The 72,089-nt window shown below is 41.2% G+C and overlaps 2 protein-coding genes and 1 long non-coding RNA gene across 7 annotated transcripts in view; 1 reads left to right on the plus strand and 2 right to left on the minus strand.

Moving 5' to 3' along the window:
* Positions 1-17,006, minus strand: part of LOC111260988 (neuropeptide F receptor) — a 76,309-nt gene extending 59,303 nt beyond the window's left edge. The window contains exons 1-2 of one of the 2 annotated variants that reach the window (XM_022834126.2): positions 16,772-17,006; positions 16,533-16,618 (exon numbers count right to left, since the gene is read on the minus strand). In XM_022834126.2, coding sequence (XP_022689861.1) covers positions 16,533-16,535 — 3 coding nt within the window. In that variant the 5' untranslated portion in view covers positions 16,536-16,618; positions 16,772-17,006. Of the gene's footprint in view, positions 1-16,532 lie in introns of both variants that reach the window. The other variant, XM_086968527.1, reaches the window with a different exon arrangement.
* A 10,279-nt stretch (positions 17,007-27,285) lies between these two features.
* Positions 27,286-30,167, minus strand: LOC111260986 (uncharacterized). Of its 2 annotated transcripts, none has more exons than XR_002680693.2 (4): positions 30,092-30,167; positions 29,731-29,878; positions 28,925-29,215; positions 27,286-27,742 (listed from the first exon to the last, which is right to left on the minus strand). It is a non-coding gene; the product is annotated as an uncharacterized LOC111260986 (long non-coding RNA). The 2 variants fall into 2 exon arrangements; XR_002680692.2 differs by having other exon boundaries at positions 28,925-29,218.
* Positions 30,168-34,425: 4,258 nt separating this feature from the next.
* Positions 34,426-54,493, plus strand: LOC111260987 (laminin subunit gamma-1). Of its 3 annotated transcripts, XM_022834123.2 has the most exons (16): positions 34,426-35,029; positions 40,507-40,740; positions 42,567-42,777; positions 43,114-43,286; positions 44,900-45,085; positions 45,631-45,748; positions 46,176-46,420; positions 46,954-47,447; positions 47,682-47,853; positions 48,372-48,800; positions 50,033-50,344; positions 50,742-51,038; positions 51,317-51,659; positions 51,789-52,107; positions 52,693-53,130; positions 53,335-54,493. In XM_022834123.2, the coding sequence occupies exons 1-16, from the start codon at positions 34,603-34,605 to the stop codon at positions 53,848-53,850; spliced, it is 4,914 nt and encodes a 1,637-aa protein (XP_022689858.1). In that variant the 5' UTR covers positions 34,426-34,602; the 3' UTR covers positions 53,851-54,493. The 3 variants fall into 3 exon arrangements, with proteins under 3 accessions (XP_022689858.1, XP_022689859.1, XP_022689860.1); XM_022834124.2 differs by lacking the exons at positions 34,426-35,029; positions 40,507-40,740; positions 42,567-42,777; positions 43,114-43,286 and adding an exon at positions 44,302-44,711; XM_022834125.2 differs by lacking the exons at positions 34,426-35,029; positions 40,507-40,740; positions 42,567-42,777; positions 43,114-43,286 and adding an exon at positions 44,303-44,630.
* Positions 54,494-72,089: the final 17,596 nt, after the last annotated feature.

Here is a 72,089-nt window from a genome sequence, read left to right on the forward strand (position 1 = left end):
TTTTTTCGTCTTACAGGTGCCTGCTTTTCCCTTCGACTTCGTACTACTCATACCTATACCTTTCCAGGTTGCATACGTGTTTGTTATATTGTTTAGTTGGCACAAATGATCCGAAAATAACTTTGAACAGCAGTAAAACTGGACTAAAAATAATAGCTCTGTTATATTTAGTATAGCTTATTTTCTTGCATTGAAATGTCTGAGGCGTGTGCATGTCTGCTGAATCTAATTCTAACGGCAGAATCGTATTTAAACCTCATGCATAAAACAGAGTAGCTATCATTCATCTTTACACATAGGTACGCCAATTTATAGGCACTCATACATACCCAGAAACTGATGCAGCAGATCTTCGAGATAAGATGTCGTCATTTTTCAGCGATAGTCGGAGTAACAGAAAAACGGTAGCAGATAAACGTTTGCAGTACAAGTCTTACAGAACTATTTTATTATTGTCAAAAAGCAGCTCTCTCGTTAAGCTAGGAATATACCCCTATAGTACCTGCATTTGCGCTGACCAGGAATAGTGACAGAAGTGACAACCACTTCGACCATCACAACAATACGATGAGCACGTGCGACTTGTCCTGAAGTACCGCATCTGCTTAGTTAACAGTCTACGTGCATGTATTTTCTATAACTGTCACACCAGCTCCGGCCTGTACGATTTATGCTGAAGAATGTGCTTCTGTAAGGGTCGTTCGCGGCTCTACTGTTGTTTAGCCTACTTCTTCATGGTTGTTGCTTTTTACGGCTAGAGGAATGGAGAAACCTCGGTCGAACTGGAGCCAAATCTACCGAGCTGTCTGGGCTAAAAAAACTGACTAAAAACCCATCTATTTTGCATCCAGTTTGCTGTCTTGCGCTGGCTAGCAAGTGCACATGTAAGAAGGCAAGAAGAGCGGCGCAAGAAAATCGACAATTCGGGACAAATAGACCCATAGAGAGGAAAATGTTTTCTCCGAGACTCAAGACGATACCGCGATGCAAACATAAATGTACACACACAAAAATAGCAGCTTATCAGTTTCTTTCATTTTCCGCTAAGGGTCGCGCTAAACCGCTTTTCGCAAACATCCGTTCTGTTAGAACATCTCGATAGAGTTTCTGGGTAACAGGAGTAGTAATCGTGGCGTTTTCAGGAGTAGCAATCATCTTGGGAACAGAGAGCTGCACGACAGTTGCATCGGGCCCTTAACTGGTGCTAACCGTCGAATCATGCAGGCATCAGTCATCGAAACAGGCAAAGGATGACTATTGAATACTGTTATGTCCCATTCTTTTAGTAGTCCTTTATAGCTTTCTCTTTTATTTTGCGTTTTTCTCGCATCTGTGTTCTTTGTAACTAACATTGCCTATGTTACGGAAAAGTTACGCTAAGCGCGCCATAGGGTAACAGTTCTATGGGCACTGCCATAGCAGCCGCTAACTTTAATCGATCTTCTCGCAAATATATTAATCAACCACTTAAGAAGTTAATTACTCTTGATCATGACACCAAATCATGCGTCTTACCTAAATACAGATTAAGTATCACATAGATGTACTATATAGCAAGTGCAAAGTTGCAAAAATATCGGTAACTTCTATTGACTGGATGAGACCTCACCGGGCCGCCTTCCAACCTCAAACTAACTCAGGCTATTCCGGTATCAGCAGAGCCAGAACAGCAACATCGAACTGTTAGTTATTCCCAACTCTGTATACGTTCAAATACGAAACACGATGTCTTTGTCATCAACATTGAGGTAGTACTTCGTTATCTCGTGCTTCTATATTACCTAGTAAAAATTGTTTTGTTACTGAGGCTGGCAGAACGCAGATAGCCAAACAAATGTATCGTACACACAATTTTTCAATAAAAGAGCAGATATCGGGTATTGTATTGAAGTATAGAAGGGTATACACAGGTCATAGGGGGAGATTATGCGTGTTCATTGAAAATAGGCGCAAGAGATCTTTTGACCACAAAGAAGTGAACTAATATATTAGGCTTTACTAGACTTATTTTTAGCCCTATATCGCTAAAACTAGTCGCTAAACAAAAGCTGATGACGAGTTCCTTCTGCCAGAATATGTTGTTCTGATGAATCTAAAAACCATTGTAGGTAGAGACGAGGAATTTTCTCATATGTTTACGTCGACGGTTCTAGGTATCGTGCGGCAGCCCCTATCTATCGAAATATATATTCGTTTGATATTATTTATAGTATTACATAAGGTGGATCAGCTACCTGGCCTAACGACCAGGCTCGCTGACCCATACAGAATAGGGTTACGATTGTGTTCAGTGAATAAATAGGCCCGATTCTGGTCAAAGTGATCTGACCAAAGTGAGTTAGTTTTAGGTCAGTTATAACGAATTACTGCTCAGAGCTCTCTATATTTTGCTAGGCAACGTTTCCGTGTGCAAGATTCGGTCCCTCGATGCCCGTGCAGTAATGATGTGTGTTTTTACTGAGGCAGATTATTTGCTCGTAACTGTATAAAGACGACATTCAACGATGTCGCAAGTTACTCTTATCGTAAAGTAGAAAATTTAATATTGTTGTTTAGCGTGTTGTCCTGTAGTCCTGATTTATTGACAATTGTGATATTCTGTTTGTATATTGGAATTGAAAAGTTCAACGTTTTGTATTCAGGCCCGCTCAAGTAAACATGTGCGAGTTACGTTCGATCGGTAGATAATTTGTTTTAAAGCTGTCCAGTTACTCATTGCAGTTTTCAATGGAGATTCGTTTGGATAACGCAGATCGCGTGCCATTACTCATCTCACATACGTGAAATAACCGCAGGCAATAGAAGTGCCTACTTCCCTATAAATATAAATACGTCCTGCTCAATATATATATATATATATATATATATATATCACATGATAGCATAGTAATACGATAAAATTACCTAAAATCTATCGCGTTTAGTTACTGGCGTTGGTTGCACGTAAACAAACAAGCGCGTCATGAGATTTTTTCGTTCGATAGACGTCAATGAATTACTATCTTGTCATAACAGAGCAGTGAGGGGGTGTTGTGAACCTTAAACCTCTCAAACCTTCGTAATAGGTAACTGAAAAAGTTACGTTTTTGGTTATGTAAAACATGCGAACTTGGGCAACTACGTTATTCTGTGACAGTATAATCTACTTTTACCAGTTGAAGTAACAAACAATTTTTAAGTATATTTTACTATGTTTGGTAATTGGCTCGAGAGCAAGATCCGTTGGCGACTAACAGCAACTATGTCTGTCCGTAAAACTAAAACAGGAACTAGCCAGAGAACTTAAATTGGACACTGTTGAGTTGAATGAGGATTGGGTGCAAAAGTGTTACTGGAACACGTGCTTGTAATCCCTACCCCCAGCACTCTGGATGACGAAACAGGCCATTTTTTCAAGGCTTATACCGTGACAGGCTCACCCGTCCGAACGAATGAGATTTTATTTTTTCATATGCGTTATTATTTAGGGCTGTGGGGTAATTGATTAAACCAAACTGGTGCAAGCGTTAAGCGACCGGCAAGACCGTATTCTTTCGAATTATTTGTTATCTATACCGGACGAATAGAGATTAGTGAAACTGAACAGCCAGAGCGAACAGACCGGCCTTTATGCGATAGTGGTATAGAAACAGATAAGATAGAGTTAATTAGTGAGCGAACAAAAGTGAAACCGTGCAATGCATAGCAAACCATACTTTCTGATTCAAATCTCACTTATCAGCATTTTCTTTCCATTAAAAATTTCGGTGGTAGCTTCTAAATTGCAACGAATGACTGCAAGTGCAAGCCACTTGGTCCGGCGCCTCGTTTCGAAACTTCGAAATGCACCCCGTATGGGGTAGCTAATTGGAGGACAACGAAAGAACTTTTAATACTGACTTCATATATTAGTACTTACAGCTTATGCGCACAAACTCTGACTAGACGTAGTTTTATCGTTTTGAAAGAAATCAAATTTTATCCCCTAGTTTATAAATATCATGCAAATTCATCTTGATACCATATTAATAGGGAAAATAATTTAGTAAACGAATTTATTTAAAGAAAAAAAAACGTTATGAGTGCTTATGAAAATAATTTAGCATATTTATTTCTTTCTTGGCTAGGTGGTGTCCAGGAGTACAATAGAATTGTCATACGATTGACCAGTGTAAGACAGGTATAATTATAATTCTCCTGTCCTATATTCATTAAGCCGACTTCGTCATTGGCTCTAAGAATGGAGGTAGAAAAGTTACATGTGTCACGGTTTGCTTCGCGCGACCGCTAAGAACAGGCGATCAGGTGAAGCGGTGGTGCTTCTGCTAAAAGCTCCTGTATCTTGTGGCCTAAAGTAAACGCATGAGACTTACAGAGTTTCGAAGACTTGCGTTATTAACCCACGTAGCTCATACTATGGTATTATAGGGACCACAAGTGAAACTATGCAAGCAGCTAATGGCTCCTAGCTATTAGTTAGCTATAGTTAAGTTATTCAACAAAACCTAAAAAAATCTTCATCTTTTTGGGGAGCTGCAATCTTAGCTAGAGAAAGCGATGTGACACCGTCATTTGAAATCTAAGCCAATAATCATGAAGTGTTACTGAGTGGTGCGAGGCCAAGTACTTAATGACACTTGTGTAGGAACAGAGGTCTGTATATATGGGAGCTGAATTCTACTGAACAAGCGAAATGCCGTTCATAGCAAAGGTATGCTCGCCTTACTGCGAGCTGCCATGGAGGTGGCTTCTATAAACCTCCGTTAAAGCTATTTTTCTAATATATTGTGCATATAGACATATCTGAACGACTGACCAACCTATGGAAAGAAATTAAGCTCGCTATTCTTAACGTTCTAGTGCAGAGAATGAATCAATAGAGATGGGCCAACACCAAGCACAGTGTTTCAAGATTTCCGACGTGTCTCTTTTAGTTTTTTGAGTAGGTAATACAGACTGTGAAAAAAGCGTGTCTTGCATGGAAATTACAGCCAGAAACACAAGGGTCTTCACCCAAAAAAAAACCACGATCGCGTTCACCCCCATTCTACCAGACGTATATCAGCACCTGGAGTAGTGAAAGGGGCAACACGAAGTAGGGGTCTGGAGAGCTTCTCCTCCGAAAATAGAGCTTAAGGACGTAAGTAGTGTGCTTGCAGTGCCAAGCGCAGAAAGATGCTAGACCACATAATCATTAGCAGTACATACTACTTCCGCAAAATGGTTGCGCATATCTTACTTATCCTGGTGAAAGGGAAGAGAGCTGAAGCGGAAACATATTCGATTTATATCGATTCTCGGAGTGTCTCCGGGCGTCCGTTCTGCCTGATTCGCTTTGCTATTTCCGGCGTTTTTCATCCATCCGACGGCTTTTTCGACACGAGCTGTGGAGCTAAGCGGCGCTTGTAGAACCGGGAGAAAGGTGGGGAAAAGGTCGATGGCTTCGCACTTTCCATGACACCGGAGAGAAGGCCTAGTCTGCTTCAACGCGCCCGCACGTCTTCTTCTTCGCTCCCATTTTTCCGCGAACTGTTTTAGGATAAGAAAGGCGCTACTTCTAAAGCTGTCCTGTTGCTCTTACCACTCTGATCTCAGCCGTTCCCATTGCCTAGAGAACAGCGAACAAACGAGCGAGTACGCGAAGCAGCCAAACACGACCAGAAGAAAAAACGTGTGAATACACATTTGACATTGGGCCACAGTGTTCACGGCGATGGACAAGGCACCCCTTCGACAGGGCCGCCTCGTATCGAAACGAAAACGTTGTAACATTAGTGAAAAAATTGAGAAGAAAAAGAGGAAGCTATCGGTGCGTGATCTATCACAGAATCGAAAGGTAGACGGGATCAGAGGTCAAGCACAAACGTGTAGATCTCCAGCAAAGTTTAGAGACAAAGAGACACACGCACCGATCAACAGACAGAGAAGAGGCCAACGAATGTTCGTTCCGCTTTTCTGCGATGACAGCAGCCGCACCGGAATACGTATGATTTTCTGTTGTTGTGGTGTTTGCAGCGAGATCCTTATTGCATGCCGTATGCAAACTGTCGAGTCACTGGCAATGATGATTTGCGGACCGCTTGCACGGAGACGAACGATTGTGATGGACAGCCTAATTAAATAATCATGTGGTAAATTTCGAAGCAAAATAATTTTTATATAGTGGGCTCCATGGAATCCTGTACACTTTTATACGGTACTTGAATATTGTATTTTCTTAGGAGGTCACGAAACACAAACAGCATCATCCACATAAATTTTATCGTAAATATAATATATATAATAAAATATAATATTTAATAGCTATACATAAGTGGCCGGTTTTTGGCCTAAAGTCCCTGTTTGCTGTGCAGTTGCGTGCTTCATATAGGTCCAGAGGCTGGAATGATTAAGTACATCATAGAAATAAAAACTGTCCGAACAAATAGGATCAATAGCTAATTAGTATTTATGCGGTGCTAGCGGTCGTCCTTTGACAGCCAATTATGAGAGCCTTTAGGTCGTGGAAGTCAAATTAGCGGAGCTCTAGCTAGATACTACAGCGCGCACACAAACACTTTTTCCATATAACAACCCCCTAATAATTGGCGGCCCTGATTGTTCATCTACGTCCTGTCGTCGTCAAACGTCGCTCCATCGGTTTAGGGGGCGTTGAATAGCCGTGGAAACCGATGCCGTAGCGCACTACGTGGGCTGTAAGCCCAACGTAAATGCACTGGCAGGGTACGGCACATAAGCTGTTCGGAACATCATTTATGCCCTGTTTCTAAGACTATATCTAATCAGAGATAAATATCTCAACGATATTTTTGGCATCCACTAAATATGTTATTCGTGACGGCCATGTTTGTTCAATATACCATTATCCCTCAGGATTACTGCTTCAAATCGGGACCTAAACCATTAACTTTATTTCACTTTTAAAATAATCCCTTTCCATTTTTCAAAAAAAAATTCCAGTAGAATTCAATTTTGGACTTATGGGAGACCAGATGCCCCAAAAGTACAAGTGCTCAAAATGTTCTAAAGTTTCAAAAAAACGCTAATTGTCTCAGCTTCTCTGGGCGACACAACTTGCATCTGATGAGGACGAAAGAGAAAGTTTTCTTTTTGGTGGATGTTTGCCGAGTATGGAAAAATTGAACGAGAGTCCGAAAGCGCGCGCTCCTGTCCGCCATGTTTCGCTGCAAGAAAGATCGGGACTCATGCCCCTTACTACAAATAATGTGCCAAAGTGTATCCCAACTTAAGCACCGCGCCCTATATATGCGGGTGTCAATGCTGTCACGAGTTCTGATATCGGCGTTACGTTTAAACGAATCGCGCGCCCCAGTGGACTGCTCCATTTGTCTTCTGCCGGTAATGTATTTCACAGATGTTTGATTAGAGGAAGGATATAACTAAGAAAGCAAGTCGGGTGGCTTTGTTTTAACCACTGGCACCTGTTATTGCATACTCTATCCAATGTCCATCTGCACCATGACAAACTTTGCTTGGCGATGATAATAATTTTACCTTCCAATTGCAGAAACTCTGATGCTCGGCTAACGACGGTGCAGGAAATAAAGAAAAAAGTATATATATATAGCTTGAGGCGAAATTTTGTTGCGCATGGTAATAGCATTTCCCACTTCTCTTTCTCGTCTTGGATCTGTATAGTCTCCACGTGTTCCACGGTTGCCTTTTGCGGCGGAAGGATATTCTTTGTGACGAATACGCTTAGCGTGTTGGCGGGTCGGTCAGATGTCTGCCGCTTGGCGCGCGTCCAGTCACGATTGACACAATACGAACGTGGCAGACTGTTTATTGTCAAGGCCTGAAAGAGGCAACTATCCTTTGGAGCATACACTCGTAAAATAGCACTTACTGGCTGGCACGAGCACTACTACCGAGCGCCGCCATTGGCCTTTCTGTTGCTAAAGCCGGGAACGCAACTACGCACTCGGAGGCGACAGTTAACCAGTCAACTTCTGCTATGGCACATCCAAAAATGCCCCTCAATGGTGCTGCAGTATGTGTCAACTGCTTTCAGCTTCCTCTCTCCTAGCTTGTATATCGGCCGAAAGCTTCTTCCATCTCGTGGCTGGGCGATAATTCGCCGTCGCCCTGTGGACGGTACGACGGTCGACAATACCGGCAGCTTTTTGCGTTTCGATAGGTTGTCAACTATTCTATCGCATATCCATCTTGACAAGAATGAACTGTTGAAGTCCTCCGGTCATCGTGAATATTTCATTGGAGTGGACAGCTTAGTAATAATAGCACCATAGCTGGTAGTAGCGTGCTTAGGATCTAGTATTGATAGCAGTAAGGGTGAGCTCTAAATATTACCATCACGACAGAAAGGTAGAAGAAACCATTCGCCCTGTACTACCTAGGCGGGAAGTTACTTTCAACCAGGACTATAGTAAACGGCTTCATCTTTTCTGTATATAGCGCTCCTGTTCAGCCGTAGCAATACGACACTATGCAGACGCATTATCATATGTCAGAAGGCTATATACCCGTTGAACACAGTCTCGTTGTCCTATTCATTCAAGCTTAGCTTTTGCATTGCTAATTGTATCTTCAGATGAAATTATTAATACTAACGAATGAAGGAACAGGCCTAACCTAGCCTTGATGTGCCATATTGCTTAAAACTACATAGGTTCAAGACGGGTTTGGATCGAACCCTGGCACGTAGCAGAACCTAATTTGAACGACTACATTATTTGTGTAGCTCAGTCAAGTTGAGCGCATAGATATGTCGTTTGAAACATTCAAAGTATATATATTGGATACAGTTTTTAACTATCCGTAATGCTTTTTCCATTCTTACTATTATCATTATAGAGATATCTCTTGAAGCCTTTTTAACAGATCAACAATGCTGGGACAGTGCCCAAACCGATAACGAAAAAGAAAGGTTCTGAATGATCTCTAAAATTCAATGATTTGAAATGTATGACATCTTCGAAGGTTGTAAGGACCTTCATCAGGCCTATGTTGATTAGCTGTTTAGCTTGGCGATGGCTTTCGAAGATTTGCAATTGAAAAGAATCAGAAGGAAAAGTGCCAATGTGAAGCGGGCAAAATGTTATATTTTGATCAGCTCAGTATGATCTTGTCTCAGGTTGAACAGGCTCGGTCCATGACCTAGCACGAAACTTGAGAAAAATAATAAAATCAAGGTTCTTCGCTATTAACTCGCTGTTTTCCATAGAAAATGATCGATTTTACTTAAGTGTATGTCAGGTTCGGTTCGTTTGATAGATGCCTGTACGCAGTAAACATGACTTGTCTAGTCAATACAAATCAATGGTTTTTCAAGTGACCTAGTGTTAATAGATGAGTGTCAATTTTTGATTTTGCACCCCTCTCCCCAAACTTATTACCGCTAACTATTATTACGTAATGAATAAGTTATGTTAGTAATTGTCCGGGCAGATTTTAATCGAGGAGACCCTACCGAAATTTTTTAAAAAGCCAAAGTTCACACAACATGGGGTTTTTTGACATAGTAGCAACTAACCGTATTCGGCATTACTACACTCTGGTTCGGATCCAGATATCATTGAAGCAAACCTCATCGACTGACTATTTCTAAGACGTCCTTGGGTTTACTCCATAGCTGTTCTATGATTCATAAGTGTTGACAACTTTTTTTTTTAAATATCTAAAGCCCCGCTTCTTTAGTTGTCTTATATAGATAAACTTTAGTTGCCCGTTGGCTCCCGGTGCAATAACTCAATTATGCTCAATGTCAGATCGCATCGATAGAACTGGAGCCAAACATGAACCATGCCTTAAGCACCAAAAAAAAGACACCGAATTTGGATGGAGAACACTGACACAGAGTCTAAAGACTAATATTGATTTTTCCCACAATAGGTCACGGATACAGCCTAACATTAACTTATAGTCGAAATAAAGATCTGCGCTAGGTATGGTCAAGTATGTGAGTCCGGGGACATAACCGTGTCCGGGGTCATCAATCCACTGATGACTGGTGTATATCAGTGCGCAAAAGCTCTTCTATTCTTCTAAATTTCTTCTATTTCCGCTCACTCGCTGATCATAGTTTTTTTTTCTCTATTTAACTGTTATTCTTCGACTGCTATTCAACCTGTTTTTTGTTCACGTTGATTACTTTTTTAACATCTGTATTTTTGTAGTAAATATTAGACTAGCATTTATCAGGCGTCCTATGCCTGTAATGTTACGTTTAGACGTATGCAGGCAATAGAAAGATAAATTGGTATTTTTCTGCTACTCTATCGAAGTTTCCTACGTTATTTCGGTGTTATGTTTTTTATGTTGATTTATTATGTTTAGCTCTTATTAGCTTTGTGTGCAAGGACGCGTTCGTCTTCTTGCATGTGATGCTGTGCCCTGGTCTGCTGCTTAGATAGCAGCCCTTGACATTTAACGAGGAACTGAGAGAAATGGGCTTGAAATAAACTGCGATATTATACTCGAACCGTTGAAGAGCGACCAACCAGCGCACTAGATTAGGAATGAAGATTACGCTTCTTTCGACAATACGAAAGGCGTTTTCCAGCTAATATATGGCTAGCTTACGGATGCTGCTTTCTTAGAAACCCGACTGTCCGTAAAGTTAACTGAGACTATATTGCTATGACCGTTTGCTGCAGGTTGACTTCTTCCTGCTCGCTGACCGCTTTAACGAGCCTGTCATCTTGCTATTGTATTAGATAGGAAGAAGCTTCGCAGGACCAGCTAGGCTAATCAAGTTAATATTACAGGTCACTGCTACTTCTGTCAGAAATTCAGCCGCGCGGTGGCCTTTAGACAGCGCCTGACACCAAACAAATGTTGACTACCGAAAAGTAACCGTGCGAGGCGCCGGATTTAGATGTTTCGACATTTTTGCGTTCTACAAGGGACGCTATTAGACACAGTCACTTTGTACAGCTGCCCAACAACGATCGTCACTATATATTGCAGACAGGCAAATAACTCTAATATATATAATAATAATAGTAATTAGTATAAGATCTTCATTGGAATTTACTTCACTTTATTGAGTAAAATTATGAGGAGCTAACTCGAAGATCTAATTTTATCTTAACATCTGAACGGATGAAGTTTACTAATATTCTTAGTGTGTGCCAGAAATTATCACGCGCTATTATAACAGTTAGTAAACAGGCAGAACGGAATCGCATCGAAGTATACATACGATTGTAACGAAGTAAAACATTAAGTAAAAGAGGTTACGGTCTCAAAGAGACGTTCGATCAAGCAAGGTTCGTATGCAATCTATCTACGAAGTCATGAAAATGTGAAACATACGGGTAAGCACTAAATTTGTAATGCGAAATGTGGCACGGTTTAAAGGTATACTCTTTGTCATTTTACAGAAACGACGTACGTACTATATATGCCGTGTTGCAAAGTCTGAACTTTTTTTGACTTCTTACGTGTGCTACTGTTCCATCAAAAAGATACCGTGGGCGTGGGGTGCCACACTGTCCTACCGGTCTGCTACGCCGAGGTTACACTTTAGAGAACTTCAATTTTGAACAGAGTGACTTTCCGCCACGTATCTTTTTTTTCTGAAAAACTGATCAATTTCATATCAGAATACTTCGGATGGTTTCGGGAAATAGGCTGTGAATGAGCACTGGAAATACGACTAGTGCCAGCGACTTTGAGCGAATACAAAATCACCCTGTCTAATTTCTGGGATAAACTCTACAGCGTGGGCTAACTCCCGTGTGGCCCAGATCTAACTTCATTCATCACAATAGAGCACACGTAAGGAGACAATCATTTAAGATGAAAGTTCGAGGCTTGCCGACAACAGTGCACGTTCAGGCTCCTGGACCTTCTCATATATATGAAGAATTGTGTCTTGAGCAAAAACCTCTTGAAGGCCGGGTTCACCGTGCCTCTATAAAAGCAGACAATGGACAACCGATTGTAACCGCTAGCAGGGGGACTGAGAAAGAGCATGACACAGGTTCAAGGCAACGCGGAGTCCTACTGAGCGAACGCGCTGGCACCCTCGCACAGAATTTTGAAAAAAAAAACAACAATTTCATCGGAAAGAAACTGGGCAAGTCGTCGATATTACTATTTGACAGAACGTTAACGTATCACGATGTACGTGTAGCACGATGTGGTATCACTGTGGTTATGCGACATACCGTAAAAATGACAAGCGTTGACTTTTATCAGCTGTAATGTATGTGAGACTATATATTAAAATACTCACTTAATTATGAGCCTATACTAGAATATTGTGTTTGTTAAACGATGTGCGGGTAGACCGAAAGCATTGTCAAGTGCCAAACACAGAATCAATACTGGAATGAATCAATACTGTGTGTGTTTCTGATGCGTTCTTAAGATGGAATTACTGTTTATCGCCATCATTTATACACGTTATCAACTTAATCTTCGGACTGAATTGTAAGTTACACAAACCGCTGATCATCATTTGGCATCGCTTTTGCCTCAATAGGTTTGATGCGCTCAAATTGAACATCTATAGGGGACCTGTTTTCAAACTAGAGATGATAACGGTATCTTTACTCGTTTCTAGTTAATCTTTCTGGGCATTGTTTTCTGTATTGGACTTTTCCTTCTGGACTGAATATATAGGGTAGGCAAAAACCGAACTCTGCGCTGAGAGACTCATACTACTCAACCGAGAATCTACAGGGAATCCCTAACATCGAGATAGCTTTGGTAGGCCTTATAATGTAAGGTTTATTTGGTCGCTATCGGCAGTGCATTCATGTCAGAGCGGTCGTCTCCTTTTTTTCCTAATCAAGATACCACCCTACTCGACTACACCAGTCTAACATCAGATCAGCTCTACTAGATACGCCCTAATCTAAGTCTCAAACATGGGACTTCCGTCGATTTTCCAAGTGTCAACATACAATAGGAAGTATATCTGCATTAAAACGGAATTTAAAATGATCAAACGGTACGAACTACTACACACAGTAAGTCAGTGATAATCAGAGTCAATTTTTGGGGGAGTATGGTTGGCTCCGAAAAGATCGGGAAGACAACGGGGCTACTTCCCATCTAGGGCGCCAATAACTCGTATAGAAAGGAGATTAAAGGGTCGGTTTTATCAATTTCATCATTATCCTGTAGCGAGGTTCTGCGATCGCTGTGGACCGTTCTTCAAGTTTCGAAAACAGTGCATCCATGTGTCCTGCATAAAGGGTTTGCATAATTCTGACGGTTTTGTTGGTAATACTTATTGCCGTTTTGTCCAAGCCACCTCGTTCAAGCTCGTTCAAAGAGACTCCAAAGAAGGTTAGAAGACCTTGAGAGGAATAAATGTAGATTTAATAACAGAAAGGTCGGCGATAGACTCCAGCTTAATATCATGTCATAAAATGTCTTCAAAAGTAGTAAACATATTATAGACATGAGTTTTATTCGAGAGAACCATTCTGAGTAGCACTTTTCAGAAATTAGTATTGTTTCGGATTTTTTTGCTTAATAGAAATCCAGGGAAAACACAACTAATTGAGTAAGAATATGACAAATTAAACAGTTCCGCACAAGTATCCGACATATAGAAGCGATACGACACATCGTACGAAAACTAATTTTCTAATGGAATATTCGAGCAGAAGGATATTATGTTTTATCTACTTAAATGCGGTAAAATCACGAACTCGATTAATTCCTTATCATACAGAATACACTGGTTGCGCTCGTGTGCTTAATGAGGGAAAATAACCACATTTTACAACACACACGAAATTGTTTATCACGATGGTACTATTTCATCGCTTTACGCCACTGCGAATTGGCCTTTGACTCGATTCACATTGCCACCGACCCCATTTTCCTCCTAAAACTCACGCCCTTCAAAGTAGTCTACCACTAAAATCCAACAGCTGTGCTATACTATATGCCCCAAGAAGTTGTTTTCGAGATCTTCTTCTTCGGGGGACAAGATCGGGAGGGGTATTGGTTTTATCTCAGATGTGGCCACGCCGAAAAAGTTGAATGAAGAATTCGGAGTTTCATCCGATGCGTGCTCACCTATAGCTCAGATCTGATTGGCCTGTGGTTGTAAACATACGCGCTTCATTCGTAAAATGAATCAAAGATAACGGTCTATTTTCGCCTGAATCGATCGATGGACAACATTCTGTTGGAGTAGTGTAGGAAACCTAGCTACATGTTAAATAGCGAAATGATAATAAGATATACGTGTACAGTTAATGGTAGTAATAACAAATATTGCAATTATACGAGCGGCTGTCCGCGGTGCTTAGGTTGAATACCTTGGGATGTTTTTAAATGCGAGAAGACCGAACACCGGTGGGGAGTATCTTTTCACGTGATTTCGCACTGTTATTACACTACAAAAAGGGATTCGTATATATATATATATATATATATATATACAAAATAACATCAGTCATACATGCAACACGGTACGTCGATGCACAACGTTGCAAATTGATAGTAATAATATGTTATTTGGTAGTAATTATTTGCAGAACATTGCATTGTACAATATACCGCATAAACAATTGATTTATATATAGAGAAAAAAAACATACAAAGACATCTTTAAGAAAACATACAAATCCTTTTACTACTAAACACTGCTACTAGTAAATAATATGTAACTACTACTAGTAAATTTCGACTCATTTGTTATTTAAAAATATTATAAAATTTATAGTATTTTAACAATATGCGATCTTTGCTTCAACGTGAGAAATGAGAGGGGCATATTTTTTAGGGTACATTTGCGGTAGGAATTTGCGGGACGCACAACAAATATGCTTGCATCTTTATCTATCCTCGTACAGTTTATCAGCTATAACTAAGGATTTTGCATAGCATATGGCGGGGTCTAGGAAAGCTAAGTCCTGTTACGCGAGGCCAATTAAATATGGAGTGCGTTTCATTAACACTGTATGGATGTCTCATCTGGCTGCAATTACGCGTTTACCATGAATGAATTTCTAGGACGAGCGAATCATAATAATACGGCACTTCAGTACGATGAGTCGACTGGCGTGCGTTCGCCAGCTTCAAACAGTTTTTTTCCATTGACAGCCGTATAATACGTGATCAGGTTTCCCTTTAAATCCTGGATAGAGAACTTTAGCAGGTGTTTGGAAGTTGTTAGGCGAGGTAGGGCATGAAACGTAGGTAGTAAGAGGCACTACACACACAGAAGGGAGGACAAGAAGGAACTTATAGCCAGCTGAGCGCCGACAGAGGAACATAGGTTGGAAACCGAAGTTATGCGACTTTAATCGATGTGCAAAGGTGACAGTGAAGAAAAAAAAAAAAAAAGGACGAAGTTGTCAAATCGGACTGAGAAGAAGTTCTTTTTTAGGCTAGTGGTTAGCGGAGGTTGGGCTTTTTCACAGATGGGTTCTGCATGAATGACATAGCCAATATGTAGCCCGCATTGAGCAGGCACAATAATGCTTAGGCGCAAGTATTATTAGGACATATTATAGCTAATTTAGAACGATTAATCAGTAGCGTCACTGCATCGGGAGTAATGGGTATTGGCAAGCATTGGTCGTCGAATCACGTTCGAATATTAATAGCATTTAACGATTCGTCTGGTTCCGCTTGCTAGCCAAAATGGCCGCAGATACGTATATAGTGTAATCAAAATGAACGAACTTACGCTAACATTTCACTAGCGAGCCATAAAATAAGCTTAATAGGCGGACGCCGCACAATTTCGAATTGAGTCAACTACGATATGGTAAACATTTAGCTAATTACCACCTACTGTCATACGGAATGATAAAAACGCTTTTCTGATGTTGGTTACGAAATAACAAGCTAATATTATTTTCGAAAAGCTACAAAATAGCAGCCGCAAACCTTCCTATACAAATAGTATCTGGTAAAATTGATGATGTCACTTTGCAATGAATAGTAAAAAATCACTGTAACATAATTAAATTCGTTAGAAAACGCTAGTCCTGACCGTTCAACTGTTCAGTATTTCTGTTCGAGGGAATTGCCCTTATGAACAGAACGAGGTTTATTGCGGGATGCGAATCTTGTTTCCGGGGTGGAATATGCAGTCTGATCAATGTATAGGCAGCAAAGAACTTGTAAAGTTTTATACATTTTCGTATAAATAGAAACTCATTGAGTTGGACACTAAATAGTAACGGCCTTAGAGCGATAGGCAAAAGTTCAAAGATCAATTTGCCAGTAGTAGCATTTGTACGCTGCTAATGCGGGTTGATAAAATATATTTTCGCTGCATGATTCTGAGTAGGCCAGTTCGTATAGTTTCATTACATCTTTCGGGTTTAGCTTATTCAACACATATGTCTCTAGATATAGGTTGGAAAAAAAAATAGATTGATGTTAAATACACAAACGAAATGCCCCGAATGGTGTTATATGGTAATTGCATCGAATTTATTAGCCCGTGCCACTGAAGCTGGACGGGTATCGCAGAACCACTTCCTCTCTACAATAGTTATCCAAAATGGTACAACTGACAGCAGACCATGCGTTTATACCTAAAGTTGACAAAAAAAGGTATGGTAACTTGTCAGAAGAGCGCGCACCATTTTCAGTTGCGGCCTGATTAAGTTAACAAAGTTTAAGTCCGCGTTGTCTCACATGGTGCTCACGTGATGGCCTTCTTCGTTCTCTGCAATCGCATGGTCAACATATCACAAATTAAGCTCCATCTAAACTAGTTGCCACTACCAAACCTATAAAACTATTTTAGTTACGCACAGCCACAATTACTTGAGAACTTCTAAGTTCACTGGCGTTGAATTATTTTCTTGCGAGTGCTTACTTCAGTCTTCAGTCTCGGAATCGATATCTGTGTTTGGAACTTTGGCTACAACAGAATAACGGCGTCGTCGCATTTTTTCTAATTCAGTCGCACCGCACTACAAAATAGTAACACCAACGTTTTTTTTGCGTTTTATTCAATTAAAATTTCCACCAGCATCGTGCCAAGCCCGCTGGTTTCAGACCTTTTCCTACCGTAATGACCAGCCTAGCTTGATACTCACCACCAGGATTCAGTCTACACGCCGACCGTGTCGTCGGATATTATAAAGTATCGCAAGACCATTTCCCACTGGGAAAGGGCTGCGTGGGAGGGTTGCCTTGTGGGAGTTGTGTACTCTGCTGCCTGCTGCGGCTCCCAACGGAGGTAGGACCGACTGTCTACTTTGTACATGACCCTCAACTATATCTCGTCCTGTTTCGGCTTTGCCTCTTAGCATTTTCTAGCTCCCGGCGACAAAGTGAAGCGCATTGCGACCGTAACGGCAAAGATACATAAGAAGTCGCCGCATCCTACATGATGATGTGCATGTTGAAGCAATACACTAAAAAAAAAGAAGCACCAAATACTAGACTAGGGACGCATAAGACAGTTATAGACATAGAAAGATCTCATTCGTGTTTATATACTATTATAATAATATATAGTATAGGTTATGGCTTGAAGTGTGAGCGGGTTTTTATGCAAGAAGGAAAAAATATCTTTCCAAAAATAACGGGGGAAGGGCGTCGTTGAACAGGTACCATTCCAATATAAAATATAACAAACCTAAACGCTCCTTCTTAAAACCTTTTTTTTTTTTTTGTTACTTGTTAGGGATGTAAGTCACATGAGATAGATTTGAACATGTATTTTGCTATTTACTATCTAGTCTTTGTTTGTCTTGGTGGAACACAATGAACTTCGTCTAAGCAAATCAAGCTGAGAGACTTGTACCACACGCCCCCCACTGCTAATTGGTATGACAAAGGAGCTTTAGTGACATTCTCTGTCACTTGATTGATTCGCTACTAATAAAACGGCAATTTTAATGAATATATAAATTTGTATAGTATAAAAAAGCCCGTCGACGAGTAGAGGGTATGACAGTGGGGACCACTGCCTGTAGCAACAACTCTAGGCATGCCAATAAGCTATTTATTCCTAAATCCACTTTAGTTTATTTTCGTTTTTATAAATATGCTCTTAAAAAATGTATTCAGTCTCAGTTTGTCATGAACAACACACTCTCCTCCAAATTCAACCGTATAAATGCGTCAATTAGTGTTCTACGCAAAAAAAACTTATACCAAAGTTGTCACTTGCGCAAATATATCATCGTAATACTGATCGCGGTATGGAAGGCCCAACAGTCAGCTGATTCTATATTCTTCAAAGGAATTGACGAAAGAATTTCACTTTAAGTGGCCACAATAATAGGTTGAAGTCAGGACGTTAGTGCCGAGAAAAGGAACATAAATGGATATTAATTAAGTTAAAAGCGAAGTCATCCTTACCTTTCGCTTGGGAAATCTGTTACTCGGTCCTTGGCCTGGTGCAGTGTAACCATGGTATCGTAACACAATGTAACAGGTCCTTGCTGATACTCCCGCTAGTTCACAGTGACAGCTCGGGATAATGATAACTTTGTCATCCTCATACTTCGTGGTAAGCGCTTATTTAGCAAAGGAGTACTCGTATGTACGCAAATGGCGTTTCGCAATAAGTAGAAACGCAACTGAGACGGTAATTTCTATGAAGAACAATGGATCAAGGACCTTAACAGCTGGATCATCGCGATTGTAGATACTTCGACTGCTCGCTCTAAAATGTGTTTGACGCCTCAGCGTCTAACGCGGATCATGTTCTTTTAACGGTAACGATATGTTTCTGCTATGCGAAACCGGCAAATAATTTCCGCTCGTCCGTTACCTTACTCCCTGCGTCTTCTCTGTCAGGCTTTGGCCGTATGCAAAGCTCACGCGAATTCAATCACGCTACTCATAAAGCACTACATCAAGCTGAGATTATTTGAAATCACTTGTAGCGAGTTTTAGCTATGGCAGAGACGAACCCAACAGATTTGTTTTCATTCATAAAGCAACAGGATCAAATGGCACCGAGTACCTATCAGAGCGGCGGATCCTCACCTCTTCAGTTCTCGTTCCGAAGTGCGTGTACAACGAAAAACACGCAGGAACGGTAACCTAAAAACTTTCACGTACTAGGAGATCGTCAGGATCTTATAGTCCTTTTAAAGTGTGTACCGAATTTTTCGTTGATTAGAGCTTCGCCCGATTTCAATCATTCGTAGTTTTTTGATTCAACGTAGAAGACGGTGCCACTCGGCCTTTCACTACAACCTTTCCGGTGTTGTTTTCGATATAGGCAAAAAAGTAAACAAGAGAAAACCTGTTGATTCGAAGGTGTTCGACATGGATGGGTTAATCGTTTAGAAACAAGTGGATAACCTCACGTTCGGACGACTTGATCAGTGGCTCACGCTGGATCTTTCAGTGCCACCTTTATATACAATCGTTCATCATACAGATAGGCGTGTTGTACATTTATCAGCAACGTACGATTAGCAGTATCTCTAAGATTAATCCGAATAAAATTCAAGCTATGGCTGCATTTTTCAGCAATTATCTAAGTAATAATGTCTGATCTATAACACCTGTGAAAAGTAAAGCCTGAACATAAATGCAAGAAAGTGGCTCAATTGTTTTGTCTCTGTTTATAGAGGTGGCACAACGGTGAGAATAAGTGTGTGGATTATGTTAGAGTCTAACGGGGTGTACCTAACGCAGTAGTAAAATCTATAGATTTTTCATGTTGATAAGTGTGCGTAGCGCCAACAAATTGAAAATATCTAAATTGAGTTTATTATTCCTTATACCTAAATCAAATCAATAGCTCATCCCATAATCAGAAGGCACTGCACAAAAGCATCTTTACTACTAGCAACCAGCCCACTCTTTTCCATTACGTAGAAAAGTTTTTGCGTCTAGTTCTGAAATTTCGTATATTTCAAGGGAGTCTATGCTTACGTTCGTGCAGCTGTTTCTTCGGAAAAAAAAACAACTTCGGTAGTTTAGTCTGATTCGTCGATGTATCAAATCACTGATGAAGCAATACCCGTTCCTAGTTTCTCATGAACACCCACTGTACAACAAAGTTAATAGTGTCTAACTTTTATCAAAACTCTCTCGGGGAACCTTGCTCTTGATAGCTTGTATTTTTAGCTAAGTATTTGAGGTGCTTACTCATTTAGGTATGAATCATTACATGAAAATGTAATTATCTTATTTTTTTTTATTGGTTCTAGTCACAAATACGATGAAGTCCTATTACAAAAGGATTATATTGATAAATGTCTAACGGTGTATAGTAAATTTATGTATGTTCTTTATTCATAACATATAGACCATTCTGCCCATATATGTAGATTAAGCTGGAAGGATGCTGGATAGCTTCATACACCTAATGAAGTGCCTGGCGCCACTCTTCGCAAGACGGTGGCAGATATATCGTTGGTTCTAACGAAACAGACATTAAGCTATTGAGAATACAAACCTAGTAACGCACTGCTTGAACAGAATCGAGAATCTGGAATAATTCCTACTTTAGGGCCATTGCTGGTCGCCCACATTAACTTGCTAATATCTATTCGAGCTTCTCATGCGACTGCCGATAAGTAAAATAACCCAAGGTTTGGTTTGGACCCCCATCAGCCCCCATTACTGTAGAGGAAACGTGGTGTTGATGGCCTATGCTCGTCTCTCTGAGTACGTCACCGTGGTAACTATAAACATGGGGCCAATATTTAATGTTAATGAATGGCATATGATTAACATAGGTCTGTTGCAGAAACTCTAAACAACATCAAGAAAGTTCACAACGATTAGATTTTTTAATTAAAAAAAAAAAATATATATATATATATACACTTATACCCAAATACCCAAACACTGGTTCATACAAAGAAGAGGAAATTTTCGTTTACGTAACAACCGTCCTCTCCCGTTAGTTTATTTCACCCCTCCCCCCGACCGTAAAAATGACATTGGGATGCACTCCTTTATAATAAATAAACATTCGTCGCCTAACATCCCAGGTTAGACAAGCTTGAACACCCGCTACTAGAAGTCAAAATATCTGAACCGGCCATGCTTTTATTTACGATCGTTTTTCGTATATTAAACCGATCGACCAGTATGGAAAAGCGCAACTGCTGGCATTTAAACCAGAAAACAGAGAGGTTATAAACAAGCGCATTGATATACTTGTTTCTCTCCCATGGCAACAATCGCGTTCAATAAATGCTAGCTCACATAGTCACATGATTCTCTAAAACTAATAATTATTTAAACGGTTTAGTAATTTTTAATTATAGCTTAACCAGGTATCGTATGCCCAACGCTTCCCCGATAAGACCCTTCTGTGACCGATTCTCACCCCCTTCCCGTCCCCCCCTACTATTTTTGTTTGGGCTCACTGACGTTTGAGTGCGTTGGTGACGCGCTGAATTCCAGTTCATTTCGATGACGCTTGACTTTAGTGCTTGCTTGCCGTCGTGACGAGTTCTGTGTTTTCCATTTCGACATTCTGACTTCACGCTACAGAACGTAGTCCAACTACCGTACAGACTTCTTTCTTTTCCTAGAATGCTTCTCTATTGTTTCCATTCGTCAATATCTTAATCTGAATGATTTTTTGCACGTCCGAAACGGTGCTCTCCCTCTATTCGGTCATCTTTTCCATTGACGGTTACTTTGTTTTTTGCCAAGAACGTCGTAGAGCTTCGTGGTCGCTGCCATGACGATGGCTTTTCCGCATACGGCTACTTTACCCGATCGTAAGGTCGTTTCAGATGTTGCGATGACGCTCATTCCTACGAGGCCCGACCATCGTTTCCTTTCAGTGAGAATTTATTTTGTATAGGAAAACTGTTTGTTTCGCTGCTAATACATTTTATCACTCTTTTTTTCGTAAATTGTCGGAATTTGCAAATGCCGAGACCTGTGAGACAGCAAGTGGAGGCCGGCATTCTTATTGTTCGTGCCTATTACGAAGGTCCACTTACAGACGGATACTAGTCGCCCAGACAACACTGTGTTACTCTCGTGATTTTTTTTACCATAGTACGAAGCTATTTTTCGATGCCGATTAGAGGAGACCATTTCATACGAAGCCGTTTTATAGCCAGAGCTCACACCCAAAAATTGTTATCGTCCAAATGGCATTTTCTTCCAGCTGTTACAATTGGTTCTGAATTTTCATATATCAAACCGATCGAAAGAAGCCATCGTCAAAAATCATCAGGTATACAGATTTGTTTGTTGTCAAATCAGACTCTTTTCTGAGTTGTGAGCAACTAATCCTGTTTCCAGCGACCCTCGATTTTGGGGCCGTTGGGAACAGAATGGGGGGTTCCCTCGTACTAGGTGAATATACAATTGTAACAAACAGTCTCAGTAACATTTTTCTGGATTCGGTATTTTCGTGCTTCCGTTGCCGCCTATTAGAAACTGACCATATATAAGTCTTCATTTTTTTTAGCGACATTTGAATTAACAGCACCTGTTTCATATCGACTTTGTTAGCTATAGCACCCAGCCGCCACTGTCAGCTACGTCGTGTGCCACTTCGTCTGGTAAATTACAACAATCAGGTCAAAATCATCAATGTCCTAACCGAAGGTCCCAACTGCAATGCAGGGCTTTATTGAAATCCATGCACATGTTAAAATTACGCCAAAAAAAAAAATCATGACATTATTTTTCAGCTTATTTACGGATTTGTCGCTTTCTTTTCGAGAGTGAGTAAAAAAGCCAAGATCTTAGCTAATGGTTAGGACAAAATGAAGGACGCAGCGCAATTTAGAACCGCGCATAGGAAACCATGAGGTTATCCGTTCTAGAATAAAACACTCTTTGTTTAACGGTTGCAACAGCATAGACGCTAAACTATCCAATACCCATATCGCCTAAGTGGTACTCATTTGCCACACGAAAACACACGCTACCTCACGCATTTTTTTAACTCAATTACAGTAATCCGATGTCTACTAGAACTATACCACAGCAAAAAGGGGGTCAACATTTTCGGGACAGGACTTTTTGTCAATATTGAAACAGTAAGTTAAGAATTAATTTACACCTATTACATTGTCTTCTATCTAAGATAACCAAGTTATGTTATCGTCTAGCTAACAACCGTACAACCTGACTAGTCATATCGACTAAGATTCAAAGTCACAAGGATTTCCGTCTCGACTTTAAGATACCATTCGATACTGCGTCACATCAGCTGATGATGAGTCAGTAAATCTGAAATGAGTGCCAGCTACGATCTACAGAAAGGCCTCAGTAGCACTCGGCGATGGAATATCGGAATACGAACCGCATCCTCAAAAGCCCAAAGCTGCCCAGGAAGACAACCTCAGGCACCCGTTTTCAAGCCTTGTTACTTCGTTCAAGAACGTCATAGATACGTCTTTTTTTTTGTGATGTTTTTTTGCCGCATGTGGCTGATCCCATGTCCGACTTGTGAGTTTTCTGCGTTTCACTTGCACAGTCATTCAACACCCTGCAAAGTTTTACGATCAAATTGTTTACTGACGTCACAACGACATAAGTAATGACTACAAATGACTGCTTATCAAATAATGTATTGCTAGCTGAATGGAGAACTATCCATAACAGTTTCAGCATTCGCTTGCCGGAAAGGATCATGGAATCGAAAGGGTTCTTGAGTTGTTCACGGCATTTTAGATTCCGTTAACTTTCGCTAAACACCGCCATTGCTGGGTTCGATTGGCCCCACCGTTTCAGGCAGTGTTCTGCTGCTAAGCTTCTACTTCATAATAGTCGGCCTAATTAAACCTAGCTGTGTTCGGGGATCAATCTTTTAGCATTGTCTAGGATCCCACTAAGCTCATTATCTTTCATTATAGAGATTGACGAGAAAAATGCGACTTTTTACAGGTTCCAGGGTGCTTAAGGAAGATACACCGGTGGAAACATCCATACAGAGATATTGACCTGCAGTTTTTAAAATCCGAGCTCTAATAACCAAAAACTAGAAAGGCCTGGGATAAGGCCAAAAAGCTGGTATCAACTACTTTGATTTTCTATGCAGGCCTTTGATCTCAAATAACAATGACTACCTGGAAGTGGATCCAGGGCTATAGACCCGTAAATTCTGCACACTCTCCACGCACAACATGATCCGTTATGGATGACCTACAGGCCGTACCTTCAAAGCCATCTTGGCTGGTTTGCTTAACATAATTTGTTGTATATCAAGTCCTGATGAAGAAATTGTGGGTATATAATTTGTAGTAAGCTGATAACGAGAACTTTGAGGTGACGAACATTATAGCTTTTCTTTTCTTTTTTTTTGTTAGAATAAATATACAAAATTCTCAGAAGAAATGACATTCAACCTTTGTAGACAGTTTGCGTTCTGTTTGCTATTTATTTGTTGCCTAAAACAAAAAACTTTGTTGAGGTTTAATCTCAACTGTGGGAAATTATGACAATGGAAGGTATTGTGCTTATAAATGAGGAACCTTCTTTTTTTTTTTAAATCTTGGAAAGGATGGCAACCTTTTTTTGCATAAACTACCCCTTCAAATAACCTGGTCCTTCTGTGAGGGCTTCACATGCAGTTTCAGCCTACGTACTTAGATGGACCTTGATATTTTACCCTTATATAACGCAAAATATCTACCTGTTGACGAACTCGCAATTCAGTTATAGCCAAACACCTACGATCAGCGTCACCACCGGCATATTTTTAAGATAATGGGAGTTTGATTTATTCATTCGCAATCCGTCTCCGAATTCAAAGTTCCCGCGCTCGTGTAACAAATGTTTAACGATTGCGTTAATTAACTATTTGTTGTATATATTTATTATGTTTAGAACACTGTTAGAAGAAGCGGCAGATGAGCTTGGGAAAAGTGTGCATAGATTTTTCTCCATAATTAGACGTAATATATAGTTATAGCAATTATGACGGCAGGATAACCGGCCAGGGGGTTTAAATCCTACCGATGACATGTATTACACAATGAATGTGAGTAAACAACATTATATTGTAATAATGTACAATTCTAAAAAGCTGGAATTTTGCCTATACAGCTCTTTTTACATTGTTGATTTTCGTGTTGGCAATTGCTGTGCCAGGACGGGCTGCTGACATCCAGTCGGTACTAGCCATGCTTTTCGACCAAGTGATTCACGTATACGTCCCGATTCGTTTTCAAGCTTAGATAATTTAGTTAGTAATGATGGTATATTAACCATTGCTGTTTACCTAATTATCTGTATAATTAGTGGCATCTCGAATCCATTCACGTGCGCTAACTAAATCCATAAGGCTAATCTGAGACGATCCGGATTGACTTAGTAAGATTTGAGTACGTAAGCTGCATAGACCATGCTCAATTATACCACAGGACAAAAAAGCGCTACTGTTAATCCTGCTTTTGTACGTATTGTAGCTTGCAAAAGGTGTCTCCGTGAAGAAAGGCCTAAATGTATTTTTCTCACACTTTACACATATATTCTACATTTCTAGTGCCTTCGACAATCTGGTAACATAGTCGGAAAGCTCAACAACACCGACAATTTAAAAATTGGCTAGAGAGACAGCAGATGGAAGTAATTCTGATGTGGAACAGTCTAAGTGCATTTGTTAACATGCGGCGATTACAGGAACTACAACAATGGGATTTTCCAAACCTAGCACAACATGTAATTCAGGTTCGTACACTCAGTGGTTAGGGGGATAACTTGTCAACTTTGTTACGCAATGTTGACAAAATCGACTTTCTTATATTTACTCGAAATTGGCGTTAGCCGCTCTATGAAAATCCTCCACATGAATATGGATATCCTATGCTTCCCTGTTGAAACTGACAGAGATCATGCCAACGCCGTCATTTTCTCTAAAAGTTCTAAAAAAAGACAAGTCTGGAAAAATGTATTTGAAAAGTAAGTACGATATAATAATCAAAGACATCCTTTACAAACTCCTGGAAAAGTATAGATAAAAAAAATCAAGGAGCATTTGCTTAACTGAATGTGCACGACCCGAGGTTAAAAGAAGACTGTTTCAATTGAATGGATACAGCGGAAATCAAGGGGTCATTGTCATGTCGTCGACCAATTGTTATGTGACATGGTAATAGACACGCGGCAACAGGGGCAATTAGGATGGCATGACTCTGTTTAAACTGACAAGTCTCTCTTTCAGGTAGAGAGAAACTCCTGATCGAGCTACCACACACCTTTTTCTTCTAATTCAAATATTTCCAATTTTATAGTGTCCCTCGTGCCTTCAACGCATGCTGCTTATAGTTGAGTCCCGCCTTCCTCTTCTTAAAACGTAGGCCCTACCGCTACTTTCCAAACTCGTATAGTAACTGGAATTTAAAATAGCAGATGAGCGTGGGAATCATCAAGAGGCAATACGGCTTCGTTACAACAACGAGGATTACAGCTGTCCAGTGTATGCTGTATATGGGCGGTGTCGATATATATATATATATACAAGAAATGCATGCAATCAAACGGACGACGGACAAAACGAAGAGTAGAGACATCTGAAAGAAACGCGCCAAACCTTACTACCTTAGTAAGAGCGACAGAGAAAGCTGAAGGAAGAACATTTGTCTCATACATTTGCATACAGCAGGATCTGCAGCAGGTCTGAAAAAATTACATATTACAGAAAAAAAAAGAACTATTTGAAATGTATAAAGATCGATCCTATATGTTGTTACGTTTTCAGCCATATTCCTGAGCCCTGTTATTGTGTAGTCGAAAAGCTATTTTATACGGTTCAGTGATTATATTGGCTAGAACCTTATTAATCTGAACACCGACTTATCCAAAGATCTAGTTTGGCCTTACCAAACAAAATACCATCGGCTGTCGGTTTACACTGGAGAACAATTGAAAACAAACGAAATCGTCCTTAAATCAATATTTCCTATTTCAAATAAAGCCGCTACAATTCAAGTGCACCTTGATTGCTTTTGTAAATATATCAAGTTTTCACTAATCAGAGTTTTTCGTACGTCTTCTAATCGAATGCTAGCAGCCCTTCAATCACAGCTACCCAAATCCAGCTAAATATAATACCCATAGAAGTATTTTTTTTTCAGTTTCAATAAACGACTCTTTTTTAATAGAATAATGCTTCTTTTTTTCTTTTCAAAGCAAATCACGCCGTACGCGCCAAACCTTGTTGGCTACGTTATCCTAAAGCCTTACAGAAAAGCCTTAAGGCATTGATACGTCATAGCAAGGACAAATTTGTTACGTAGCGATGGCATTCAAAAGTTGCCCAGATGCCCGGACATTCTTTATCAATTTTTTCTGAAATATCTAATTTTACAAAGAAGTAATGTGGTCCGCTATGTTCCTTTCATAATGCTACATGCCGTTCGGAAAGAAAACGTATCCAAATATATTTTATTTTAAACGACAGTAGATAATACACGTATTGCTCTATCTGTAAGAATTTTGACCTCGAAGAAGAAGACAGGCCAAATGCAGTAGAAAATAGGTAAATAAAGCTTACATGCATGTCTTTGAAACATAGAAGTTAATTTAATGTAAGAATTTCGTCGCTTTACTATTAGGTTATTCCACACATTTGTATAGCTTGTTATAACGATTATCTACTAACATCTTTAAAATATTCGCCTAACTTTGTATACATCTACTACTTAGAAGACTTTCTAGCAGGATAATATCATTTATTCGAAAGAATAACAAATATTAAGAATACATCTGGCGGAATACACAAAGCGGAATTTCCGCTTTGTTATTCCCAGTAGGCTGAGACCTGCCGAAAAATTACTTTGTCTTTTTTTAGGTGTCCTAGATGCGGTGCTTCGGGAGCCTTACCCTACCTCCTGTTCTTCAGAGGCGGCGCTCTATCTGACGGCCGGAAGCAACAGCCAGTTTTTCCCTATAACAAACAGGATTAGGATTTGAAAAAAAAAACCTAAATTAGGAGTACTATCTTGGTTCGCAAGAACGTTGTGAGTCTGCACCCTACAAAGGAACGCACTGCGTACGAAGTGAGTAAACTCGATCATTAAAACAGGATCAATTCATGTGTTCAATCACGGCTCCTTTTTTTCTTTATATAACTTAGTATTTGTTATATCCTAATTTTATATAACATGAAGATCTTCTCAATCCCAAAGAAGTTATCATCGGCTTAATTAAATATAAAAAAAAGGAACACATAGCCAGACGATTAAGTGGCTGTTGCCTCTGGCGGAACAGATATAAGGTCATGTTTAGTAGGAACAGTCCAAAAGTAACTTTCTGGATTGACAGCTAACTCAGACGACCGGATGACGCTCTGTCAAATCCGCTCGAAAATCTGTCGATAGAAAGATTACAGAGTATCCGAGTGCCCATGCGCAGTTTGCGTTATCAGCGAAGCGAAAGAATAGCGGTCAGCAACACTTGATCTACAGTGAAACAGATGTAAAATCCGAAACGCTTTTTACCTATCATCATAACAAAAACGCTCGATTCTCCAAAAGGGTCAGCTGTTTACTTGACTGCAAGAGGACAAATAGGAGTTGATTGTTACCTACATGTAATAATAATAGTTAAATTTAGCGCAACTACACGATGACCTCTCGGGAGTACATTTTTGTTAGATAATGTGTTAAAAATTGTGACGAATACATTACAAGTCAATAACAAATAGCGATCGTAAAAAAAAGTGACGAGTTATTATTGGTGTTAAAAGCTGCTTGTATGGTTGGCCATTCGGCCATGGGTCTGTTGGACAAGGCCCAGGTAAATCCAATAAGACTCGCCCTAATTAGACCTCTAGTAGGGGTAAGTTTTCGATAGTACACCTGAAAGAAATGATTCTAAAAAGTTGCTCGCATGAAAAATTACGAGAAGCGCTGCAAAAATATGCCTGACAATTGAGGTACATAGACGAATACATGGAAAAATTGACCGCGTGTAAATATCTAAGCCTTGCACGCATTTCAAGAATGCTGATTTTACTCTATCCACTGCTACCAGCGGAGGATATCACGTTAATCTAACAGTCTTGAAGTAGTTCCAGGTAGAATATCACTTATCTGTATCGCTATGTTAGTTTTCTGTACTAAATTACCTGATATCCTTCAGTAGCTAGCGAATTTTCCTGGTGAGCTCGTTGTGATTCACGCACGTACTGCTTAAATGTCGAATTACCCCGACAGTGAGGCACGTAGTACGGTGGCCAAACCAGGATTGGCATGACCTTGACGACGCTGACTCCTTGCCGCTTAGTAGTTCATACATGAGCTACTCGAGCACGTGGAGTCAAGCAAGCTTCAGATCAACAGCAAGACGTCCAATGAAGTTAAGTAACTTCGTTTTCTGTGCAGTCTATCATCTCCGGGTGCGCGGCTGTACGTCTGTCCTACTAAAACGAAGCAGGTTACTTTAAATAGGCTCTCATAGACAAGTGACACAACGACTTAATGACATAATAGTGCTTCAGTAGAGCTTGAAGTAATCTTCAAAGTAACCTTTGTGGTGCTAAGGCTTAGTTTACAGCCTTAACGTGTATTGTCACCTAAGTTCCTAGCATTTAAGTAGATTTTTAGAACTCCACTTGCCGGCCAAAGCGTAAGGAATTCTATTTCAATAGCAGATAGTAAAACTTCTCTAGTCATTATCGCTAGGGGAAACCTATGCGGTACTCTGTCGTGAGCTGACAAACGATACGAAGTGCTAACTATTGTCTAGCGCCGGTAAACTACAGTATTCAGTAAACTTGTGCCACAAAGTTGATTACTGCGTAAGTTGGTCAGTAAAGTACGGCAATCGACCTATGAGAAGGACTTGATTACAGGCAAAGTATAGGTTTAGTGAATAGTTAGGTATTCAGATTATTCTTATAACCAGAGTATCGCTATTGTTGCCCAGAGTTACCTCGAGGGAAGATACGGTATTATTCTGAGCATATTTGCGGATGTTTAAGGTTTAGGTCCGGCACCGCCGTTGGACGTTCTCACAGACGACTGTCTTTCAGCGCGAAGCGTGTCGACGCCCGCAATGAAACCTAGGCCTTCACGTATCCCTAAAATAGCATGCAAGTATGTTACCGAGTCATTTATTACGGAGACGGTTATAAGGTCACCTGAAAAAAGTGACTTAAATCTGTCCCTTATAGAAGTTCTCTCGTTGCATACGCTTATCTCCATACAGTTAGGATACTATGGCCTTTTGTTAGTGGGGTTGTTATCGACAATCATGTATTTGCTAACTCACATAGTTTAATGTACGTAAATACCTGTTCTGGTACGGTGAGCTAAACCAAACATAGATCCAATTATCCATAGAACTGCGGTCTGGTGTGGTAGCTCGTTCTGGAAGCCCCGAAAATTGTGCTTAGGCATACTTTTAGTTAATTTTCACATATTATACTATATATAGCTTCAAACGGTATACATTAACGAAAGGTATATTGTGAACGAGCTTATAGAACAAACCTCGAGGATATTGTGAGCTCGCTGCCAAATGTTTATTTTATAGTTGTATCTAATGATTTTCTTTTATCTCTAGATAAAAATGTGTTACTGAAGCTCTATAAGTTAAAAATAAATATAGGAAACTGGACTTCGTAATATATAGATTAATTTCGTATGAATGAACCTTATTAACTAATGGTATAGAACTTATCAACTTCCTACAGTTGACACGCGTCAGATGGTGGTTGTTTGGGGGGGGGGGGGGGTAGTAAGGTCACTCTACCCCAATGGGCGAAAAGTTCAGTGAAGGGTTTCGAGTTGCAGCTCTGAAACCCAATGACAATTTCTATAATGAATCTAAGTTGCATAAAATAGAGTATTTGCAAAAGCCAAAAAAATATACTCACTTTATGGGAACATAGTATTAATTCGCAGCTACTATCGTTGAACATATTTCAACGAGTAGCCTTATTTATTTACAAACATATAGATATTTATATATAATATTCAAAACACAAAAAGAAATGATTATCCTGCAGCTTGCCTAAAATATACCGTTTTTTGTGTTTAAATTTGGTAGCAACATTAGTCTTTTTTTTCTATTTTCTGAAGACCAGCATTGCCCAAATAGGTACGAATCGTTCCCCTTCCCTAAGGTTCCATGAAGGCAGTACGGTAAATAACGCAATTATGATATGGATAGTTGTTTTAATGGATGACTATTATTATGTACAGAACAAGAAGGCCCTACGCCCCTGCAACACTTACTCATTATAAATAAGTTAATTTATGCATAGGCTAAGAGAGTTTTTTAGCGAATCTTTGGACATGGTATGTTATTTTATCTCTAATAGTAAATCTGCAATAATTTGACTTCAAACGATTGTACACAGTGTACAACAAGTATTCAACGTATTTGTATAAATGATTTTTACGTTTCGTACTAACCTATGCCAGAAAAGCAAACTATATGTACATGCCCAGTTCGAGTTTCGCCAGTCCTGTACAACAGAATTGCTACAAATATTTAATAGCTTTCAATAGTTTCAAAATTAAATATTTTCAGGTATACCTTTGCAGCACTGTTATGCCGTCTTCCGTTTTTGATTTTTTTTTACGACCTTAAGACGACAATCAGCACAAGGATCTGCTGTACTTCTACCCTTAGCAAAATAGAAAACAGCTTTAAATTTCATCTCATTCAATTTTATGTTTGACGTAAAATCATAAATTTATCTATCTATTTATCTGTTGCTTTTCCCTTTCGTTCAGTTCAAGTCTTGTCAGATTATTTAACTTAGAGTTTATTTAGTTATATATATATATATTAATAACAATTAAAATGTTTTACTTGATGAATCATAACAATCAGAATCACTATTTTACAACTGTCCCCAACAATTACACTTCGAAAAGTCCTGCGGATGTCTGAATGTTCGAAATATTAGAAAATAATTCAGTAATAATATAAGGCTTCTGTGGCCGCCACTGCTCCGTATGGACTCATGTTAAGGTCCTAGCTAAAAAAGGCTTATGAGTGTTTCCACTGCGCCTACTTTCAAACACGTGAATTAGTCTTACCTACGTTTTCTCTGTCGGCATGTATATGTCTCTTGCCCGTGTCAGTCTCGACCTCCAATTGAATTGCGATTCATTACACTCAAGAACGCTAAAAGGATTTAAGGAGGATTAGTATCCAGGCTGTTAGCCACGTGAGAGCAGGTCCCGTTCGCAACCCTAAATGTTCGCATCTGGGTCTGAATACGCACCTCCATTCGGCTGCGCAGTTGCAGAAACCTTTACTGTGTCAGGACACTAACAGAGGCGTAGCGGTGCTGGCAAACGTAGAAATCAGCCCTAGTCACCCCCCAGCCAGGATTCGAGGTGAAATAGCACAAACAGTTAAGGAAATTGGTTAGAACAAATAGTTAGAAAAATTTTACAACTATGTACAGCTAGAGAATGTAGCATCTAGTAAAATTGATGCTTATGATAGGGTATAAAGACCAAGATTTGAACCTCTTACTGCAAGTTTGAGCGTCCTTTTAGCGGTGGTACTAAGTTAATCTAGCATATGATTCAATACAAGTATGATTTTCTCAAGTTCTTTTCCTTTACGCCCCGTCGTGGTTGTCCTATTTTTATAAAACAACAATAGTACGACTTAGCGTATTGGGCTATGCAGAGTTTTTGTAGAAGGACAAAAGTTTTCATCTTGAGGACTTTTTCTTCTATCTCGAATGGCTAGTAACGGCACGATTTCTCAACGCCTTTCGGAATAGGCGGCGTCCTCTTGGTCGGGCAAAAGTAGCTGCGAGGAGGGGGTTCGTGCTAAATCGGGTTTTGCTTCAAATATGAACAATTAGTACGCATTACTCGTGAACAGTTCCTCGGAGGCTCTGCATGAAAAGCGTTTTTGAAGTATCAGTATTGTCTGTGTCTGCAACAAAAAAATTTAAAGCCATTGCTGATGTTATCTGCCAAACGGTAGCTTAAGGCGGTCATTTACCACCAGTTTGTAGCTAAATCTGCGATAGTTTAAGACGTGGTTTCCGGACTGATATATTAACATTATAAAATGATGGCCTATTTGGAAGCGGTTCTCAAATCGAACGAATGCTTGATATGCGAGAAAAAAATCATGGACTTCTCAACCCTTATCGATATCTTATGTGAGCTGGCAGCATCGCTAGAAAGCGACTAGCCATTGTCTGACCAGCCATTGTCTGACGGCGTACGATCCGCTTCCCCTTCAAGACCGCCTTGAGTATTTAGCCGATAAGACACCGCTTAAGGAAGTTCTGACCTAATGTCTCCGTGGGCGTTTTTGTAATCGCTATTTTGAAACTTCTTTAACTGTAAACTTTGCAAATACGCTTTATAGGACGAACCAACACAAAAGCTTTCAAGAATATACGTAGTTTTCCATTTGACAGGTGTATTTGTCGTAGCGTGGTTGTTCGTGCTGGGCCTTGAAGGGGTAGTATTTTACCGGGGTATTCAGATTCCTTTTATATAAGTTCGCTGTCTTAAAAGAGCTCGCATACACATTCCAACGGGTGTGAAACAACTGTTTTATCCACAGCCTTAACCGCGCCTCATGTGATCGGAGATTATGATCGCTGGATATGATAAGAAGAAGCCAGTCTAACTGGGCTTTTTTCTGCATTTCACCGGCAAAATTCAAACTTGTGAACATGAAATCGTAAAAAGACTTTATTATAAAGTTGTCTATTTATGACGTAATGGTTCCAGGTGGGCGGACAACTTCACTTCGCGTGACATTTAACTTTGTAGAAGTTTTTTTGTATAAACATATTTGGTATTATAGTATGTTGCCTGTTTAGGTTAGAGTTATTGGCCGACGAAGTGTTAGGACGTGATCACAGCACGCGCTTAGAACCCAGCACTTCACAATTCCACATTTGTAAATGACTCAGATGTAAGTGTTTCTAGAGAGTGTTCCGCACTCCAAAGCTTCAGATATATCCGTGTCGAACCGAATGCCAAAGACGGTCAATATACTATAGCAGCAAACAGTTACCCAATACCATTTTGTCCTGGTGAGGTTTTAACGAGAAATCTACTTGCTGTATCTCAACTGCAGGCGGTAGTGCACAGGGACAAGCTTTTGAAATGAGCAGGACCTCCTCACAGCAAAATCTGTAAAAGGTATTGTGGATGCTCCAAGACCTCAGCGTGCCCATGCAGTGATTCACGCGTTCGATGAAAATGGAATACATTTCTCAGATGTTGTCTTCATATTGTTGCTTTTATACCCCTGGCGTGAATGATGCGGTGTAAGCGTTTTAAGTACAACTATTCCCTACAGATATATATATATAAATGTGTGTGTGTCTGTATGTGTGGGTCGCGTATTGTGGAACAGCGCTTGGCGCCATCTGACGATTAGCGGCGCAGCCGCCTCCCCGTTTTCAAGCGACCTCTCGAAGCAACAGAATCAGTAAGCGAGAGGGGTGCATGCATATAGAAGAGGGACGACAGCGTTCTCTTTTCGTTCCGTTCATGCTGCAGGCTCCTCTTTCAGCTTATTTCTCTCATTTAACAATTTTGTTCTCGACCACTTTCTCTCAGCTTCTTCGACTCTTGGAAAAGTCCCTTGGCTTGATCTACCCCGACCGAGTAGCTCGAGCAAACAGTCGACGAGGCGCCGCTGGATAGCAGCGTTTCTATTCCACATTTGTTCAACCGATCCTACAGTCTCCTCTAAGTGTAAAAAGAATACGGTGCCTGGTCGTGTTCCATTGGAACTATCCACTCGCCCCTTGTAGTTATTTCTGCTACTGCGGGATGCTTATCTGAACGGAACGATATGGTTGGATACGATAGCCGTTGCCATCAGTCCGGATGCCTATTTCAATTCCGGCCGATATTAATTGCTGTTGTTACTGTTACGTCGACAATTACAAGCGCACGAGGTCAGGAAGATCGGCAGCAGTGTTATAACACGCAAGCCCTGCCCCAACGGTGTTTGCCGCCGTTTCTTAATGTGGCGTACAATCGTGAAGTTACTGCTACAAATACGTGCGGTGTAAGTGGCCGCCAGCGTTTCTGCATCCAGAGCCCGCATCAAACGGCCTATCTAGAGTGTGAGATCTGTGACAATCAGTATGAGCGATATTCGCACTCGAGCAGATATATCACAGACTTTGCTGGAATCGAAAATTCGACTTGGTGGCAGAGCGAGACACTGCAGGAGAACGTCGATGATAGGCCGGTTAATCTGACCATCGATTTTCGTAAGTAGAAAATTTTCGCACGGGATGCTACTGGAAGCACAGAATTGGCATTATTTTTTATGTTCAGACGTGCTAGGAAGGGGTAGAGGAAATATTTGCACATCTACAGCCTAAAACTGACCGGATCAGTCTAAGAAATGGTTTCAGCTTGATATTACGAACTTTTATAAATCTCAGCCTTGAAAGAACAACCCTTCTTTTTGATGCCATCTGCTTGAACACTTCTCGTTCGCTTCATGCAAAACCAATCAATAGAACAGGGCCAAAATTTCACATGAGGCAGTAATACTTTTTACAGTAATATCTAGAATGTAGCCGATTTGTAGATGTAACTGGAAGCTGATTAGGGAATGGTTATGAAGTTATGTTTTGTTGTTTTCAACGAAATTGAGGTTTATTAAGTTCAAGACAAAGATTAATCACACTGAAGATCTGCCATCGGTAAACGTCGTCGAGTTTCGAGACTCTGATTTAATACGACTGAACTTGTGTTTACTACAGTACCGAGATGTTTTACCAGTATGACGTTTCTTTAAACTAGTCTATCATCTCGTATAACCGTCGCAGTTTGACAAGAGAAGCTAGGAGATTTTCTATTTGCTATAGTTGATTTATCGAATAGTAAGTTGTAGTTGGAATGGTTTAACTTTTCAACACCAAGGAGATATAGTAAATAGACTAACCGTTATTTAGCAAAAGGCACTTGAAAATAGTACCCTTTTGGTGAATTTTTTTGAGTCTCGTAAATGTATTACATTTACGAGATACGAGGTCATGGCTAACGAACTTGATGAATGATAAGCACGCTTAAGCAGAATAGTAAGTAAAATATGTAGCAACTTTTTATATTTACCATGTTCGCACCCCTCAGCCGTCCGCTTCCCTCGGACGAGTTAAGAGCACTACAAGAAATTTACAATGTAAAATAAATTTTGAAGTCCGTACCCAATATATATATATATGTTCGTTTATAGATAAATCTATTTTTCATTTTTGCAAATAAACAAGGCTTCCAAGAAGCATGCGAAGCAACATCTACAGTGTTGTCGTTAAAACTCAGCTGTCTTTACAAGGTTAACTTGTACTCTGTGCGAGTTATTGAGACCCTTCTACGCGACATGTGTCCCAAGTGCTCTGGGCTTGCTTGTGTTACATAAACAGAAAACACCCTTAACTAGAGCTAGGTGGGCGACAATTTTTACACGGTCCTTGCAGACAGTGCACCGGCTTCAGGTCTACAGGTGTACATTTGACGTTGGGGTAATGAATGGTCGTTTGGCGATCAATACACGCCGAGGCTTCTAAAGCCCAATTGCCCTCAATCGCACATGAACATAGAATCTCCTATATGCGATACTGACAACACTTCGTGTATGGCAAACATTGTACATTTAGTGCTACAGGCCTGGTACAACATGGTCCAGAAAACTGAAAATAATTCCAACGTCTTTCAATTGGCCGACACTCGTTTCATTCACGGCAGCAATACATTTCATAGCTGGACTGATTGTATACTCGAGCTTGCTCTCCTCGAAGCATCGAAAACGGCGTATAGAATTATCGGACGTACAAGCGCAGCCTTCTAAATGCTACGATATCATTGCGTTAGCCTGCAGCCCGCTGTTTCGAACGATGTCGCCTTTTTCGTGGAAGCCTCGGGTTTCCAGACAACGTCGTAGCCCTGCTCGTCCTGTTTCGGGATGCTTTGAGACACGTATTGACTAATAGCCGATGGAGCAGTCGAGCTTGCCAACCGTCAGCCACGAACAAAGCTAAACGCATTTCGTTCAAGAAGCGTATTGGAACAAAGGCGGGAGAGGCTTGTACAGTGTCGAAAAGGTCTTCTACCATCAACTGCTAAAAGGATATACCTAAATATAGCCGGGCAAGAGACCGGTCTGATGGGGGGCACTTCGGGGACAATTTGTTCCGATAGTAGTAGCTTGATGAACGTTAGCGCTCTGCAATAATGAACGAAGGCGCTGCGTTGTTAATCAGATATCGAATCCCTAGACCCTATGGAGTAATCCGCCATCGTCGGTTTCGTGAGATGTGAAAAAAATGACGAACGAGGAAAATATGGGCATAGCAAAGAAAAAAACGGGGCTACCTGCTACTCGGCTTGCCGTAAACGTTCAATGATACCTATTGTTAAATTATACAAAGAAAATGATGTTGAAATTGAACATTAGTTATCAATTACCTATAGAAATTGAGCAAAAAACTACTGAAGTTAACGCTGTTCATCGCTGGATTAATCGAGTTGAGAGGTTCATTCGATTTGCGTGCCCCGAATCTTCTCATTCTTTTGGTGCAGCTAGCGAAACGTAATATAGCTAATATACGGCGTCTTTTTGAGCCAAATCCGTGTTTTTCTTTTTGATCGAAATAGCACAATTCGTGTCAATTGGGTCTCTTATTGAATCGTAATTGATTAAAATAAAGAAATAAATGCGGTTCATTAAAGTGGAAGGTCACTTAGACAGCAGCAGAAACGGATTGGAGCAGTTTTCTAATTAGATCAACCTCCAAAGCGAGGCTATAATACTTGCCAACTTTTTTCACCGTACATGACAAAGACAGTTGAGGTTTTTCCAACTCGTGCAATAGAGAAAGAAGTCCTGTCTGTGTATTTCATGAATACTCAGCAGTATTAGCAGCACACGGTATATTCTAACTTTATGCTTTTGCTCGCCGTGTCCCGAATAAGCAGCAAGGCACCTACACAGTCATTGCACTATCTCATTAGAAACCTCGACAATATTTCGTGACAATATGGCCGATGGCCAAAGCTCTCTTCTCTCGACGGTCGCTATGATTTCCTAGCCAGCAAACCCGCTCCTGCTGAAGCGAGCAAACGGCATGTTGGGCATCCCAAACGAATGAATCTCGTGTCTCGACGCTCATTATCACCAACAGCCGCCATGCAGAGTCACAGCCATGCTCTCGTACCGCCTGTTGCGTCGTTGGCGGGGGTGATACGGGAATTGCAGCGATAAAACAATCACATGGTAATACCTGAAAGGGGAAATTACGGACGGCCATGAGAATAAAGGGATCACGGTGTATATTTGGGTGTGTGCGTGCGTGTGTGCGTGCGTGCGTGCGTGCGCGCGAGTTGTACACCCAGACGATGAATAGCTTCACTACTATACGCGATTACGGCACTATTTTCGAATGGGAGACGACTAACGGGTGCGGTGTAAGCATCGCCTTGTTTAGGAAGTTCCACGAACTACGCGTGTGGAAGCGCGGAAACTTGATTTGATGACATGGTGATGCTAAACTGGTTCGAAGAAGATGGCTTCACCTTGGGATACTAGTATGCGAATGTCACCGACTTTGATTATAAGCTTCCTTTTCTTCGCTGTATGAGTTCTTGATTCGATCGTATAGTTTGTCGACCGTAGAATAATTGGAAACGAATTTAGTTATACTGAATATGAAATCATTCAACCTTAGCGCACATGTATAGTATGTAGTGAGCAACCGAATTATCGTAGTGTGTTCGTTGAATAGTTAGCGCAAAAATTGATCCTGGGGGATGGGGTTAAAATCCTAAACTTGCGCACCGTCAAAAACTTAGCCCATATATATATATATATATAATAAAGCATTTTTCTTACCGAATCCCTTTTTTATTCGCGTTACAGGAAATCCTTTAAACTAATAGTCAATGATAAGAGAGATCGATATCTAATTCTCCCTTGAGAAATTTTAGCCCAATTCGGTGCAGAGCTTATAAATACATAGAACTGTTTACGATAGCAGAGAATCGGTGTACCAGTAACACACAATGTGAACAATAACCTAATGAATATCTATAATCAAACTTCAATCATCGACCCAGATTTCTTTCTATACGATACCATCCAAGGGCGTGTCAATGAGTCAGGCGTCATAAACGTCAAGACAGGAAGTATTGTTTACGCGGTGCTCATGGCGGATTCGTGTTGGACGTATTCTGACACATCCGGTACTTATGGATTAGTCCATTTAGTGCTCAGTGTAAATCGAATTCGATGAATTATTTAGCAATGAACAAACGGCCGCCATAATGCCTTTTCAAATGTCAAAGTCTCGGCCGACATAACTGAAATGTGGACGATTACCGCTATACACATAAACACACGTTGACATAAAAGAAACTTGATTGTAAACACCTTGAAACCATTCCAATAATGTCAGTTATACTTCCGGTTAAGCGCTTCCATAGACTTTGGCTTGTCGGCCTTAATTACTGAACTTCCGATTATACAAAGTATGGCCCCATCCTGCACTTTATATGAAGATTTTCGGAATACTAATGTTTGTAATAATTCACATTGGTAGTCTTAATCTTAAAACTAAAAAGGACACTAGCTTTTCGGGATCGGTTCCATCATCATCTTCATGAACTGGTCCCCTTCCAACTTTCTGCACGGGACACTTTTCATTGGGTTTGCCCAAACCCAAAATAGTACGAAGCTCACCTACGATACGCTTCGGGCTCTATACGGGGGTTTATTAATACTACTCATACGTAAATTGAAGTCGTGATGCGATACATATTTACTCCTAGTGTACAGGCGAGATATAGGCCAATCGAACCCCATATGCGCACGTCGTTTTAAGCAAACACTTGTCCAAACGTAGTAAAAAAATTTACCTGTCTCGGTTCTCCTCATAAACAGCTTCCGTACATTTTCTATAATCAGCTTCGACTTTTAAATGGATCTGCTGTTGCTAAACCGGACAAAATACGCAGAGCTACCAGAAATGATATAGAATAATTTGATAATAATGAACTAGATAACGGGAGTAGAATGTAGTAGTAATGCGGATTTCCTGACAGGGCAGCGTTTGTCACAACAGGGTATACAAATACTTGTGCGATCCTGTTCTGTAGCTTTTTGACGGCAAAAGTCTAAACCCAATAATTGTTATGGAATAGATGAGTGGGTCCGTTGCGCTGTTTTTATGCACAATAATTTTTAGGACAAAAATGGACATCTGCACAGACTTTAATATGACTATGCAAACATAAGGTATCAACTTCATGCTATTTTAATACGATAAGATAATATATTGAGTGTACCATATCCGGGGAGGTATCCTAAATTGAACATGTTGTGTTTATAGAGTCTCGTAGCGAACGTGTACAATTTTCACAATTGCTTTGATTTTTTTTACGTTGCTGCATACATTTCCATATATAATATATATATGGAAATGTATGCAGCAACGTAAAAAAAATCAATAATATATATATATATATCAATAATATATATATATATATATATATGCTTCCCTTTGATGCAGTAATCATACGCTGCGATAGTCTAGTCTCTTTTGTTTTGTAAATTCACACCCTATTATATTTGTGCTCATATGGTACACTTGTGGCTGGGCATTACTAGTATATACGACTAATACGGCATACGATGATCGAAGTACACGAAAAGCATATCATTCAACTTGAAGTGTTCGGTTTTCAGAACGTCCATACCTTGTGTATCACCTTATCCTGCAGTTCCACGCTTCTAGCCCGTACGCATTTGTTATCTACAAGAAGTACGATCGCGAGAGCGAATGGGAACCATTCCAATACTTTTCACACGACTGTATGAAGGATTTCAAAATGGAGGATATATCGAGGCGAATTTACAGAAGCACTTTGGACAACAAGGCAGTCTGCACTTCGGAAGGCCTTTTCGATCCCCTTCAAGGAGGTACGTCGCGAGCCTTACGTGAAAGGAAAGGTTGTCAAATAGTAGGCATCTAGAAGATAAAAACAGCAAGAAAGTTTTTTTTTTTTTTCAAACAATGCTTACGTTACTTGTGCTGAGAAAACTTAATTCTCAATTGGTTATTATCAGAACACTAAAAATAGAGGATATGTTCTTAATTGTAAGTGTTTAACAAAATTAAAATACAGCTATAGAGTCCATCTAGATTTAGGGTGAGCAAAAACGTTGTCTCATACTCGGATGTTATTCGCTGAATAACGGTTGAGGAATATGCCTACGGCACTGTGAAGGTTTTTAGTAGTGTTTTACGCGTACCACCAACTAATAATACACAACACCTATCTAGCTTCAAAGGAAACTATTTGAGAGATCCAAGCATAACTGTTCGGCAAGCGGAAACCGAAAACTGCAATCAGGGACATAATCCCAATAATCAATCGCGGGCTAAGTTAACAGGCGCGGAAAGGCATTAGCATGATACTATCCCTGACGAGACACGAGAACTTGCGCAATTATTTGCATGGCGGCTCTGCCAATTTAGGCGCACTGTAGCAGCAACACCGAAGGTGACGACAAGGACACCTTGATGAGTTGCTCTGCATTGGAACTGGTGCGGAACCGGACCGCTAAGCAGAAGCTCACGCAAGTGATGGGCAACGGTTTCCGCAGCTTCGTTCGGCACATTTGCTAGATGAATGAACATTGAAGACAACGAATTGCCAGAAATGTAGTCGTTGAGATGGATGCGGTAAAGAGAACAAAAATGAAACAGCTGATCAGCCAAACAAGCGATGGCCTCGCAGGACCTGAAATTACGGCCTCTCATGGGCCAGGGTGCCCAGTATACCACTGCGCTGCCGGGTATGTTGGAAGAGAGGTTTAACGAGACTATCGCTGCCGGCGAGGTGGGGATCCCTGAAGAAGGACAGGCCAAGACGCAATTAGCAAATTTACTAGCCGTCCCTACAAGTTCTAATTTGAAATAGTATTTGAATTAGTTCCGAAGGGTTAGGCATACGGGGTGCCGAGTTTAGTGGGTGCAACTCGCACAGTACCATACAAGTATTTTAACGGTGAAGCTTGGTCTGCAAAAAGCATAAGACTTTAACCTAAAAAAGGAAAACGTCTAATTGTCACTGCGTACCCATGTATCACCTTGGCTTAGCCTATCTATGTGTTGTCATATCAACTTGCCGCCCATGGTCTATACGTATAACTTCTGTGTTGACATTGAACAGTTTATTAGTACAGCAACTAATCAAGTTAACGTTAGATGAATTTATCACGAATGTTGCTGCATTGATTGGTCCATCCAGGGCCCTAACTTGTCTCGCCATTTGCTTCATATCAACAGGCGTAACTGAGTCGAACAACAGCGGCAGCATAATACTGCACCACGTCGCTTTATAGAGAAAAAAAAAAAAAGTAATTTTTCGTTGAATAGATACTGACTGTCATTTGTCACAGCTTGCTTATAACTTTTCTAATCTTAAACGTTCTAACGTTAAAATGCGCAAATAGTCATCGTCTCAAAGTTTTTTTTTTTTTTTTTTTTTTTTTAAATTCGTGAGCCACAATATCGACCGAGTTGCTCAAGCATCATGGCACAGCCTCTTAATTAACCACAGCTGACAACTTTCGCCCCAAACTATTTGATACGCGTAAATATAGATAAATTATCGTTAATTAAGTCTTAGATATATATAAAATATCGTTGCTATTAATAGAATAGCTGAGCTGGCTGTAGGTGGTGGTGAAGAAAAATCACTGAAAAGAAGAATTTACTATTAGATGCTTCTTCCCAACAGGTACCGTGGCTTTTCGACCTTTGGACTTGCGTAGCGACACATACGAAATCGCTAACGATAGTATAGTGCTTGCCCGGGAACGGTGGCTAACGGCAGAGCAAATACGCATCTCATTATTACGAATTAACACGTTCGGTGATGATCTCTTCAAGGCGACAGCAGTACTTCAGTCGTACTTTTATGCAATATCTGATCTCTCAATAGGTGCCAGGTTTGTTACTATCGCAAGTTTAACGTCGACGAAAGAATTAAGTAGTCGAACATGTGTTCTTGTCACCTGTGTATGAGGGCTCGCCGAAGAGATGGCTAAATATGCCCACGAACAAATGCCCAAACCAGACCCAAGTAGCCTATTGCTTCTCTGGAATGTCTTAAGGACAGCGTGAAGGGGTTATTCAGACCCTGTACAATAAATCGAATTATACTGCAAACAAAATAATTTGCTGCTTATTCTAAATTCCTAATTATTCAATTTTTCCTACTACAACGGTTATCGTTAATGTATGTATGTATGTATGTATGTATGTATTAACTGATGAAATTGCAGATGTCAATGTCACGGTCATGCTAAAGAGTGTCGTGATGATCGCACAGTACCGGGGAAAAAACTGTGCGTGTGTGAGCATAACACGATGGGCGAGCAGTGCAATATGTGCAAACCCCTTTATAATAATCGGCCCTGGGCAGTGGCTACGACCCAAAATGCTAATGAATGCCAGAGTGAGTAAAAGTCCGATTGATAGTTAGAATTTGTAAATAAATTAACTTATAGTTTTTTTTCATTATGATGTAACTGAAATTCAACTTAAGTTTGATTAGGTCTCATTAAGAGTATATTTATGTGCATGATCCCTTACCTAGGGCTCAGGTAATGATGTGGTGATGATGATACACGTGAATGATATGATATGATATGGATGGATAGTTTTTCCAAGCGCATCAAAGCTAGCTAAGTATAAAGGAAACTAGCAATTACAACTTTATATTCAATAATTTTGATTAGCTATTGCCATTATCGTACGCACACTGCGATAATGACCATTGCTTCGGAGTGTCTATCTAAGGTTCCACATAAAATATACCTAAAAAATACTCTGTTTTCCTTCAAACACTTGAAACTTGCATCTAAACAATCCAATTTTCACTAGAATCAGCCTGCGTGCGAGAGTCACCGGAGAGCGTCCTATAATTATAAGACGGTGTTCTTGTGCCACTTCAGGCCAAGCAAAGGACTTTTGTACGCAGCCAGGGTAGAAGCCATGGTATTATACAGTTCGTGCATGCCAACGCAAGTGAACGTTGCTTGCTGAACGGTAGAAAAATACCGAGCAGACTAAAATCGTTATGCTGTATCTAGAGACAGAAACGATTCATCGACAGAAGCGGGGAGAAAGAGGCTTGAAGGTCGTGAGTAAATCGTAGCAAAAGTTTACTAGAAGAAGAGGAAGAAAATAAAAGAGAATGCACTATATCATTGTTGTCGTCCGGTGTAGGCTATCTTGATCTTCATGTCATTTAGCTGCGATGAAGTTAAACCCATGCTGCATACTGTTTGCGCTCCCTTCGGCTCATCGACTTCGAAGCAATTCACTACTACTACTTCAGATAGTATCGGTTTCTGCTTCAGAGTGGCTGCTCCTCCTCCTGATTTGGGCTCGGCGTGGGCGGTATACGAAGCGCTGACGCACCAGCCGATCTTCATATCACCGCTAAATCGCTACTTTGCCAGCAGTCGCGTTTCTGTTGTTCGGCCCGCCAGCCCAGTTGTACCATAGTCAACAGCTGGGTACAGCTGAGCGTATGCTGGTCAGAGGTCGTATTGTATCTATGCAAGGCATTTTCTTAGAGTGTACGTTAGAACCTTTGCTACTGCTAGTGAATTGGATGGTGGGAACTTACGTTAGCCGGTGAACGGTTAGTGGAACTCTTATTGCATAGAGGCAAGTATGAAGTGGCCTCTAGTCTTTGTTGTGATTATCCTAGTGGCTGGGCTTTGTGCTGGTGATTACGAACACTCCTACGAGTATCGAAGGACACGCACCGGCTATCCAAGCGATCATCGAAGTGAGCTCACCTCTGACCTATACAGTATACGCACAAAAACGAAATCCTCATCCGAAGGTGTCCTAAACCGTCCGGAGCTCTGTACGTCTAATGTATGAATGATGATTTGCAAACGGGTTATTATGGGTCGTAAAGAGAGTCGTTCAGAGTTGTGTCGGCCCTATGATAATGTGTTTAACCTTTAACGCTTCGTCATGTATACTAAGTAAATTCAAAACATCGTGTAATAAATTTTATTTGTTTTCAAAAATCTTGTTTATTGATTTCAGGGTGTCTCTGCAATGGACGCTCCAACAAATGCGAATTTGATAGTGAACTTTACAAGCAAACTGGCAACGGTGGTCGTTGTGTCGACTGTCGGGATAACACTGCCGGTGTTAACTGTGAAAAATGCAAAGATAATCATCACCTGAATGATCAAGGGATTTGCGTGCCATGCAACTGCGACGAAAAAGGTAAGCAAAACTGAGCCGTTGCAACAGTGAGACTGGAAGCAGTTTCACTCACTTGGCTAACAGCGATACCAGACATAATACTTCGACTTTTGGAAAAACGTCGGTTATCCTTTAAGGACAACAATTTTTCCACTGGAGAATCGAGAAAACACCATCAAGTTAAAAACAAAAACGTAGATACTGTGTGACCATCGTGTCCATGAAATTATAGAACTTGAATCATTTGTTGTTGGAAACATTGTTGGATACTCATACCTCGGCATGGGAGCACATCAACCTGTAAAATGCACTCTTTTGTAAATGAGGCGTTGTATCATGATAAACGTTAAGAAAGCAACGCTTGCACTCGTCACCTATCGAAAAAATGTGTTTTCTTGCTTGACACCTATCGGGGCAATGTGGCACCTTTATGCACTCAACCCAGTTTCATTTTCATTGACGGTGGTAATTGACGATGATGATGATGGTGGTGGGTCTAACGATACTTGCCCGCTTTTGCTTGCCTTGCGCCCAAAACACAATATGTCCTAACCCTTAAATCATAGGCTCAAGACACCTACAGTGTGACAGACATGGACAGTGCCCCTGCAAATCTGGTGTTGGAGGATTAAAATGTGATCGCTGCCTTGAGAACCATTACGCGTTCTCCGAGGACGGCTGCCTGTAAGTATACCATTTCTCTTTTACATCCTTTAGGCAGGCTAATTTCAAGTGATGGTTTTTATGGAGAACAAAAGGTACACTTTTCAAGTCTATGCAATAGCCGAAAAAAATGGTAGTTGTGTTGACAAGATCTATTTGCATAGCTCTCCCCTCTATATATAAACGTCGCAACGATATACAACGTTGAATCTGTTCCCTCTATGTGTGATAGAACATTTAGCATAGTGGACCTATTCCGTTTGCGAGTTCCTCCGGCTGTTTTTCTATAGCTTTTTGACGAACATTTTTTTCAATTCCCTGTTGAGCAACTGTCCTCAGTGAAAATATCTGTAGCAATTGAACGTAGAAGGAAGGTAGTACATTGAGTTAGAAACGTGTAGTGGATGCCTGTGCCAATAGCTGCTTCTTTGTAAACTTTGTGGTACAGACCCTGCGAGTGTCATCCAGCTGGAAGTAAGGACAGCCCACCTTCGTGCGACGTTCATACAGGAAAATGCTCATGTAAATTAAATGTCGAAGGACAGCGCTGTGATATGTGTAAACCTGGCTTCTTCAACCTGGAAGAGGAGAATGACAGAGGCTGTGTTGCTTGTTTCTGCCACGGTCACTCTGCTATTTGTACATCAGACACCTCCTACTTTAAAACGACAATTCAATCTGAATTCAAACGAGGTAACAGATAGGAAATATTCTTACGATGCACAAAAAATTTAGTTAGAATTTGGTCGTGCTATTCATAGACAAACACACGGTAAACCGTAAATTTTCAAATCAGTCTGTGCGTGTAAAAATGTCAACCCTGAATTGGCAGTCGCTGTCGATTGTTGCAGTGCTGTCCTGTAGACAGCGTCCTGCAAAGCCAAACGGTTAAAATATTAAGCAGACATAAATGGGTCAGCGGGTAGATCTCATGCTTTAAAAAGCTTTAGGGGAAATTACTAGCTGCTGGATAATAACTACTGATAAAATATAGGAATACGACACGCCAAATAAGAATATATTTTTCTGAGATTTGCTTAATGGTTTCTGTTCGTATCTTCTTGGCATGTAACACAAACATGTCCATGTTGGAAGCTGATGGCCGGCTGAGCTGAAGCAGCTGTTTTAGCCAGCTTATTTGTCGTCAGACAAAAAACAAACCCGATACAAATATTCCTCAAATTAGTGAATAGAGCCTTAATTCTAATGGCTTGCGAAATGTACAGGTCCGGAGAAATGGACAGCAGAGGACGAGTATTCCGATCCAGTAACAGTCCGTTATGAGCACACCGACAAAGTTATCAGCGTCGACGCCAAAGATCAACGAACTGTGTATTTCGTGGCGCCCGAAATGTTCTTGGGCGACCGACGCTTCTCATATAATCGTTATCTGAGGTTTACTTTACGTATCAGCGACGATCTCGCGCGATATTCGAGTGCTGACGTGGTGATTGATGGGGCTGACAATCGTCAAATTCGTGCCCCTATTATTGCTAACCACCAGTCGGTCCCAAACATGATTAGTCGAGATTACACGTTCCAGCTGCATGAATCATTCGGTTGGCAACCCCCGATGTCAGCGGTAGAATTCATGAAACTTCTCAAGGATGTGCGTAGTATCAAGATTCGCGGTACCTATTTCCGAAACGGTATTGGATTTTTGGAGAAGGTGTCACTTGATTCCGCTACCGATACAACCTCGGAGCTTCACGATCCGGAGGTAAGAAACAAATCTACATTATAAAATATTTCTATTAAGAATCTCTCTCGCCAAGCCACCTAAACGATATACTGTGGCGGTATATGAATACAACCTAGTCCCGTTGAGCGCATCGTGACAAGTGGACAAAATGCCTCACGTCGTCGCCATTTCTCCTAGACGGTGCCCCAAATGACAGATGCATAGTTAGTCAATGATATTTAACTGATCCTCTGTGCAATTGAAATTCATCAGCCGGCGACATGGGTTGAGACGTGCTCTTGCGGCGATAGCTACAGCGGGCAGTTTTGCGAACAATGTCAGCCGGGTTATCGCAGGGATTCGAACAACAACGCCATAGGCGTGTACGCTAAATGCATCGCCTGTGAATGTCATGGCCATTCCGACTATTGCGACAGTGAGACTGGTTTGTAGCAAAGCAGATACACACAGACTTGTTCACTTGATCCGGTATTGCAAGCCGATAATTTTAAACCTGTTATAGTTCACATTGTACGGTGAAGAGACGCTGCAGAATCAACGAATGTCAGATCGCCGAAGATACTATTACACACTTTTTGCCATTTTAAGAGGTACATTTAAGCCGTCGAACATTACGAAGCTTGTCAAGCTTATTGTTTGTTTAGATAGACACGTTTTGCCATAAACACAGCTCGAGTCCCTTAGCTTGCTACAGATCAATTTACTTTGAGTAATTCTAAAAAAAAAAAAAAGAATACGAAATAATAATAATGTAAATACCGATGAAGAAGCACAGAAGATAGTGTACATTTACTGCCATGGAACACTACAAAGCTCTGGAAAATATATGGGAAAATAGCTTGAAAAGAAAAATTCCCGTAAATAGGATTTACACACTAACTTATTTAAAAAAACTAAAAAAAATATAAATTGTACTGATATTGTGCATAACATGCATTCTAGGTCGTTGTATCTGTCAGCATAATACGACTGGTACGTATTGCGAGCGCTGCGAGAAGCGGTTCTACGGCAATGCTCTGCTTGGCAAAGAAGATGACTGTACACCATGTCCTTGTCCTGAGCAGGGTGAATGCGCCCTCCTTGACGATGGCTCAGTGACTTGCCTGGCCTGCCCGGATGGCTACAAGGGCAAAAAGTGTGAACAATGTGCGGAAGGCTATTTCGGAGATCCGCAAGGCCTCTATGGAAAGAAAACAGATTGTACGCTTTGTGCCTGCAACGACAACGTCGATCGGAATTCAATCAACTACTGCGATGCGCGTACCGGCGAGTGCCTCAAGTGTATCTACAACACATATGGTCCAAATTGCGAAACCTGCAAACCTGGTTACTATGGTAACGCTACTTCGGAGAAAAAAGGCGATTGCAAGCGTAAGTAGTGGTCCTCTTGAAGACATCAGCGGTAAGCTACAAACAGTAGTCATTGAATGAATCTTTGAAATGCATTTTCTTTCTGCTGAAGCAATGTCGTCCACTTGGTTTTGATTCTTGGCCGACCGCACGCTTGAGGATCTGATAGCCTCCGGCTCTTTGCACTTTAGCACTACGGAAGTGGTAAAATGCGCGCGCGCTTGGCTCTATGGCCATACAGCCTCCATGCGACACGTAGTCGTTCTTAGTAAGCAGCGTAATAATAATTAGTGCGTGTCGTTTTTTGATCTCAGCACCGTTACTACGTCTGTGCAGAGCAAGTTTTATGCACTCGTTTCTTTTTAGTTCCATAGCAGGCATACATGAAAATGAAGCACAGTCAAGAGGAGGTCAACCCTTGACAAATAATATGTGAGTGTGTTTGGTTACGTTTATTAAAGTGTCGTTAGTACTACCCTCAAATAAGATCTATGCTGTCAGTGATCTCAAACCCTTATCTACTTCAAAGAACTTCTATAATCTCATGCCTTGAACCCCAATCTCGCTTCGAGGCTAGTAATAGTGAAAGCAAACATCAAGTGACTTGCATTTTGCAAGATCTTTCTATTCAATCATAACATGTGGAAGCTTGCATGCACTATAGGTGCCTATGTGAGCATGTACAATTAGAACAATGCTACCCTATGGTAGAGAAATAGCTGTTATTTTTCTAATTGCTGACAACGTTAGGTTCCTTCCCAGGACTCTCCTCCCATCCTTTCCCCTTACAGGTACCCCACTGTCCGTAAGTAGCTTCACCACGTGACAGACAGACATACGTTACATAGCAGCTGTTGCATGTTGATTGGACTATAGTACGATAGCCTGGCAGAAAATGTCTAAATGCATGGACACACATTGAACTAACCTAGTCACTCGCGCACGGTCCTGCATCTGAAAGATATGCAATAACAGCAAAATGAAGAGTGGCACCTTTGCCAATCGGTGTATCCCATCTTCTATAGTTTACGAAACACATTGCTAAATGAGTGTGTGTAATTGTCTGAAACAACGGTGGTAATATTTAAAAATGTATATTATTTTTAGTACACCAACCACCAGCTTATTTCTAGCTTTCTAACTCAAAATAGAAGGCACTTTTCAAGCAGAACTGCAGAGTTGGTTTAATTTGAAGATGAAATACTCAAATCTGCAATTTGTCCTTAACGCGTTCATGGGACCTTTGAATGCAGGTTGTGACTGCCATATTGATGGCACTGACGACTCGACAGCGAAAGGCGGCCTTCTTGAGTGTCACATGGAACATGGTAATTGCGACTGCAGGCATTACGTTGTCGGTCGGCAGTGTGACCGCTGTCGCGAAGGCTATTGGAATCTGCAGTCACGCAGTGGGTGTGAACCGTGCGGTTGTGACACCATCGGATCAAAGAGCACCAACTGCGATGTCCTCACTGGAAAGTGCCCTTGTAGGCCAGGTGTTACGGGCGACAAATGCGAGGTCTGCCAAGTTAACCATTATGGATTCTCCGCCGAAGGATGCAAACGTGAGTGGATGCTCGACCTTGTGGAATTATTCCGAAAATCACTATGTACGCTCTATTGACTTTACCCGCTCTGTATACAGTTAACAAGTGAACACGCGCAGCTTATTATCCCAAATAGGACAAGCTGTATCCGTGTTGTGCAATCCTAACAGTTCTATTTTCATTGTTTAATGTTGCCTAGAAAGTCTCCGGCAGTGGTTCAACAAAAGGTCTAAGCAGGTCTGTGGTGGCTAATAGCTGATTACAACGAATGCAGTACAAACTATACCTAATGTAAGGACAAGAACCATCCTGATTATCCATAAGTTTTACGTAAGGTCACGCAACATTCGACGGTATAATACAGTAAATAATCTATAGGCAGTCTATTCTAATCGAACTGGTGCTTGTTTCTTAGCTTGCGACTGTGACCCGGAAGGTTCATCATCTCCACAATGCGATGCCGAGGGGCAATGTATCTGTCGAAAAAATTTTGTGGGACGAACCTGTAACATGTGTAAGGATAACACTTATAAAGAGCAGGGAATGTGCAAGGATTGTGACTATTGTTACACCCTTGTGCAGGACGCTGTAGATAAGCATCGCGTGAAACTCGAAAAAATTCACAGACTTCTCGAGGACGTCGAGCGGGAACCCAATCCCGAAAAAAGTCCCGATTTTGACCAGAAACTTGAGGAGCTACGCCACAATGCTGGTACGTTATATCCGCTCTGCTTTTTCAGGTACAATAAGAAGATCTTCAATGGTTACCTCAAATAGGGTCAGTTTCTAGTTGTAGAAAGCAAGTTATAGAAAGCAAGCTGTTGGTAACTGAGGTTATCTTAGTCATCAAAACGGTTGTGCAGTCACAGCCAACGCGTTTCTCCTACTTTAAAGTACTTAGTTTTCATATTACCTGTGGGTGGTTCGTGAGGGTTTGAACTAAATTGATTAAATAAATTTCGCATTTGATGCCAATTAATTCACCTGTAGAGGAGCTCTGGAAGGATGCAAGGACCGCAGCTCACTCAGACAGCGATCTCGTCACAAAACTCCGAGACCTCCTTGCACGCATCCAAAGAATCAGACAACGGCTCAACGAGCAAGATACGAAAGTCGATGACGCAATGGCACAGTACCACGTATTGGTTGCATACGCGAAGGACCAAAATGTGTCAGCATTAAAGAACGAGCAGATGCTAAACAAGGTCAATAATTACTTAGACAACGATGCCCGTGAGGCCCTCGAAGAGGCGACGAAGAGAAGCCAAAGGGCGTCCGATCAGTCGACTAAAGTACAGCAGATTTCAGTAGAAATACGAGGCTTAGTCGAAAAGTAAGTAGATTTTGAAACTACGGGTGTCGGCATTTGTTCTTCGATGAAAGATTAAGTGTGATAGATAATTTCCACAAAACCCACAAGAACTGTAGTCACCAAAAATTAAATGAGTCGTTGGTTTTTCAGAGTGAAGGAAGACGTGGATTCGGCAATGCATAATGCGATTCAGGCGAAAAACCAATCGCAAATAGCACTTACGCTTGCAAAGCAGACTTTAGATAATCATCAACGAGCTACGGATGCTATTCAAGGTCTAAAGAAAGATCAGACCGATTTGAGGAACATGATGGTCCGTGCTGTGCAGATGGCCAAGAAGACTCAAGAAGAGGCCGCGAAAGCACACGATATTGCCCTTAATGAACTCACCGAAGCTAACAATACGATTTTGCCCGAGGAAGGAGATATTGAGGGAATAAGCAGTCGTGCACGCCATTTACACCTTCAAGTAAGTTAATCCACTCTAAATGCGCCCTACACATAATGCGTAACATCCAGCTTTTGTAACCTAATATTAATCGCTGCTCCCATGCACCCCGATCTCTTCTCTTTCGCTCGTTTTTATAGAACTTCTACATCTCCCATCTTATGCTTCTTCCCCCGAGCATTCGACTCGTTAGTCTATAAATTTCCTTCCGCGCCCTATATTTTTTCATACATGGCTGTGATGGGGCGCTATAGCTGCAAAATCAAGTTAGCCAGGTCCCCCTCCACGCAAACTCTCATGCTATTTTTCGCCCTCAGATGTCGCTCACCCTCATCACGATCGATCTTTTTTTTTGTCATTTACTACATCAGAGCTCAAGGTACCGAATTCAAACAGTCTGGAACAGTTCGTTTAAAAAAGTAGTTTGACTTCAAATATTCAGTGTGTCAGTCATCAATGACAAGCGTCCCATCTATGATCATGTTTCTTAGAAGATTTGCAGCTAAAGCAAGATTACGTATGCACGTAAATTAAGTTTTACACTTCCGTCCGGTGTAGTTTTTATTTAAAGTTGCGCGAAATCAGTATTATGCCCATGGTTTACAGGCCAGCCAGTTGGCAAAGAGTGCAGATGAGATGTACCTAGCCAACAAAGATTTCTTTGATAACGCATACAAAGCTGTAAGTGAGGCTCGACTCATCGTTGAAGAAGCCCAACGTCAGCAGCAAATAACTGATCATCTGCTTGATCGAGTCTCGGACGCGGACAGTCGTGCAAAGTCTGCGGTGAAGAGCGGCAACGAAATCCTCAATAGCGCCCGAAACACGCTTGACACGCTCAAAAACTTTAATAGCATCGTCGCTAAGCATCGTGACGAGGCTCAGGAGCATATAAAGCGAATTCCACGTATCGAGGAGAACATTGGAACTGTGGCTCAGAAAAGTAACGCGGTCAAGGAGTTGATCAACGATGCCGAGTTCAAGGCACGACAATCTAAGGAAACCGCTGAAAATGCACTTCGCATTGCTAAGCAGGCCAAGACTGTACGTACACGACATTTACTCGCTTTCTTACTTTTGCTCTATGTTACTTCCACGTGTACGTATGTATTTAGTATAAATATTCATAAACGGCGCACTGAGTGTCAAGTTCAGTCGTATTGTCATACATTAAGAACTACAATATACTAGCAAACAACACACATCTGTAGAATATACTGTTCTTATGCTGTACCCGATGTGTTTCAGGATATCAGCGACGTGGCAAATGACGTACGCGCAGCTCAGACCCGCGCCAACGAACTTGACCACGAGAGCGATCGCATCGATTCGGAGATGAGGAATATGGCGGCACAGCTGGATGACCTCGAGCGGCAAACCGCCGAAGAGAATCACAAAGTGGAAGAAGTCACGATGGGTGTCAGTAACGCCAAAGGCATTGCCACAGAGACTATCCACCAGGCCACGACGGCCCTGGAGGAAGTAAAAAGTATTCTCAGCCAACTCAACTCAATAGATTCGTACGATGAGAATCGCTTACGCGAACTGGAGCGGAAGTTGACGAAGCTGGAAGAAGACTACGCCCGGGGGCAAATCGCCGAACGTACAAAAAAGCTACTACAAGAAAAAGAAAGACAAAATAAGCTAATGAAGGGCTACGTAGACGACATGGAGGCACTGAAGGCTGACGTCGCCAACATCAGGGATATTAGGGAGACCCTGCCTGACGGCTGTTTCAACCCACTCATGATTGAGGTCCCCTAGTGGAAAATCACTTGGAAAGAAAAAGTATAACCGGGTGAAAAAAACTGATCAAAATTTGAAATTCGAAACAATGAGTAAGTCGACGTGTTACATATTAGAATAATACAAGAGCTATGCATACGTCCGGCAGTTTTTTAAAAAAACTGAATGCCTATTATTTTAGATCCGCTATGCCCATACAGGTTCCTTAAGCACAATCCGGGCCTGCTCGTTTTGCAGTAATGTACTTCGCAGTGTTAAACGGACACCTAGTTTCCCTTCCACCAATCATTTCTTCGAAAGAAGTCATTTTTAAATCATGATGGGCTGGCTATCTTGTGCGTTTCTTCTTCGAGACCTTCCGAATCTATTGACCTGCAATATGTAAAACATGTATATAAATATATTTTGAACAAATATAAATACTCAAATGATCGTAACGCATTCAAAACATGTTAGCCACTATTTTTTCCTATTCGAACCGTATATAAATTTACATACGACGACCAAAACCTATCACCTACGTTCGCAATAAACTTTATAGAATGCCTAAACACACGACACATTGGTCTTTTGAACACTGCCTTGCTCAACGAATGAATGTCTTCTGGTTTCTTTTTCCCGTTGCTAAAAGGACTAAATAAAGGTCACCGCTTTATCTAAACATGGCTGTATTAGGCAATAGAAAATACGTTAAGTAACGACGAGATCCTAGTACGTGTATCCGGACGAGATATAATTTGCATAGATGGCGCCAGTGCGGTTAAGTCTGTCTGGTTAACAGCGTTTCATAGTTCGCAGTGCATAGTTAGACTTCACTGATCTGTATTGACTTATACATTGGCGGCTGTCTGAGAAGTCAATCAATTTGTACCGGTTAATGTGTATCACAAAACGACAAAAATGTCGCTCCTGCCTCCAGACACTATGTCGCCCACCTCTTGGGGCGACTAATAGAAGCTAGTAGACGCTTCTATCTTCCTGTCGCACTGAAGTCGTTTGCGCCTCTCGTTATTGTTGTGGGGGTGTCCAAAATGCATTGGTGATAATTCACCTAGCTGCTTCTCAAAACGACAAACCGTGCTCCCGCGTCAAATGGCTCACCGTATCCAGTGGCCCAACCGCCCCACTGAAGACACTCTTCGGCAGAGAGCTATGGTAGCATTTCTCACATATTTCCCACACTAGCTTCAGTAGGTATCAAAAAGGAAGGTCCAGTCAGCTAGTGAACTATAGCCTATTAAACGGTTTGTCATCCGCTTCGAAAATTACGACTGCCTCCATAACACTAGCTGGAGTGCTATTAATATGCACTACGTTATTACTTTTCATTTGCTAACTTCGGGCCAACAATCGGCCCGTCTTGAAACTAGCTTGTTCTTTCCTTTGACATTGCTCGAACAACTAAGCAAAAACGTCGAAAAGAGACCATCCGAGAACTCGTCGCAGCCGACTCGCGCCTTCAACTATAATAGCTAGAGTGACAATACCGATCACCCAGGCTCCTTCATCGAGATACTATGGTCGAAGCAGACGGTCGAACAAAACGACAGGTCGTAATATATTTGTGTTGATAGCGCAGCATCGGAGCGTTCTATTGTTTCCTGTAGGTATTAGGCTAAGTGCCAAGTATATACTTTCATTTCGATTTGAAAAGATCGCATCATTCATAAGCTGCTAATTGTCTCTTTTTTTTTTTTGATAATACCTAACGAACTATTAAGGCAACAATTGTCGACTTTCAACGAAAACTTCTGCCCAAAATGGAGTGTTCCAATTGTATCAGCAATTGTATTTAATCTATTTCGTGTTTCCTTCGAGTACATATCTCACCTAAATAGCCTGACAGATAGACGAAACAACGATTTTAAAAATTCCGTACCCAACCTTCACAAATCGGTCACAACGGGAAGGGAATGCCGTCGAGCAACCCTTACCAAAGGATGCCGCTTCTTAAAACGTTAAAAAATCAGAGACACGTTTATATGAAACGACTTCAGCACCGGACGTTACAGGGCGGTAATAGTGGCCCGAACAGGACAAATTCAAACGATGGACCAGTGGATGAAACAACCGTAAAACGGATGTTCCGTGAAACGTCGAACCGCCCCGTAGAACCGTTACAGGTTGCGTCATCGGAGCCTGCAAAACGACAGCCAGCCAAGCAGAGTCTGGTGAAAAACGCTAAAGGTTCTCATCTTGAAAAGGTCGCCAAGTTAAAAACTTTCAAGAAAAAGGAAAAACGAAGAGTGAGAAAATTAAACCGGGGTCCTATAGATGGCTAAACAAATCCCTGAGCAATAAGGTTCACATGAAATGGAGCTCTGGTATTACTTGCCCGACAGGATACGACACCTGCAATGAAAATATTGCGTTTTGAATTATGTCGTCTTACCCTACGTAGGAGGTACATCGTTCGAAATTAATGGTATAGAAAGGCTCTTTTCAGTAAAATAAATTTAAGGAAGCAATAAAAATAACGAGAATTCGTTTTGTATATTCGTATAGTAATTTAAGAATGGACCATGCTGGTAGACCCACTGACATATGTACAAATTTAAGAATGGACCATGCTGGTAGACCCACTGACATATGTACACAGATGTTTTTTGTGTCAAACTTCGCTTTAGAGAGTTATTAGAACGCCTTATGGGCTCACGGCTCAGTTTCGAATAAGCGATTTTTCTTTCGGAATTCTAAGATGTATGGCTTTTTTTTTTTTTAAATTATAGAAACGGTGTTCACAATGCCCTGACTAAAGAGATTAATACTTCGGGGTTCGCCAAAAAAGCAGCAGTTCGAAGTTCCGCAAACTGTAGCTAACATTCTTTAGAGAACTTGAACTATGAAGAAAGTAAAACTGTAGTTGGGTTTTAATCGATTTTGTGGGTTGAATATTATCTACTTGAAAACTCAAGCGTATTGGAGGTCAAATGTTTACAAATAGTAGCAGTAATGCTGTTGAGAGTGGACGCATACTGCTATCGAAAAAAGAAGGTGGAAAAATTATTGATCAAGGAAAATGCGGAAAGGGAAAAGTGTTCTCCCCAAGTGCTCGTACGAGGAATGAACAGACCAATGTCGTTCAGTATCATTTTTTGTTGCCATTAACTGAAGTAAACACATCATGGGTGTTAAAAACTCAAATTTACGTAAATAATTCACTATACATGAGCTTCACGCCTTCCTCTCGCCTCAGTCATTGCGTCTAGTAAGAAAATTCTTGGTAACCTTTTGTCGTTATTGTTGACAAAAACACCATTACGATTTTCGTCAGTTGAGACTCGAACTAGCCATTTTTACTTGTTTATAGTTCAAAGTTTCAACGGCATGACAGATGCTCACTAGCCACCCATGCTACCTATCCAATCTAACCCACTATTATGCTACCATGCTAATGTTTCATGCTAACCGACGTAATCGACAGTCATGTTTACTCTGTAACCATTCGCAGCATTCGAGACCTAAACCGTTTACGCAAACGTTCTGTTTGCAATTCTACCTTGTTGATAGGACGTGGAAGTTAGTCGATATTGTCATGCTTAAACTTGAATTTTTAGTCGGTAACGCTTGACCTTCATTGTAATTAAACGGGTCTAGATTTAAATTTCTTATCGGCCATACGGGCTGATTCCGAAACATGCTTATATTCTCAAGGACCAACTGTACGATGCACCAGACCATACAAACTCACCGGCTTGTATAGGGCGGTGCATCATTTCAGGGGAATGCGTATAGCTTTCCCTCATACTGTTTCGCTATCAACAGTTACGTAACAGTTTCTAGATAATATAGATAAATTTCTTTATCAATGCGTTTGCCCTACTGAAAAAAAGTACGGTGTTATAATGTATAATATCTCACACTCAATATATCAACATTGACCGATAATTTCCTTTTAGCCACAACAGGCACATTTTTTAAATCACGCCAGAAGACAGGTAGTTGTTCTTCGTATCGAGAAGAACATTACTTTACCTTTGTCCTTACAGGACAAACTGAAGACGACCTGCTGCGTTATTCTTAAAGAGCAAACAACACCATCGGCTCTTTCTGCCCTTAAAAAGAATCAGTCGCACTTTTATAAAATATGATATACTTAGTCTTCTCTATGACATCGTGCATCTACTCGCGCCAAACGCCTTCGCTAACGACTTGATCAAAATAGAAGAATTGTCAAACTTGCACTTTTTTGACGACATTTGACCAACGCTAAAATCTGCAAGGTTTTTACGCCGTGTACGCCATGCTGGAATCTTCTGCCACCCCGTTCTGCAGACGTATACGTGATGCGCTGCGGACTTCAGATAACTCAAGAAGCTTAGTATGTCGTATCCACCGCACACCTATTAGATAATAACTGACCTTGACTTCAATCAGAGAACGCTACACTTTTTCCCATTGCGGTAGGTTTGCTGTAATACTTCGCTAGACCGCCGATGGTGCTGCATATTCTCAAATCGCAGTCTTTGGTCCTGTTTTTTTGCGTTGCGTTTCTGGCTCCTTCAGATGTTGAATAGATCTGTCTGAGTCATCGTCAATAGATGCATATCCCCGACGGGGCTTTGAAAGTTGTCTGGTCCTATTATGACTTGAGTGATGGAGTGATTTTCTCGTCTGGGCGATCGAGATAAGGTCCGGGATGAGGTCCCTGACCAGATATCCCGAGCTACTTTCTGAGATACCCGTCCATTCTCACTAGCGCATTTCCATGCCGTTCTATGATGAAGTATACTCATCATCGAGCACTGCCTAAAATACTTCTGATTTGTAAATCCGAGGTGGTAAGTCTAAAATTAGTACTAAAAAAACTGGCATATTTTTGTATTCTACTACCTTTTATATAGTAGTAATGAATATACCAAATTCGAATCATTTCGACCGTTTATTTGTGTATTTGTCAATTTAATGTAACGCGCCATGGACTATGGTAAGCGTCTGGGGTAAGCATCGACATTATTTAAAATCGTCTGACTTTTGTAGCCTGTCACGAGCCGTCAATTCCTATGAATCGCGTTACCGTTCAGATCTGCACTAGCAGCACCTTCCGAGCCGGAGGATGTAGCGGCGTTCAACAGTAGATCGTACATTTCTGCGCAAGCATCGATCAACGCTACAGGGAAGCAAATCTGCTCGCCATCATTAGTCCGATTGTGTCCCTCATTTTTTCGTTCTTTCAATATCTTCCATATGTTTTCGTAATGCTCCTGAAGCTGATGTGATAGATCTGCTTTGCCTTGCTGGATTAAGGCCTGCTGCATTTCCAAGATCAAGCTTTGCGCTTGATTTAACTCATTTTCCGTTTTCTCTAAGAGTTCGGCCTCCTGCTCAGCGGTTAGCTCTTTCTCGAATCCATCTCTTAATCTATTTCTAATTTCGTTAGAGAGAGAACCCTTACAGTTCATCGCGGTGCTGGTTTTGTCTCTGAGCGTGCTCTTCGTAGTTCTGACGATTATAACTTCGATTCCTAATCTAAATTTAGGCCTCGTTTTCCTGTCGATTGACTGTGTCTCATTTGTAACAACTCCTGTAGAAAAATCGTATATGGTGAATATATGTGTTGAAATTAGTTGACGGAGTACTTATCTGTGCAGATCACAGTACTTCGTCAGCTAACTGTCGCAATAAAGCAATGTAGCTGGTACACAGGTGTCGCCATGTTAAATAATACTGTAGGTCCATATATGTATCATTATTGTAACGTGCTAAGGCAAACGATGAGACTCGCCCTCGAAGGTATCGGCACTAGGAGATATTTTTTACGAGTGATTATCCAATACATTAGAACCTTATTTTAGACGTAGCTAAACTTTATACCAATAGGGTCTGGAAACGTAGAACTATTTGATCTAATGGAAAACGAAGCTTCTAGAATAGCATAGTAATATTACTATTTTTTCGCATGATATTTTTCCTTTCCTTTTCTATGCGTGACACCTTGCATAGAAATAGTATGTTGCATAGTGTGTTAAGCTGCGAGCAGTGTTCAGTAATCGCTAAAGTTCGACTTAAAGAAAAAACGGAACACAGATCCCAACCGGAAGTGGTAAGGCAGAATTAACAGGTTAATAAACTTAACACTCGCTAGGTGCCGGCCTCAATGACCGAACGCCGTCAGGACAAACCTGCGAGATATGCGATGGCCTCCGGGGCAGGTAAAGGAGATGCGTATTCTACCTTCCGGCGTGAATATTGCCAATTACCGAAATGGTAATGAGTTGAGGAATCCTGCAAATACGCGCATGACGCCAGCTACAAACTCTGTCTCTGTTGAAACAAGATGTGCAAACGCGTGTGGCAGGATCTAACGACCTTCTGAGCCTGGCTAAAGCGAGAATAACCACACGGTACATAGAATCTCGTTTTTTTTTTTTTAGATAAACTCGGCTTACACCTAACATACATTTCAGCGTGACAAACATAGTAAATACGCCAATTCTAGACTAGCCGTAACGGTATCTGCAGAACCGATACGCTACGAATTAACTAGTGAATTGCAACACAATTGAACATAAATTGTGGAAGCATCGAACTCGGTCCGCTCTGCTCTGCTAGAGTTTGTCGCCAGGCATCAAAGAGCAATGCTAAAGGGCGCAGTGGGCTGTTCCAACGGCGCACTGCGCCCTTTATATTGCGCTCTTCGCCGCTGCCTGTTCAACACCTATGACGCCGTGATGTCTCGTACCGAGTGCGCCGGACGAGGTGCGAAGAAGCTGAAGAAGCCATTCCTGAAGAGAAGTAAAGATAGGAATTAGAAAATATCCTAAAAAAAGAGGAAAAAACTAAGAAAAACAGGTAGTATTCCAGAAGTTCTCTGGTCTGTATAGAAATCTCGGCGACTATAGGGGTGATGCTGTGCTGGCAGCGTGACTAATAACGCGCTCGTCCATCCTCGCCTTCCACTGTCATTGTATGTATGACATGCATTGCAACTACATGTAGACAGACAGACCGGCTACCAGGTAGATACACATACGTACACATAACGCCAAACGAGTGCAAATGAGAAAAAAGTGATTGATACTCCACGTGAAACGAGCGAAGGAACTGATGAAAGCACAAAATCTGCGTGACAGTTTAGTAACGGAAGTGCCTAACCAGCTATGCACGATGAACCGACGTTCTTTCGTTGAGAAGGCCCTGCTCAAATCATTGCCGCACTAATTACACTCGAAGATAAATAATATATAATTAAAAAAGGGTTTCAACCGAATAATAGGTACATTAGACTTAACTGTGCAGGACAACCGTTGGAACTCTGCCAATTTCTGCAGCCTGATTTATTACGGGCAAGCGCTTCGCTTATTACGTGGAGGGATATGTCAGCAGAGAACGCTACACGATCTGGGAACTATAACTAGCCTAGTATTTCTCATTTTCGGTACGGAAACACGAGATATCTAGTGCAGGCATCTTCTTTGGACCTTTTGAACCACACCCCATACAAGTTCAGAACTTTGCAGCTCAGCTCTTGCCCGTGCGTTCCGTATTACTTAGTAGTAGTAGTGACAGCAGCAGCATTCGCCTGTAGAACCTAAGAGCGACAACAAGTGAAAGAGTGCTTCACCGCTCAGCAATATTAACATGTCGAGATCGACCTGTAAGAGATTTTTTGCTTGTTTTTTTCCCAAGTTCGGTTTGCCTGTACTCCCTAGAGCCTATTCCGTCGTTTGTTTCTGGTCATAGGTCTACTACTGAAGCGCACATATGTATAATACCGTATGCGTTCACCTCGTCCTTGTATGATCTGTCATGGATTTTCAGAGCGCGACGACCCGTTGGCGCCACACGGTCGCCAATGAATGGCGCTAAGTAGTTCACTTAGCCAATTGGTTACCGAGGTATGCTTATATACTAGAGAACGTGTGAATGTGCGTGCATTGTTGCTACCCAGACGGGCAGGTTGACATCGAAAACCGCGCTCGCCTTCTCTAGTCCTTCGACCTTCGAGGACCTATTTACCTGGGCAGACAGCTCTCCTTGGTTAGCTTAGACAATGCTCATGTCGTTTACTATGAATGGCCTCACATAGAACCTTTGCCTCTAGTCCGTCCCTCAATTCCTTGATTCTACTTTCACGGACAATCTTAGAGTATACGGGAGGTTGTTTCGCACCAGAATCTATTGGAGACTGGATAGTGGTTCAGTATATTGTGAACACTACTCTCTGATAGCTTGTATCTAGATATTGTCACCGCTCGAAATCGACTCGTCGCTTTCATGGTCAGTCCAATTGATGTCATCAAGGAAACAGGCTGATCAACGACATGACAAACATATTGTCCGTTTGCCCTCCTTCAGCTTTATTGGCGCTGGACTTCGGCGTCAGGAGTCAGCTGAGATATAATGCTGAGCGCCTATTCGACTAAGCGTCGTGGTTGAAAGTCTCTACGAATCACCAAGACAAAGATTATTTCTCAACACGAGAGTAAAACAACGATGCTCTCCTTGTAAACTTGACGAACTAAAAAATGTATAGCAAAGATCGACCACTCAGAATTACAGGTTTTCGCTAGCAGGACACTGCTACTAGTAATCTTGGAATGGTAAATCAGTGCATAACTGTTTATATCTGCTACATAAAAATGACTATAACCTTGTCACTATCCGTGCCCATTTCCTAGAAATCGACACAGCCGGGCTATTGTAAGCGAATCCTGCAAATACTAAACTTTAATAATAGTTTGTATAACAACGTTAATTTTTGAATGTGTTCTCCTTCGTTTTCCAACGCTTTGTCAGCTTCTGGACGGCCGTATGCCTACTATTCACGTTCCCGTATATATTCTACCTATGGATTCTTGAAGTAAATCGCTAGGATATGCTTGGTAATGGGGATACGCTTGCCGACACTTATTATACTTTTAGGATATGGAATATCTCGTTGAATCGCAAGAAGAAGCGGGTTAAAGCCCTTGTTTAATCCAGCGTAACTGAGGCATAATAATGATGCCCGGCGTTGCCATCAAGTAAGCAGACCTTTGCCGTACCAAAGATGCATGAGCTTTTTGAGAAACTCGACTAGCTCGTTGTCTGCGTTATTTCATTTGCGGCGAATAGTAGCAGATGCCCCTGTTGTTTATAGCAAGCACTACTGTCATCTCCTGTCTAAACCTACTTGACATTGGCACCGAACTGGAGAGAAAGACTCTCCAGGGCGACGCCATTTCCTCATCCGATCACTCTCGACTGGCGCTAGAGATAGAATCACGCCTCGTGTATGGCGGCTGCAAAGTTCTGCAATATGCACGTAGAATTCGCCAGGGGGCGACCTAGAGTCAATTCACATGGGACCAACTTTTTACTCAGTTTCTGCATTTTCTGTGTGTGGGTTATGATTTTGTTATATATTACATGTGAAATGCCCACGAATGTTTATCGGTAGATCTCTCTTTCAAGCTCTGGCATCGTGAAAAAAGCTCCTCGATTGCGGCGTCTGTCGGGCCCAGACACCTGGTCACTTTTTCGCTGACCTTTAGCGCTCAAGTGTTCGTCCCTAAAATGATTGCGCCGTCGGCATGCTGCGCTTTTGCTTAAGGCCTCCTTACCTAACAGCTTTACCAATTCTCAATGGTTCCTGCTAGCTAGTTTCAATCCGACAGATTATTTATGCGCTCCCTGCAAGCGACGAAGTTGTCTGATTAAAAGTCAACCGTGTGACCAAGCAATCTTGAGAAGGATTTATATTTTTATCAAAAGCATGCAAATCAGACTGAGAATTTAGAAAACGATTGCAACAGAGCATAAAGCATGACAAATTGCATCGTAAAGTTAACCAGAGAGAAGTAGTAGCCCTTTTTATTTATGTATAGTAAATTATAAATTTTTTACCTGTTGGTGTTTAGTCCAACAGAATTGTCCTGAAAACATAATTATGGTGCCTATTTATGCAATGAAAATATTTCACTATTTGCATTTTAGTTCATATACCACAACATACAATAGCCACTTTATAGGATATGAATATACCCTTTATTTTGAATTACTAATATTTATTTTGAATAGAATAAATATTAGTAGTGAAATAAATTTCGTAACGCACAAAATATTATCAAGAAGTACTTATTAAGGCAAAACGAATTCTCTTCAGAGTCCCTCCTGTCAGAGTCCTGTTGATGGGCTCAGTTTAAGCGGAGTACCCAATAATGCTAATCCGCATACAATGCGTGTTTATGCTTCTCTATGGTATCGCTTACGGCGGTCCACAACCAGAGGGCGTGACAATCGATGGATGGAACATAAATGAACCGATCAAAAGGATCATAATGAGGAGGCGTGAGTTCTCCTGACTTGTTAGGGCACCTATAGTATGTCGCCATAAGAGCGCCCATCGTGAAACACATGCGTAATTTTAAGCGTGTTAAAAAGTCCTAGAAGAAAACAACGTAACGATGCTGCTTGAGGAAACTATTTATTACGTAACATACGTATCAAAGTAATTCTGTGATTGCAACTTTCTCAAGTTACCGTACAAAGAGGTTGCTGGAAATTCTAGTTTAGGGTATGCGTCAGCAGGAGCTTGCAGTATTTCTTTAATAATCAGTTGAAATAGTTGTATGCCCTGAATAGACATTAAGATGGACAATCGTAAATCTCAGTTCTGGAAATTTTGATGAACGATGAGAACTGCTGCCACAGGCCTGTCCAATGTACACTAACGAGCTTAGAAACAATAACGACGCTTTCTTTGTTGGAGACAAAGCAGCGGCAGTATCTTTGCCAACCACTCTGGCCGTGTTGTTATTATTTTTACTGTTATCGGCATACACCATGAACTCCCAAAGGAGTCGTTCATGCAATGCAACCAGTCAAAATTGGATCGACAGATACTAAAAAAACACTTCCCTTGCGTAATATAAGTTGTATGGGTTAGAAAAATAACCTTTGGTTAAGCCACACGATAGTACCACAGGTGAAAGTACTTTTTTTTTTAATTTCTGGACCACAATTTTCAGGGCAGACTGAAAATTTGCTTCCAGAACAAAGGGAGATACAGAGTTTATGTACAGTTTGATAGATTATAACATTCATATAGTTATAAATTTCTATTTGCTATTCGAAATTATTCTTGTTCTACTAATCAAGCGCCAGCGATGGTGGCGCTTGATTAGTAGATTCAATAGCAGGCTCAATCGCGGTTCTTAGATGTTCCAGTTTCACTGGTTTTCTGACGAAAATAAACTTTTCCCACAACAGAAGTCACGTCTGGGAATATCCATGGGTTTCAAAGATGCTCACCAGGGTATGCTTTTACATCACAATGGTAAATGTGCAAATGTTCCATTTCTGCCGAAATCCTCCTAACCGCGTGATAAAACAGATTTCTCCAATAATTGACATAAATCACTAATGATCGTGTATAAATTTTGTTGCAGCTCCTTGCAGTAAAAAAGGACATCCAAATATGATGCAGTTATCCAACATGACGGATGACGGAGAAGGTAATTTACATGGTATAAAAATGATCGAACCTGGCATGAGCATGTTCATGTTCATGTTCAATCGTCGACATCTAACCGACATTATCAATCGACGGTTAATAGTCGCGTTTTCCTATAGTCTGATAATATAGATTGAGGATTAGTTTTCAATAGAAGAGAAAGTATATCATGGGCGTACTTAAGATAACTTGCATGTACCCTCTAGATGATGACCTATCCTATCGAGAACAAATTTAGTGAGCAGCGTGTAGCTAAAAGATGATCTTCTGATTAGACTCTCTCCCTTTTTCTCTCAGCTTCACAACCTACTAGGCAACTTACGTTACTTACCTCAAAAGGTCATATAACTCTAGCTTGGATAAATGGTATCGCACGGAAGTCGTTGTGGTGAGTTATCTCCATCTCATCCACCCTAGTTCATTTTAATAGAAGCCTTATATATTATAATTGACGAAAATATATATGCCGTGGACAGTACCTCGAGCCATATTGTCTCGCAGAGGGGTCACAGCAAAAAATCCGAGTAGAAAATTTAAACTGATACGATGTAAACACCGGAGCGACGTTCATCTGGAATGCGATACTATAATATAAAGGCTAAATAAAAAATAATTTTTGTATTAAACTAAATACACTGGGCAAGCGCTTGTGTATCTGTTCAAGATATTGTTAATTTTAGTTCATGGAAATTGGAAAACGAAGATATCATTGGGGGAGCCAATCGAGGGAGTACCTTCAATGCTAATGAAGTTTCTGCAAAGCTAAATGAGGGTAGGTTCATATTTTTTAAAAGTGAAGCGGACATTTTCTATGAGAAAAATTTGACGGTCGTTGATAGCAAGGTGTTTATTTGTTTGTAGAAGAATAGATTTTGAGATTATTCAGTATAAATAGACTGCAAAATGTTTCAATAGATATCGTTAAAACTCGAGTAATGGAAAAATCGACGTGGGCTATTCAGAACCGCGCTCTGATTTGCATATTTCTTAGCAGTTTCTCTGTTAGCCCGCAGTTTATTCCAAGGTAACACTATCTGACAAATTGAATGGATGTATATTAAATTAAAAAAAAATGAAAATCGGGACGGCCTTCTTTAACGTCGGAGTCTCATGCGCTAGATTTTATTGGGTTTATATGAACCGCAGCCGCTAAAATGGGAAGCGTGCGTTCTAATGGTGTAAAATAACTGCGTATCTCTAATACATATGATCAACGTTCTGTGTCTTTGACGGAACTAAAAGCGGCAAAAGCTTCTAGGGGAACTACTGAGACGATAATTGAAAACCCTATTTCTTCTAGCTATGTTTGACTGAAAAAATGAAGCTGATCGTTTCGAACCTCCTCCAGGTAATTGAAAACTGTCAAAAATGATTGTTATTCAAATTATAAGTCGGTTATTTTTTAAATACGTATTTTTTTTTAATCGTTATAACTCTCAGTGAGATGATAGAGAAGCCAGTGCTTAATTATTTTGATAATTTCATAAGGTCAGAAACCGGAAACACCTGGCTGCTCGGAGTGGTCCTGCTACAGATTTTTGCGATCAGTCGAACGTCGTATTATTGCAAAGAATACAGAGATAAGACAATATATACACCGCCTATGTAATATACCAGTTTTGTCATTTTTGATAATCGTATTGTCGAAAGTGAACACCATAAACATGTCAACCAGCATGTTTTATCAAAAACAAAGTCTTGACGGCTTAAATATCTTTCAACGCTAACTCGCGGCTGCTAACCCCTCAACGACGACAGATGTTGCCTTCGTCACTTCGCCATCAAGGGCCACTTCAACTTCACAACGCAAGATCTACGTAGCAGATCTACACATCTTCCACCTTGTGAGCACTATACTAGCTACAGGCTGTACAAGAAGCGACATATTATGGGAGAAAAGTGAGTGTACAAGAGAGGCCAGTTTACAACAACGGCACGCCAAAAAGGGCACAAGCTTTAGGCAGGCGAAGAAGGAGGGCGAGGGGACTTCTACTGGGAGGCAAACACACGTCAGAACTCTTCAGCGCAAGAGCACAAGCGATCGATGCGACCCCGTTAAAGCGAAAGATTTCAAGAGCACATAGGGAGAGTAAATTGTAGCAGAGAACAAGCTACTGTGTACTATGTGCAAACTATAGCGGCTCATAGGGCACAGCCAAGCAGCTAGAAAGCAATGGCTATAATAATACAATTTATCTAATGTATTGCATGCATTGTGGCTTACACTGTTACGGTGCTAGAGTGATAATGCGTTCGACTATAGGCGATAGCTCTCTTCAGTCATTCTTTGGTCATTGGCTCAATAGCGAGCTAAATGTATTTTGCATTTCGCTTTGTTACACCGTTTACTGGACGCTACTGGCGGCGCTCGCTTCTACGCAAGCCCAAGTTCAAGGCAGCGAAGCGTTAGAGTTAAACTTATGTTTCGATCCGAGATACCCCTGGAACGGTGGCAGCAGCGACAGCGGCGCCGCCGCCGCCACCGCCGCCGCCGCCGCTGCTGCTGCTGCTGCTGCTGCTTTTGTCGCTGTCGTCGTCTTCGGTGTTCACACAGTGCACTGCCACTGTCCCCTGCTAACTCTAAAGATCGATTTCGAAACGCTCGAAGAACCAAAGCAGAAGTCAGAAACGAAGGGGGGAGTGTGGCGTCGACGACATCGTCATGATTTCGCCGGTCCTGACCGCGGCTACTGCATTCTACCAAACAGAGGACGACGCAAGTGCCCTGATGGGGTCGTCGAGTCGCATTAGAATCAGCTAGATAGACCGCATAGACTGTGCGTAGCAAAAATGAACAAGAAGCGGTCGTAATGACGGCGCTAGCGTGACCAGTCTGTGACAGTGATGCACTGTAGCAGATCGTCGCTGTTTACTGTTTGTCATCGCATTGTAGTTTCAAGTACAGACCCGATGGCGCCGCAAGAGGCTGCAGTTCTGTCGAGAACGAGCGGCCAGACCCTCCAGTTCTATTATGTCAGAAAACCGAGAAGAGGCCGAGGGAGAGAGCAAACGGTTCGAGAAATGGACGAATAAGTGAATGAATTAGATGAGATCGAACAGATATTGGAGGATGCACCGCCACAAGAGCTAAGCGGCTCAGTGCTTAGCCGCCGGTGACGCCGATTCCGATTGGCCAAAGCCGGGACAAGTGCTGCATATGATCCGCGACCATCAATAGATTGTCATCTTCTGATGACGACTGAATGTAGCGCTTTGCGAAAGAAATAGCAATAACAGTCAATAAAAGAGAGCAACTTCCGTCACTAGGAAGGAACAATGCAAAATAACCACGGTGCGAATACCCCATGGTTCTTTGCTGTACTTTCGGCATACGAGCATACCAGGTAAAGAGCCGATTGCTTTTGTGTATACTGGGAATGTCTACCAAGTGTTGCTAGGCGAGTGGAACGTACATTTCCTCCAGGCCCAAGGTACCCTAGGGGTTATATCGATTAGTTTCCTAATGCATCTAAAGCCTAACCAGCCGGCCAAGACATGCCTTATCAGCAGATAAGTATGTGTTTTTTTTGAGGTTTATAACGCGAGAGGCTTAAGTTACATCCGGACTATCTGGGACAACGGAAAACATGAACAGTGACCACCAACCACAAGGCTCCGGAACTTAACGTTCTAATTTTTGGATTCTCACAGATGTCTACGTTTCTTTGAATGCACATACAAATCGCGCAAGTTTCAATAAGCAGAGCTCATCCTGGAAGCCATATTTGGATTACCAAGGATGGTAACATAATTGTATTAGGAAAATGGCGGCTTGCGTCATATAACGTAAGGAAAAAACTTTTATTCAGAAACATGTCTGTGGTTCCATTGTCGAGGCGAACTGCACAAAAAGAGAATTATTAAAATCTAAGTATGCGCAAAACTTGCAAAAAAAAACCAGTCAGAAACCGAAACAATATATAGCAATAAATATGCCCGATAAAACAACTAGTTTCGTTATTTTATCGAAAAGTCCATTCATATATGCTAGAAATACTAAATACAACCATTCTATTTATTCGAGATTTTACGTCCGGTACTGCCGTTAGACGTTCGGTTAGGGAACTCCAAATGAACCACCGTGTGTCTGCTTATGCCCTATGGGTTCAGAAGCAAGGCCACAACGTGTCCCTTAGATTAGCAGGCAAATACGTTACCCATGAAGCTATCACGAAAACCACTAAATATAACCTGAAACAACGAGAAAACATACAAGAACGAAAGTAGCATTAGAAGCGAAATAAAATCGATGTTTTACCCTATATGTTCAGTTTTCTATTCTTACATAGGCTGTAAAGTTATTTTATTTATTCGATGTAAGTTTTTTAAAGGCAAATCCCTTTGATCTGCTTACCTCGATACGACCTACCGACCCATCTTCGACTTCCAGTTGCGAAATATATACCGTATACGCTAGGGCTCATTCTGTTAGAATCTACACATACACTTGGAAGGTTAGGATGTGGCTAAGGTTTCGGCGATAAGGCTTGCACATAATATATGGACTATTTAAAAAAGGTTCTTCTTGATCTTCGATTTGGATACCAGCGTCGAGCCGATGATACTAAACACCCGTCACAGAGGATAGCTTTAAAATCCTCTCGAGTTATCACCTGTTGGCCTGCTTTGGCGGCTTGTGTGTTTGGAAAGTTCACGCCGCAACTATCCAGTTTTCTCAGATTATCACCTGGTCAGCTTTTCCCGACCTTGGTATATTACAATGACACCTAGAAACAGCATTTCGATATTTGCCTTTGATCATCGCTACGCTCCCCTAACTAAGTTTATAATAGTAAAATCAAAGGAGCAAACGTGAACACAAGGACCGTATAAATATTCAGCATCATTGCCAATAATTCACCTCACGCTGCTAATTGACCTTCACGCTGGTGAGTAGGGCACGCGTGGCACACCTCCAGTACCACAAGCCTTGCTGTGCTAACTGAACGCACAAAAATAACTTCGAAAATATTGGGCAAACATAATGTCTGCGTGGATATGCTAATTATTTCGTATAGGATCTATTTCCTAATGGCGTTGCTAATTTAAGGTTTAATCTAAATAATTGAGACTATAAATTTGATGTACACAAACCGACATGTCCCTTTAAAATCATGATAGCACTGAATTAATGTAGGCTATCCAACGCTAGTTGGCGCCGCACCTTTTCGTTTCGAATTTTGCGTCAGGTGTCGTCGTTAGGCCTTCAATCAGATGGCTGACTCCCAGTACGTCTGTCTATACCGGAATTTGAACCTAAACCAGAACTTACTCTAATATTAGCTGGCAAATACGTTACTCACTAAGCTATCACGGAGACTGATATCCTGATCATACTATTCTTGCTCTAAGCAGTCAGCATGAGCCTGCGATACCAGTGTAAACAACATGAGTCTAAACTAATCAGCTAGACTATGTAGTGTGAGGATGCTATTCTATTTCAGAGCCTTCTCATTCAAGGACTTCAGAAGTAGGCCGGTAGATCAGCTCTTCTCTGACCAACCGCTGTCGCAACAGCGACAACTCATAAAGGTCACTGCTTTTTGTATCTAGAACAAAGTCAAAGAGAGTGTATGAAGGTGCATGTGAAACAGCAAACTCAACGCGTACAATATATATACATATTTATACGGCTAACGGGTAGGACTTTATGCGCTAGCCATGTTCGGATTATGTCCTTATGCAATACATTTGGCCGTTACACTCAGCAATCGCTACCAGATCATGCTGAGTCCACGCGACGTTCACGTGGCCTCCGCGCGACTGCACGCTTCGTTGTTCAGCGCGTTCATCGCTTAGCGTTTTCATTGCGACGCTTCTTAACTGGCTGCTACTGGAACGCTTACCTGTTATCCTTTAACAGTAGTACATTCCCAGTGCCTTCTTGGAGTTCAAGAGGCCATCCAAGCGGCTTTCCGCAGTATATGGGCGCTTTATTCCGGTATAACATTTGCCTGGCTCCCTCTTTGTTTTTCAAAATCTCCTCCTTTAAATACTGGTAGTCCTTTATGGTCAACTTCTCTCTCCTATCTCTAGCTTCGAGCACGCAGATCGCAACCTGACGCCGCTGGTCCTCACTATTATACCGACGGTTGTCTGCCTCTGGTCGGCGATCTGGGCGATAATTTTCACATTCCAGGTCCCATAACCCGTCCTCTGCAATCGAGCGGACATTGGCGGCTGGACAGACAATTGGCAGATCTTGACAACGTATCGGCTAAGGCGTGTATACATATATGACAGGCTAATTTTACACGAAACGTTGATATGCCTTATTAATTATTCCGATATTGTTTGAAGCTACAGGGAGTATTTCATAATAACAGAAACGATACTGTCAGTTGCCCTAACCTCAAGGAAGCGTCGTCAAGTGCTGAGGCACAAAGCACAACAAGAACCTGATAATAACGAGAGAGAACAGTCGAGGCGCTGTGGGGTACGGCTTTCTGAGATACGAAACTCTTGCCGCTTATGTGACCTATTTCCTCCTCAGTATAGGTCTGGTTTATTGGTCTCGATTACTTGGAGAGCAATAAAATACGATGTGATGCAGTTCTTAACCCTGACAAAGCCGCGGGGGTTACGCCTCCGTAATTTTCGCTCGCTGATTTCTATATCCCCAAACGTTGTCGCAGCTCTATAGATGCAAACATACCGTATGATAGACAAAGCCCCTATGATGCAGCCTGATTGAACGGAGAACAAAAACAATGTAAACGATGTGTGCACTGACTATTCATATCAACTTGGAGCAGGAATCTATACGGTGGTGGCTTACAAGTAATTTCGTTTACTATCCACGCACCGGACTGTCGATGTG

The sequence above is a fragment of the Varroa jacobsoni genome, unplaced genomic scaffold, assembly GCF_002532875.2.
Source record: "Varroa jacobsoni isolate VJ856 unplaced genomic scaffold, vjacob_1.0 scaffold_502, whole genome shotgun sequence".
Classification (NCBI taxonomy): Eukaryota; Metazoa; Arthropoda; class Arachnida; order Mesostigmata; family Varroidae; genus Varroa; species Varroa jacobsoni.

Excerpts from the sequence above, each read along its gene's own strand:
- LOC111260987 (XM_022834123.2), top strand. The coding sequence starts at position 34,603 with ATGGTTGGATACGATAGCCGTTGCCATCAGTCCGGATGCCTATTTCAA. Across the intron at positions 47,854-48,371 it reads CTATTGCGACAGTGAGACTG|GTCGTTGTATCTGTCAGCAT; the intron begins GTTTGTAGCAAA and ends CATGCATTCTAG. Across the intron at positions 51,039-51,316 it reads GGAGCTACGCCACAATGCTG|AGGAGCTCTGGAAGGATGCA; the intron begins GTACGTTATATC and ends ATTCACCTGTAG.